Genomic DNA, 71,885 nt, shown 5'->3' with positions numbered 1-71,885 from the left:
TGTGCTCCACTACAACGCTGGACCCTAAAAGTGACGTCTTTAAAGTGTACCCTTCACAACTTCTCTGGCAGGACGCAGTCCCTGCAGGTAAGTGCAAGAAGCACAATAGGAAGCAGCCCAGAACAGGCAATGGAAATTATCCCACTGGCATACACATGTCATGGGTTGGGGGCAGACCAGGCTGAACCTGTTCACATCACCCGCTAGCAAATCTGAGCACCAGAACAGAGTGTGGGTCGAGCTCGGTTTGGTTGCGACACATACCAGGACACATTAAGGAATGTCAAGGTGAGATGAGTCGTACCAGATGTGGTTGCTGCCCCCAAACAGCACATGTGATAGTCAGTGGGGAGGAGACAAAGGCGAAAGGGGAATGTGGGCTCCCCTGCTGGACAACTACTCCCACTGGAGAGCGTGAGCTGGGATGGGGGCAGATCAGACTAGGCAGGGCTATAACACCTGTGGCCCTAATGTGAGCTAGATAAGGGAAGGGCCATGGTGGGCTGACTGTTCCGACTGGTGCAAGCAAAAATTAGAGTGGGTGAGGGTTGGTTGGGCTTAGCCGCAGCATTAGCTGGCAGAGGCTGGCACTGGGAGCTAATTCTGTCAAGTCAAATGCCAGAACCACCTGGAGAGTACATAATCTGGGAGTGAGTGTGGCCTAGAAGGGTAATAGTGGGCACCTCCCTCCGGGTTACCACTCTCACTGGACAGCACGAAAACCAGGACAGGGGCAGGGGTGGCTAGACAGAAAGGCACCTGCCAGTAGGTGTATGGGCTGGATAGTAGGTTGGTTGGGTTGAACTAGGCTTCAATGCCCATTGACATGTGCGAGAGCTAAATGGGATGTGGGACAGACTGGACAAGTCTGTGGTACATACTGGCAAGCATGGGAACCAGAGTAGGGGGCAGAACTGGTGGGGGTTATGGGGAGTCACCCCAACTAGGCTGCAGCTCCAACTGGTTTGCGTGAGGACCGAGTATGAAGTGGGTAGGATCGAGCTGGACTACAACACCCGCTGGTTCACAAGGAAGACAGGGCTGGAAACAGAACGGACCCAGCAATCCCAACGACCAGCATGTGCATAAGCTGATTGGTGTGACGGATGGTGTTGGACTCTGTACCAGCAAACTCATGCAAGAATCAGGTCTGGGATCATCTCAGATGAAGTTTCTTAGGAAATCCCTCCAACTGAACTGCTGATCTTAGAACCCCAACCATGAAGAAACTGTCAGCCAGTGGATTCTGAAGAGATTTCATTGCGATTGGAACTGAGAGATTGGCAGCAATCCAGAACTGATGAACTATCAAAACTGCTTGAGCAGGACCCTCAGAGCGCGCCTCCTGTTGGGGATCTGGGATGGGTGGGAGGTTGGGTGGGGCTTTTCCCTTTGTTTCTCCCCTAACCCCAGATACAGGGAAAAATGATAATATTAGTGTGGAAACAATGGTATTACCCACTTTCACCTTGTAGCCCTTGACCTTTTGTACCCTAATCAACTAAGTAAGATTATTAAAAAATAATTTAAAAAAAAATCAAAAAATAAAGATATAGTAAATAGTTAAAAAAAAATAAAGTGTACCCTTCAGCAGTACTTAGGTAATTTTGTAATGCTGTAATTCCATCTATATCAGGTTCCCAATAATTTTCATCCCAAAATTCCATGTTCATTTATCAGTCAAGCCCTCTCCTACCCCTAGTTTCCACCTTTTAAAAGTTCTTACTTTCATTTTCAGCTTTTATTTTTTTTTGTTTTAGAAAGGCAAATAAGGTTTACCGAGAGAAGGAGAGACAGAGACAAAGATCTTCCATCTACTGTCTCACTCCCCAAGGGGACACAACAACCAGAGCCAAGCCAATCCGCAGCCAGGAGCCAGGAGCTTCTTCCGGGTCTCCCATCTAGGTGCAGGGTCCCAAGGCTTTGGGCCGTCCTCTACTGCTTTCCCAGGCCACAAGCAGGGAGCTGGATGGGAAGCAGAGCAGCTGGGTCACAAACATGCGCCCATATGGGCTCCTGGCATGTGACAGCAAGGATTTAGCCACTGAGCCACCACACCAAGCTCTAGTCTCTACTTTCTGACTCTATGGATTCACCTATTATGGATTTTTTTTTCTTACACACAAAATACAATTGGGCCAGCCCTATGGTAGAGCAAGTTAAACCTCTGCTGTGACACCAGTATCCCATATAGGCAGCAGTTCAAGACCCAGCTGCTATACTTCCAACCCAGCACCCTGATTATGTGCCTGGCAGAGCAGCAGAGACTGGCCCAAGTGCTTGGGCTACTGCTCCCACGTGGGAGACTTGCATGAAGCTCCTGGTTTAGACCTAGTACAGTTCTGGACTTTGTGGCCATTTGGGGGAGTGCATCAACATATGGAAGATTTCTCCTTCTCTCTGTAATTCTGTTTTTAAAAAAAGTAATAATGCAATTTCACTACCTTCATTTACACTTCAAGTTTTATTCATGCTGTAGTGTTTATAAGCACTTAACTCCCTTTTATGGGTGAATGTTTCATCATGTGTATATATCACTTTTTGAAGATTTGTTTTTATTTATTTGAAAGCCAAAATGACAAGAAATGGAGGGTGGGAGGGAGCGAGACAAAGGAGAATAGAGAATCTTCCATCTACTGCTTCACCACCCAAATGGCCACAATAGCCAGGTTGTGCCAAAACAAAGCCGAGAATAAGGCACTCTACTGGGGACTCCCACAAGGTGGCATGGAACCAAGCACTTGGGCCATCTCTCCTTGCTCTGAGGCTCATCATCAGGGTGCTGGACTAGAGGCTGAGCAGGCAGTATTTGAACAAAGATTCTTATGTGGGATGTGGGAGTTGCAAGGCAGCTTACATTAGTTCATCCCTGTATCCAGGGAAGGTTATTTGGATTGTTTCCAACTTTGCCTGTTGGCACTTGTGCTACCAGGAATATTCGTGCACAAGAATTTGTCTGAACACCTATTTTGTGAGGAGGAGGATATACACTTAATCATTACAATTGCTGGCTCATAGGGTAATTCTTTTAACTTTCTCAGAAACCTTCAAACTATTTTCCGTAGTAGCTGCAGCATTTTATATATCTAACAGTAGTGTGTGAGGTCTCAAGTTTCTCCATATTCTCACCAATTTTTTTTTTTTTTTTTTCATAAAAACCTGATCTTCCTATCCACAGCAGTGAGGTTAAGCAGCACCTCCTTCTGGCTTCGTGTTTCTCCTACAACTAACGATTCTGAACATCGTTCCAGTGCTGTTCTTACATTCTCTCCTAGGAGTCGGACAGCTTGGCTCTTTCCTTGTTACAATTTTTGTCTATAGCCTGACGAAGGAATCCATCTTTATGCTTTTACTCATGTCCAGCCAGTTGTCCCACCACAATTGTTTCCCCACTGAATGCTCCTAGCACCCTTTTCAAAAATCAGCTGGCCACAGATGTATCCATTTGGGCTTACTTCTGTACTCTCAATTCCATCCCATTGGCCTCCAGGTCTCCCCTGATACCAGCAACCAACGCCTGTGATCATTGTAGCTGGTGGAATCACAGGCACCTCCCTCAGGAAGCCGAGAACTTGATCTTTGAAGGGCGAGGGAGGAAGATGGCTTGACCAAGAGCATCATGGCTCAACATCAGGGAAGGCGCACAGCAGGTGCATGGCCCTGGTGATCTGGGCAAATGGCTTCACCCCCAAGATCCCTTTGGTCTGGCAGAATACTACTGGGCTGTGAAAACAGACAGGGCAGGTCTTCCCTAAGACCCCCAAACAGGTTCTGCCTCCAGGGGCAAGGGTGGTGGGTGTGTTGTTACCCCTGCCTGGAACCTCCTCATCTTCAAGCTCTGCCTGTTCCTCTTGCTCTAATTCAGCATGGCAAACGGAGCGCTCTTCTGATCATGACTCATGGCGATTTGACCCTGCCCTTCTCGCTGAGCATCATCGAAGCAACTTGTGTTCTGTGACCCTTGTGTCATGTTCTTTTCTCTTAATGGATTGTCCGTGTCGTGATCTGCTCCGTGTCATTCCCACCACACAGGAAGGACACAGAGAATGTCTTCAGCACCTTCACTCATAGTACAGCCCTCTGCTGGTGTGGGGGCTGCCACATTCCACCCTAGCCACAAACCTTGTCTTGGATGTGGCCTTTATGGCGACAGCTACCATAGTTCACTTCGGGTCTGGAACACCTGCTTTGCCAATTAGAAATAAACATGCTCCCTCTGTCATAATTGCACCAAGCACTTTGCAGGTGTCATTTTGAATAGGGAAGGGACATAGACAAACAATTTACCGGTGTTTTTAGGAAGTGAAATAGATCATTGTAATTACTGTGAAGTGTGCTTTATAGTGAACTGACTTTTTTATGTGTGAGGAAGATTTTAAGTATAATCTATTAAGTAATGGGTGCCTTATAGATAACAGATTCTTAACTGCATTAGACATTAGCAAAAACTGTAGAGACTTGCAGTGGGAGCCAAGAGCAAGCCTAACGGCCATTTAACAGGAAGTCATGCGCACAGAGCAGGAGGGGATCCCAGAGCTGGGCAGGAGGATAAGAGGAGGTTTGTATCCTAGTCCTAGAGACTCCCAGAGGCCTCCCAAGTGCTCACGCCACAGAAGCAGTGAATACTTCACCAAGATTTGTCAGTATGGACACCCAGGACCACATCCCGACTGCCAAGGGGATCACAGGGAATTTGAGTGCCTTTGTAGGCTGAAAACTCTGTGGTCAGTCATTTCCTATCAGATTTCCCATACAGGGTCAAAGCAGCCCAGAACCTTCCATATAGGGTCTTGTGACCAGAACAACAGCCAGGAGCCCCGGGTGGTTCTGAGAGATAAAAGAATTGTAAATTTCCTCCTGGACTCAGGAGAGTTTTCTCTGGTCCTTACTTAGTTCCAGCTTTGGCTCCCCATCCTCTCTGGCAATGACCATCAGGGTTGCTCAGGAGCCCCAAAATTAGCTCAGATAGAGACTAATATAGAAAGTTTTGAACAGACAGGAAGAAGTCAACTGGCCTATAATTGCTCAGCCTGTACCTTACTGGTCAGGCTCCCAATTTGGCTTTCCCTGGATCTCACCAGGTAGGATGTATAAGTTCAGTTATTCCTCACTTGTTAAGTTGTTGAGGATTTCTCTGCTCACACGCATAAGACCGTTCTGCTCTTCAATTGTTAATATATGGCTTGTTAGAGTTATAAGACTGTTTTGATTGCCCTAGAATGAATGAAGTTCTGTAAAATCTTGCTTGAATACTATAAACTGCTGTTTAAATTTTTTTTAAAAAGATTTTTTAGGTTTTTCTTCTTAATTGGAAATGAAAAGAACCAGAATATACAGAGAGGAGGAGAGACAGAGAAGATCTTCCATCTGTTGATTCGCTCCCCAAGTGACCACAATGGCCAGAGCTGAGATGATCTGAAGCCAGGAGCCGGGAGCTTCACCCAAGTCTCCCACACGAGCGCAGTGCCGTTCTCTACTGCTTTCCCAGGCCACAAGCAGGGAGCAGGATGGGAAGTGGAGCTGGTGGGATTAGAATCGGCGCCCATAAGGGATCCTGGTGCATGCAAGGTAAGTACTTTAGCTGCTAGGCCATCATGCTGGGCCTGAACTGACTTTTATTTTAAAAGACATATTGAAAGACCTGGTGTGAGCCAAGAATCAAACCCATGGATTCCAGCATGGAACAGTAAATCACAAGGACAAATGCATGCCTCAACTAAGGATTTTTGAAAGTGATTATGTAGAATCTGCAGATCAATTTTGGAATTAATAACATTTTGTAAAGAAAAATAACTTTTTGGGGGGAAGTCAGATATACAGAGAGAAGAAACAGGAAGATCTGTCAGATGATTCACGTCCAATGTGGCCTCAATGGTTAGTGCTGTGCCAATTGAAGCCAGGAGCCAGGAGCCTCTACCAGGTCTCCCAGGTGGGTGCTGGGTCCCAAGGCTTTGGGCTGTCCTCCACTGCTTTCCCAGGCCAAAAGCAGGGAGCTGCATAGGAAGCAGGGCCGCCAGGATTAGAACCAGCAACCATAAGGGATCCCGGTGTGTGCAATATGAGGACTTTAGCCACTGGGCTACCATGCCGAGCCCTGGAATTAATAATATTTTAACATATCCGATCTTCTGATCCACAAACACAGGACGCTGCTCCTTGTGCTTAAGTCATCTTAAACTTCTCTCAGTAATGTGTGGTAGTTTTCAGTGTGTGAATCTAACTTTGGTTACATTTATTCAAGATGGTTATTTTGATGCTACTATAGATGACATTTTTTCATTGTTAACATATGGAAATACAATGAACTTTTTTATATTAAGATTATATTATGCAAACTTGCTGAACTCATTAATTCTCTTAAAAATACTATTTATCTTATTTTTATTGGAAAGTCAGATCCACAGAGAGAAGGGGAAGCAGAGAGAAAGGTCTTCCATCTGCTGCTTCACTCCACAAGTAGCTGCAGTGATCAGCTGATCAGCCGAGCCAATCCAAAGCCAGGAGACAGGAACCTCCTCTGGGTCTCCCACGTGGGTAGTGTCCCAGTGCCTTGGGCCGTCCTCCATTGCTTTCCCGGGCCACAAGCAGGGAGCTGGATGAAGGCAAAGCAGCCAGGAATGAACTGGCGCCCAGATAGGATCCTAGTGGATGCAAGGCAAGGATTTAGCCACTAGGCTATTGCGTCAGGCCCTGAACTCATTTCTAGAAGGGGTGTGTGTGTGTGTGTGTGTACTTGCAAGTGACTGTGAACGTGTTTTCTCTTGTTATACAAGATAAGGGCTTGCTCTCTTCATTGTCTAGGTACTGGGCTAGATCCATGAGTACAAGGTTGGGTCACAGGGGTGACAGTAGACATCCTTGTCTTTTCCTGACCTTCGGTGGAAAGCTTTCAGTATTTCACTAGTGAGAATGATAGTATCTGTGGAATTTTTTTTTTAAAGATTTTATTGCTATTGGAAAGCTGGATATACAGAGAAGAGGAGAGACAGAGAGGAAGATCTTCCATCCGATGTTTCACTCCCCACGTGAGCCGCAACGGGCCGGTGCTGTGACAATCCGATGCTGGGAACAGGAACCTCTTCCGGGTCTCCCACACGGGTGCAGGGTCCCAAAGCTTTGGGCCGTCCTCGACTGCTTTCCCAGGCAACAAGCAGGGAGCTGGATGGGAAGTGGAGCTGCCGAGATTAGAACTGGCGCCCATATGGGATCCCGGGGCTTTCAAGGTAAGGACTTTTAGCCGCTAGGCCACGCCGCCAGGCCCCAATCTGTGGGATTTTTATAGATTCCCTTTTTAGGTTTGTGAAATTTCCCTTTATTCCTACTCATTAACTTTCGTTGTTTTCTTTTTTTTTTTTTTAAACTATGAAAGAGTGTTGGATGAATCAGTTGCTTTTTACTTCTGTATTAAAACAGTTGTATGGTTTGTGGCCTTTTCCTATTAATATAGTTTCATGCATAGATTTTCATATGTCAAACCATGGAAATTCCCTGGATTTCCGAGTTAAATCCAAGTTCACCATGGTATATAGCCCCTTTTATGTGTTGCTGCTTTTATGTTGTTCATATTTGGTTGAGCATCTTCGCATTTATAAGAAATTAGGGTTCATAAGTTCCCTTTTCTAGTAATATCTTGTCTGGTTTGGGATCAATGTAATACTGGATTCACACAAGAGGTTGAGAAGTTGGTCCCTATTTTTTGGAAAAGCTTGTTATTCATTTTTCTTCGGATGTTTACAGAATTGACCAGTGGCGTTGGGGTTCATTGTGGTAGATTTTGTTTTGCTTTGTTCAAAGTGTATTTACTTATTTTTTTTTAAAGATTTATTCATTTTTTATTACAGCCAGATATACAGAGAGGAGGAGAGACAGAGAGGAAGATCTTCCGTCCGATGATTCACTCCCCAAGTGAGCCGCAACGGGCTGATGTGCGCCAATCCTAAGCCGGGAACAGGTACCTCTTCCAGGCCTCCCATGCGGGTGCAGGGTCCCAATGCATTGGGCCGTCCTCGACTGCTTTCCCAGGCCACAAGCAGGGAGCTGGATGGGAAGTGGAGCTGCTGGGATTAGAACCGGCGCCCATATGGGATCCCGGGGCTTTCAAGGTGAGGACTTTAGCCGCTAGGCCACGGCGCCAGGCCCAGTATTTACTGATTTGAAAGGCAGAGTTACAGGGAAAGGAGGAGAGAGTGACACAGATCTTCCATCCAGTGTACACTCCTATATTAGCTATGATGGCCAGGAGGCCAGGCCAAACCCAAGTCAGTAGCTTCATGTGGATCTTGGTTACAAGGAGTCTAATGTCTTTGGGCCAATCATCCACTGTGTGCCCAGGCACATTAGCATGGAAATGGACCACAGGTGGAACAACCAGAACTCAAACTGACACCCACATGGGATGCTGGCATCGCAGGCAGTGGCTTTACCCACTGTGCCACAACACAGGCCCCTGTGGTAGCTGTTTGATGATGAGTTCAATCACTTTATTTGCCTCAAATAGAGTCAGATTGCCTACATTTAATTGGTTCACTTGGATAGTTTGTTTGTTTCTCGAAATATGCTCATTTCATGTAAGTTATATACTTTGTTGGCAAACAACTGCTTGTAGCATGTCCTTATAATCCTTTTCCATCTTTATAAGGTTAGTAGTCATGAACAAAATGTCCACCCAACCATACAGTGAAGAAGGAACAATATCCATAAGAATGCCTTTCCTTCTAACCCCAAGGCTACAAACTTGAAGCCACTCCCAGGTTTGATGACTCGGTGGAGTCACAGAACTCACGGACAGCTAAGAAACTCAAAATACATTGCAGGGAAAGGACACAGGTTAAAATGAGCAAGGAAGAGGCATGCACCACCAAGCATGGGAGGGGTCTCCTGCAGGGCTCCCGTTCAGCCTCCAGCCACAGAATCCCCGCTCCCCACCTGCCCCCGTGGGTGCGGGACACAGTACTGCCAAGCCAGGAAGCTCACTGGAGCCTTTGGGGTCCAGCGTCTTTCCTGGGATAAATTACATGTTGCCCACCGGGCCAACCTCCCCGGAGGGCAGACTCACAGCTTCCAGACGTCAGAAGCATGTGGTGGCCCAAGTCTCCCAGCATCTAGACACTCATGTCGGGCAGGGTCTTCCAGACCTTCGCCTCCCAGGAGCTGAGGGCAAAGGACACTCACAGCCTTCTTCCTTTCATTTCTTTTTTGTTAAGGGTGTTTTTTGGTTTTGTTTTGTTTTGTTTTTTTGAAAGGCAGAGAGAGGTAAATTTTCCATCCACTGGTTTGCTCTCCAGATGGCCACATCAGCAAGGACTGGGCCAGACCAGAGCCAGGAAATAGATATTGTATCCCTATCTTCCACTTGGCTGGCAAGGATCCACAAACTCGGGCCATTGTCTGCTGCCTTCCCAGGCCCATTTACAGAAAGCTGGATCAAAAGCACACTATTCAGACTTAAACCAGCACTCAACAGGGGATGACAGTACCTGAAGTGTTTGTTTAACAATAGTATCAACTCTCCCATATGGGTGGCAGGACCCAAGTCCCAGAGCTGTGGAAGAGCGTGTTAAGCCACTGCTTATAACGCCTCCAGCATCCCATGTCAGAGCACCAGTTCCAGTCCCGATGTTTCACTTCTGCTCCATCTCCCTGCTAATGTACCTGTGAAGCAGCAGAAGATGCCCCAGGTGGTTGAGCCCCTGCCCAGTGATGGCTACATAGAAGAGAAGTCCCAAATTGAGGTGCCATGAGACTCCCAGAAAGTATCACACACACAGAACTCTCCCATGTTCATAATTCAACTAGATGACTACCATTAAGTTAATTGATTTTCAACAAAGGTGTGAAAACCACACACTGGAGAAATATCAGGCTTTTCAACAAATAATACTGGCACGATTGGGTATCCACATGAGAAAGTATGAATGCATGGGGCCAGCATTGTGGCACAGCAAGTTAAACCAGAATCCCCTATGAGCGCTGATTGGAGTCTTGACTGCTCCACTGTCAATCCAGCTACCTGTTAATGTATCTGAGTAAGCAGCAGAAGTTGGCCTAATTTCTTGGGCACCAAATGGGAGACCCTGAGCGATTTCCAGGCTCCTACCTTTGGCCTGGCTTGGCCCGATCACTGCAGTCATTCAGGGTGTGGGCTAGTGGAATAAAAGATTCTCTCTCTGTCTGTCTCTCGGCTTCTCTCTACTAACATCTGCCTTTCAAAATAAATCCATTTTTTTCCCAAAGAAGATCTCTACCTCTACAAATGAGAGTTCAAAGGGATCATAAACCTAAATATATAGCTAGGACTCAATTCTTTTAGAAGAAAATTTAAGCATAAATATTCGTGAGTTTGGATTAGGCAATGGTCTCTTACACATGACAGCAAAAACACAAGTGAGAAAAAAGAATAAATGTTATACTTCATCGAAATATTTGTGCTTCAAAAGACATCACCAAGGAAAGAAAAATCACTGGAAAAGCTGTCTCTTCTCTCAGTCATTCTGCCTTTCAAGTAAGTTAAGTAAAACTTAAGGATGTTTATTGCGGCACACCAAAAAATTGGAAATTTATGTGAAGTTGTTTCATAATATGCTTTTTTCATGAAATTTTTGAAGACGCCCATATATATTTAGATTTTAAAAGTCACACAAAAGTAAGCTTGCCTTTTACTCCATTTGCATGGAATTTCAGAAGTACTCATATATTTAAATTGCAAATAAATACACAACAGTTATTACTAGAAAAATGAAAAGCAAAACATGAGTTTGCAGGGATGGCTGACCAGGGCTTTTGTACCTGTCTGGGTGACTGCCATGGGGGTGAGGGCCAGCCCTGGTGTCCGGGTGAGTCCCATGGCCCAGCAAAGTGGCTAAGTTTGGACAGCCAGAAGATAGGGGTAATTCACCAAAACCCAGGTTCACTTCCCCTACCCCTCTCATTGGCCTGTTGCTGCCCAGAACAAGGCTGCACCTGCTGGTAACCTGGCAAACAAACGCAGCATTGCCTCACCCATCAGTGGCTTCCCTGGGGGTATCCACCAGTGTACTTGGGGAGAAGCACTGGGAACAAGACAAGGAGTGGCCATTCTACGAAACGGGAGAGGTTCCACCAGAGAAACTGCATGTTGGAAAGATGTTCCAGCCAGCAGAGCCAGTAACGTGGACACGGTGAGGATCTGGGGACGAGGCACGGACAGGAGACCCGTGATGGTGGAAGTCTCTCCGAAGTCTCCCTCTATTGTCCTTTCGCCTCTGCTTGTTTACTCTTTCCCCCACACCCTCATTAGCAGAATATTGGGTACAGATGAGTCCAATTAGACCAGGTGCTTTTAGCCCCAAGCCCATTCCCTGTAGTGCTCAGCTTAACTAGTGCTAATCATCTCCTTAGCCCACAACAGATAGACACCACAGTGTAGTGGTTCAGGCTTCTACCTATGGCACAAGTGTCTCATATGGGCACTCCGTTTTGATTCAAGTCCTGGATGCTCCACTCCCAATCCAGCTCCCTGCTAATGTGCCTAGGAGGGCAGTAGAGGGCAGCTCAAACCTTTGGATCCTACCACCCAAATGGCAGACCCAGAAGAAGCTCCTGCCTCCTGGCTTCAGATCAGCTCTGCCCTGGCTATTGTGGTCATTTGGGAAGTGAACCAGTAAATGGAAGAGCTCTCTGTCTAACTCCAACTTTCAACTTAAATTATTGAACCCTTTTTAAAAAGTATTTTATTATTTTTTATTGGAAAAGCAGATTTACAAGAGAGAAGGAGAGACAGAAAGATCTTTCATTCACTGGTTCACTCTCCAGGTGGCCACAAATCAGGAATCAGGAGCTTCTTCCTAGTCTCCCACGTGGGTACAGCGTCCCAAGGCTTTCAGCCATCCTCTACTGTTTTCTCAGACCATAAGCAGGTAGCTGGATGGGAAATGGAGCAGCCGGGATATGAACTGACGTCCATATGGGATCCCGTTGATTGCAAGGTGAGGATTTAGCCAGTGAGGCATCATGCTGGACCCAAATAAATAAATCTTTGAAGAAAACAATCTGAATGTCAGGAAGATAAGCCATTGGTCAGGCAGAGAAGGCTGCCACAGAGCCCCCCAGTAAGCTGGAGGAACATCAGAGATGCCAGAGAGAGGAAAAGGTGCACCCGGCACTTTCAGAAAATAGCAGTGTCTGGGAGGGTGGTAAGGAAACCCCCAGAGAATAAAAAGAAACAGTCCCAGCAGGTTCCACAGAAGAAAAGTGAAAGACCCACATCTCTGTACCCAAACCCAGGGGAAAGAACAGCTTTCCCACGCAGGAGTTGGTCAGTGGTGCTCTGGCGGGGCCACGTGCCAGCATGCGCTTTCCCAAGAGGAAGACACCTTCACCCCAGGAGGAACCGGCTGGTGACCCAGAAGGGGCAGGCTGCAGGAGAGTCTCCAGGACAACAGGAAGTTCTCTGCATAGAAGGGATGGATCATCAGGCCTTCCTCTGGTGCTCTCCAAGGTGCCTTGGCAGGGAGCTGGAGCCAAAGTGGAGTAGCAGAGACGCTGGCATTTCGGGTGGTGAAACAGAATAAACTGTCATGAAAGAATATTTCCTTTTCTGTCCCTGTCCTTTCCTAGCTTGGGTGATTTAGGAAAAAAGGACATTGTCTCCACATCCCACCCAGCTCTCTGTTGATGGCCTGGGAAAGCAATGGAGAGTGGTTCAAGGCCTTGGGCCCGTATACCCATCTGCTAGACCCAGAGGGACCTGCTGGTTCCTGGCCTCACGTCAGCTCAGTGCCAACCTTTGTAGGTGGAGGCTCATTCTCTCGCTCTCTCTCTATTCTCTCTCCCCCTCTCTGTAGCTCTGCCTTTCAATTTAAAACAAGTGGATCTTAAAAAAAGAAGAAAAAAGGGGGAAGAGGTAGTGAGAAGGAAAAAGTAAAAAGCTTTTGAAAGAACTGCTTGTGTAAAGACTGCATGAATACTATGTAGGGTGAGCTGGCTGCAAGGGAAATCCAGCTTTGTTTTATTTTCTTAATTTTTATTTTTGATGCTGTTTACAAGGTTGAGAAGAATACATACCCATGTGGACTATTAGGGTGAGAAGGGTCGAGAAAGAGGGGAAAGTGAATGAGGTCATTGTTTCCAATGTCCCTTTTCTTCTTCCTGCATCTGGAGGAAGGGAGAGAGAAGGGAGAGAGAAGCTCCCAGCATCCTAACTGCATCAGTGCCCAGGGATGCTGGACAGCCACCCAATATCATTCCAGGGTTCCCAATGTGGAGAGTGTTCTGAGAATACTGTTAAAGGGATGTTGATAGTTCTGAGATGCTGGTGATTTCATTGCTCCAAGGATGAGCAGATCCTTCCAAGGTCCATTGGCTGAGAGTCCATTCATCCAGATACTTGCTATCAACACTTGGCGGGAGAGTTCTCCAATCTGTTCTGCTTTCCCTCCTCTACAATGGATCTAGACATCCTCTGCAGGCCTCAATGACCTGTCATGTCCCCCATGTGCGTCTAGGCATGCCGTTCACTGCACTGTCTTCAGCAGCCGAGGAGGCTAGTTCTGACACATGCACGGGCAACCCACAGATCCTGTGATTTTCCTTGTGGTTGGAGTTCTGAGTCCGGTGGTCCAATTGTGGGGGTCTCCAAAGAAACATCACCAGAGGTGGCTCCAGACCTGACTCCTGTGTGTGCCAGCCAGTGCAGTGTCCGGCTCAGTCTGTCACCCACATCAGCCTACAGACACACTGCTGGTTGCAGCTACTAGATCAGTTCTGTCTACAGCCCCATCTCTTACATAAACCAACAGATACTATAGCCCAGCCCAACCCCGCCCACTACACCCTCAGATCTCATGTCCACCAGTGGGACTGCAGCCTAGTTGGAGTGACCTCCCAATAACCCCCACCAGGTCTGCTCCCGACCTTGGTTCCTGTGAATGCCCACAACTGGCCCAATAGATCCAATGTCCCTTTCAGTTTTTGTACACATGAATGGGTGCTGCAGCCTAGCTCAGCCCAACCAACTTCACTATCTAGCCCACACTTAGTCTGGCGGGTGCCACTGGCTTATCTAGCCAGGCCCACCCCCAGACCTGATTCTCATGCTCACCAGTGGGAGCTGCAGCCCCTCAGAGAAGTTTCCACAGTTTCTGTACTAGGCCCACTCCTTGCCGGAGTCCAGCTCCAGCCGAGAGTTCGGAGCTCGGGAAGGGTGCGTGGAGTCGGCGATAAAGAAAGACACAGACACTGACACTTGGTGCGTTCTCACAACAGCTCAAGAAAAAGCTGTCCTTTTTATTTACTCAAAACCTCACAAGCTTCTGCACAAGCAACTAATTGTTCTATTTTTTTACTTCATGACTAAGGGGGCATGTACAGACATTCGGTCATTCTGTCTGCACTTCAGGGCTAAGCAGGTGTCCCCAGAGATAATTCTTTAAAACACTGTATTCATATTCTTCAAAGCAAGCCATTATTCATTCTTTAACAGTAGCCATGGAGCAGCAGCCAGGACTCCAAGGCCAAGGCACATGCGATTACCTGCTAATCAGTAGTACATTCCTACCACATTTCTATTTTTACAACTTGCCCATTATTCGATGGGAAAATAGTTTACAAGGGAAAAAATATAATTCTAAAAACAAAAATTACAAATATTAAATCCCTCTACAACTATAGACCCTGCAACCCCATAAATAAAACAATAATCAAAAACATTTTTCTTTAATAAAAGCATCCTTAATTCCTCTAGCTAAAAATTATAAAAGCGGCTGAAACAGCTACATTTTCTATGCTCCAAAAAATTGCAAAACAGGCTAGCCTATAAAATAACAATAACTATACTTATTGCCATAGCAATTTCAGCTCTCACTCCCATCACTTGCATTCCCGTGGGTCCACTGGGTGCTACCTGACTGGCCAGGCCCTGGAAAGGAGGCAGATCCGCCTCACCTGTGACCTTCTGTCTTCCTGCTGCCTTCTGGCCTTGAACCAGTCATTATTTTAGGGCAGGGCACTCGTGCAGTGCTCCCAACAACTCCTAGCCTTGAATCTTGCACTGTCCAGGCAGTTCTGCAGTCTAGCCTGACACGACTTACCTCCCATCTCAGCACTTGCCAGCTGATGCTGCAGCAAAGCCCGACCAGTCTGCACTTCTCTGGCTCATGCATGCACCCGTGGACATGGTCACGTAGCCCTAAGCCAGCTCCCATGCATGCCAACAGGCCTTGTAGCCCTGACCAACTGCTCTGCCCCAGTTCTGGCTCTTATGCTCATGTGACTAGCAGGAGCAGTCGCCCAGCAGGGGCTCCCACAGTACCCCTACAGGGCTCGCCTCTCTCTGTGTATTACATGTGCTTGTGGTTGCTGCAGCCCTGTGTGGCCAAGGAACTTCGCCAGAAGTTACCTCAGATCTGACTCCTATGTATGCCAGCTAGTGTAGGGTTTGGCTCGGTCTGTCACCCACATCAGCCTACACACTCACACTAGTGGTTGCAGTTGCTGGGTCAGTTCTATCCCAGAAAAGAGAAAAAGTTGTATTTTCTGTTCATTGTTGATATGTAAGCAGGTACCTGATTTTTATGTTTTTAGTCATATGTTCTAGACTGTTGCTATTTCTTTTTTTCTATTGTAAAATTTTATTTTGATGTTTATAACGTGAAAAAAAATGTGTTGATAATAGACATTCTTGTTTTATAGTCTGTTTTGATGCTATTTTTGTTGTTTTAAGTGAGAAACAAAATATTATAGCTACTTTGTAAGTGTACTCTATTCAGAATTTTCGTCAGATTTCTTCATACAGCTCATGAAATTCCTATGTCTTCGCTCGTTAAATTACAAAGCAGTAAAATTGGCACCTACAAGTCTGTGTTGATATTACCCTAGATACATGAGGGATCCTTGTAAACAGTGGCAATGAGGCTACCTGCAATCTGTTCTACCTTAGAGACGGTTTAAGACCTTTTGTGCTGAAGTTGAAATCCATCCAACATGTCCTAGAAACACAGAAGCTGTACAATGATGCTGGATTTTATTTCCCCTATTACACAAACCTCTTACTCTGAACTTCCCTAGAAAGCACGACTCCTCACCTCTGCCTATTGTTTTCTCTGCTTATTTTGGAGGGTGGTGAGGCTTTTCTTGGCAGCTTTCCAGCCAGGAATGCCTCTGTGGCTATGAATGTGACAACTCTGATTTCTTTGTTCTCTGCTGGGCCCTATCAGCAGCACCCTGGTGAATAAATACTGCAGCTGCCCCTGCCTGTCAGGCAGTGGTTTAATCACAGCTTCTCTCTGTCATCACTCCAAAAACTCGTGTGTTGGAGTCACAGGAGTTGAGCAACTGCTGGTTCATATTCAAGCACTGTGTGCCGGGGGGTGTTCGCTGTCCTGCAGTGATGGACTTGGTGCATGGAGCCTATAATAACACGTGTGGACTACTGACTGATGGTCAATAGCCAAAGTTTATTAACAGCACCAGACTTTTTTTTAAATTTTATTGTATTGTTGTTGACAATCTTTACGTAGTTAATCACGGTTAAAAAAAAAGGTTCAGGGGGTATACGGAAGTGGGTAATACTATTATGTCCATATTGTTTCCATCATGTATCTGAGGTAAAGGGGGATATTGAGGGAGAAGCCCCACCCGGTTTCCCGCCCATCCCAAGTCCCGGATGTGGGGCATGCTCTGAGATATTTGCTCAAGTGGTGTTAATAGTTCTCCAGTTATGAATCGCTGCCAGTTTCGCTCAATGAGGTCGTCCACTGATTGATATGGTCCATTATAAGGTCTCCGTTTGCCCCATATTTCGCTGCCAACATATAGCTGAGATGAATGAATGACCTGTTCTATCTTCTGTCTTTTCTTGGTTAGAGTTTTGAGTCCAGCAGTTCGATTGGGGAGATCTCCAAAGAAACTTTGAGGTATTCCCAGACCAGATTCTTGTATGTTCTAGCAAGCACAGGGCCAGGCACAGTCCATCACCCCGATCAGCTGGTGGTTTCAACTGCTGGGTTGGTTCTGTTTTCAGTCCCGAGTTGCACTGGAACCAATGGGTGTTGCAGTCCAGTCTGGTTCGGCCCTTACATCAACCAGTGGGAGCGGCAGCCTAGTCGGGGCAACCCACAATAACCCCCACCAGGCCCGCCCCCTACCCTGGTTTGCCAGTATGTGTGGCAGAAGACCAGTCTGTCCCCCATCCCATTTGGCTCTTGTACTTGTCAATGGGTATTAAAGCTTAGTTCCATCTAACCAACTCAACCATCCAGCCCTCACGGATGTTTTTGAGTGCCTCTCTGTCTAGCCACCCCAGCCCCTGTCCTAGTTTTCATGCCCTCCCGCGGCACCAGACTTTTAAAAGAAGGTTGTCATGTAGGCATCCAGGGAGGGGGCTTGAGCCATTTACATTTCAATAGCAGGGGACAGTCCCCCAATATACAACTTCTTCCTCTAGCAGGTCTTTTATGCAAACCTGCAAACCAGGAGGTTTTCTGTTCACTCATCTCCTTCCCAAGCCTTTCAGAGGAGAGTCAACTGGCTCTGTCTCCCTCAATAGCAAAGATTCTGATTGTCCTTCCACAGGGGTCATGTCTGTGTGCACACACACACACCCTTCCTGACAGCCACCAATTGTTTTGAGAAAGTTTCTTATTCAGAAAAATGACTGCACTGTTATCTTTAAAAGTTGTAAGCTGTAAATAGGTTAAGAGTAACAGAAAAGCAAGCTTTTAAAAACAATTTTAATACTTAATGGGCAATTATTGTTTTTTTTTGTCTGTTTGTTTTTAAGATTTATTTATTTGAAAGGCAGAGTTACAGAAAGAAATCTTCCATCTTTGGTTCACTCCCCAAATGGGGCAGGTCAAAGCCAGAAGCCTGAAATGCCATCCAGGACCACACTGGTAGCAGGAGCCCAAGCACTTGGGCTGTCGTCTGCTACCTCCCAGGTGCATTAGCAGGAAGCTGGGCGGGAAGCAGAGCAGCTCACCCGGGGACACCCAAGATGCGTGGTGGTGGCAGTGGTTTTCCTACTAAATCATGATGCACTCCTGATTATCATTTACTGAATGAATGAAATTAGGGTTTTTTTGTTTTCTTGATGGCAATAGCTGAAGTGCGAGCGGCAGTTGTTGGACAGGACAGCGTGGGTCAAGGCAGTTTTGGTGGCCTTGTGCAGACTCCCCTGTGGCCTCCCCACTGTCCACAGGTCTTCTCCTGGGACCATATGGTTGCAAATCTGCCTACTGGAAAATGTTACAGATTTTGGGAGTGCAGGAGGGCAGCATTCCCTTGGTGGCATTTGTTGTGCATTTGGCAATAGAACCCTAAGGGCTGGAGAAGCAGTACCAGAGCTTCCTTCTGGGCATCAAGCCAGTTCGGTGCCAGAGTCTCATTGGCAGGTGAAAGGTTCTCCCTAGAGTTTGCACTCTCTCTTTTTCTAAATTTTTATTTTTGAGGTTTGGAGGCTGTGGGCTTGCAGGGGTGCTAGGGGATGGCACTGTGGTGGGGCATGTGGGGACCTGGGGGTTCATGCCCATGCTGGCAGAGCAAACCTGGGGATTTCTGCACATACTTGATCTCAGGTGTAGGTCACCATGCTGGCATGGTGTGCTGGTGGACTTGGCTTGGTGAATTGTGATCATGCTTGGATAATGGGTGGGCAGAGGGCAAAGGGGTAGGTTCCCAGGCTAGCATCTGTGCCAGCTTATGTCCCTGGTGGGTAGGCAGAACTCCAGGCCAGAATGCCACCCCATTGGAAGACTGGGCTTGGGAAGACAAGGCTAGGGAACCCATGTACCCCTGGGACTGTGGATTACCCAGGGAAGGGGGTATGGGGATGTGTGGGAGAGAGGACTGCTGAGGGAGTATGTTGCAGGTGACGAATGACTTACGGGGGCTTCCACCAACAAGGCCACTATACTTGCAGGTAAGTGAGGCTGAAACCAAGCGGTTTGGAGGAGGAAAACTGGAGGACCTTTATAGGTCAGACCAAGGCACCCACCCATGTAAGAGAGCTGAGCTAGATTAGGTAACATTGACCACTGCCATGACCATCCACCAGTGCACACTAAAGCTAGGGCTGGGGGCCTGCCTGGCAGGGCTAGATCACAGTATTTGACAGTGAGTGTCGGAACAGGAGGCCAGTCATGTTAGGCTGGGCCATGACACTAACCAGCATGTGAGAGAACCAGGTCTGGGGGTAGATTCTGTGGGAGATGTATGGGGTCACCCCTGTGGGACTGCAATATTCGCTGGTTTGCTCAAGAGCTTGGGCTAGTGACAGGCTGAACTAGGAATGACCATGGAACCAACTAACTTTCACTGGTACTGGGGCGGAGAACAGGCTGGGACGGTCCAGGCTGCAGCACCCATGTGCGTGAGATCTGCCACTGGGAGGTGACCTAATAGCATATGTTTTCAGAAATGAATATTTATTTTTATTTTAAAGACAGAATTACAGAGAGAAGCAGAAACAGAGAGAAACATCTTCCATCTGCTGGTTCACTCTCCAAATGGCTGCAACGACCAGAGCTGAGCCGAACCAAGCTGAAGCCAGGGGCCAGGCACTCCCTCCTGGTCTCCCACACTGGTGCTGGCAGCACGGGTTTGGGCCATCCTCCACTGGTTTCTCAGGCCATAGGCAGGGAGTTGGATGGTAGGTGGAAAAGCTGGGACACAAACGAATACCTATATACCATCCTGGCAATTGCAAGGAAAGCATTAGCCAAAAAAGAGAGAGATTCCGCCCCCCCCCCCCAAGGGTTCACTCCCCAAATGCTGGCAGTAACCAGTGCTGGGCCAGGCAAAAGCCAAGAGGCCTGCACTCCACCTGAGGCTCTGATGTGGGTGGCAGGGACCCAGGGACCCAAGGACTTGAACCAGCACCTGCTGCTTCCTAGAATGCTTTGGCAGGGAACTGGATCAGAATTGGAGCAGCCTGGGTGGACCCAGCAAACTGTGCCCCATGCATAGTGCTGGAAAATGATTTTAATCAGCCTTGCCAGTGTATTGAAACTTTCTTCACAGCAAGGGGGCACCAGAGTTCAGACAGAGTCTGGGGTAGGGAACATGTTGCAGTGCTGGTCTGGGTTATATTCCCACACGCCACACCTGGGCATTGCTTCCTGAGGTGAGTCCTTTTTGATGAACCCCTCAACCTTATTACCCTGAGTCCTGAGGCCAGTTCAGCAAACTCTAAAACTTGATGAGGAGTCCTGGCAACCTCCTGCTTACAGGTGGCAGCCAAGGACTTGCACGTGAAGTGAGGGCAGTCCTGGAGGACTGAGTCTCTAACCCCATGGACCTTGGCACCATGCCCGGGTAGTGAGTGGCAGAATCAAACTGTCGGACCCCAGCTGGTCTTCAGTGCTGGAGAACGGGGAGTGGGTGTGGGAAGCCCCTCATAGCTGGAGTCAGAAATGTTGCCAAAAAGAAGAGCTCAGAGGTGCCTTCTGTGCCTGGCTCACACCCAGGTATTTGGGATCCATTTGTGTTCAATTACCCACACGTCATTGCCAAGTGATATGCACTCCTACACACGTAGTCTGCAACCACCACAGGGTGGACATTTGGGTGGTTTCCACTTGTTGGTGTTTCTGAGTAAGGCTGCTACTGAGATCCACAGGGAGCTCTCTGTACGGATGTCTGTTCTCATTTCTTTTGGACAACAGCTGAGGGCTGAGGTTGTGGGGTCAGGGGACGAATACATATTTAACTGTGAAGCAACTCTCAGGCTACTTCTGAGTGGGCTTTGATTTCGCAATTCCACTTTAATTTTGCAAATTTAACTGTATGGCATCCATGTCAGTAGTTGGTACTGTCCAACTTTTAAACTACCATGGCAACAGATGTGTGGCTTGACTTTATGTTACAGTAACAACTAGTGAAGTTGATCGGTTTTCCTTGTGCTGTCATCTGTATGTTCTCAGTGCAGCCTTGCTTTTCAATGCTGACATTTATCAGCGTCTCAAAGATATTAAGTGTATTGGAGGCAGTGTTGTGGCTCAGCAAGTTAAGCGGCTGTATGCAACACCAGCATCCCATATCAGAGAAACAGTCCAAGTCTTGGCTGTTCTGCTTCTGATCCAGCTCGCTGCTAATGTTCTGGGAGAGCAGCAAAGATGGCCCAAGTGCTTGGACCCCTGCCACCAGGTAGGAGACCCCAAGGGCTCTTCACTTCAGCCTGGACCAGCCCTGTCGGTCACTCTGTCTTTCAAATAAATAGGTATATTTAATTTTTCTTAAAGGAAGATATTACTGAACCTAGCACAGTAGCCTAGTGGCTAAATCCTCACCTTGCATATGCTGGGATCCCCTGTGGACGGCAGTTCGTGTTCTGGCAACCTTGCTTCCTGTCCAGCTCCCTGCTTGTGGCCTGGGAAAGCATTAGAGAATGGCCCAAAGCCTGGGACTCTGCACGTGCATGGGAGATGTGGAGGAGGCTCCTGGCTCCTGGCTTCAGATCAGCTCAGCCCTGGCTGTTGTGGCCACTTGGAGAGTGAACCAGCAGACACAAGAGTGAACCAGCAGATGCAAGATCTTTCTCTTTCCTTCTGTGTATCTGCCTTCCAAAAATAAATAAATAAAATTTTCAAGAAAAATAAGAAAGATATTATTGCCTTGAATTTTTGTCTTTCAAACTCTCTGGGTGTCTTTTCCTGGCATATCTGACAGCCAACTGAATCACCTATTTGAAAACCCTTAACTGTGTTACACACTTGAACACACAGTTCCAAAACATCAGCGTATGGAAAGGTATTGTTCACGGGGAAAAGCAGAACTCAAACCAGTCGGCTCAATATATGTAACATACTCTCAGCAGGAAGGGGACGGGATACAAGTGAAATTCCAAGTGTAGACTGTGGTGAGGTGATGGCCTTTCCCCCTCTTCTCCAGCTTCTTTCACAAGGATGTCACGGTTATCTCATCATGAGTAACAGAGCCGAGGTGGATAGCTTCGAAACAGAACTGTGGCAAGAGACGCTCGTCTTCAAAAAACGCAGCTGATTTCCCTTAGCATTATGGTTTCCAGTTTGGCCCATTTGGCCACAAAGAACTGCATTTTGAGCCAATCCCAAAAGGTCAGATACCACATGTTTGCGTTAATTTAAGAGGATATGATGTTATGTAAAACATGTTATTTTATGTATATTATGTTATATGTTGTGTATAAACTAAAACTGAATTGACAATGAGGTGATCACAGAAGATGGTTAAGAAATTGCAATTGTTTTTAACATATTGGTTACTCAATACTATAACTATTAGTTACACAACGAAGTTAATTGTTGCTGAGGGTATGTTGGAGCCTTTAATTGATCGGGTTGATAATCTGATGGTTCTGCCCTCGGACCGGACAGGGTCTCCCCAGGAAGCTGAGGAACTAGACTGGACTATAAGATGTTGGACTCTATGTTTAGTTTATGCTTGCAAAGAAGGAATCTCAACTGTACTTGATTAGTGGATATGCAACAAGGTGGAACATTCCACATGGGGGGGCGGGGGGAGGGGTGGGGTGATTCCCAGTTCCAACGAAACTGTATCACATAATACAATGTAATCAATGAATAAAAATAATAATAATAATAATAAAAGTCACTAAAATAAAAACAACGCAGCTGATGATTTGTTTTCTGCCTCTCTGAGACCCTCCCCCTGGTGGTTGACAGGAGAGTGTGACATGGAAGGGCGGTGCTGGATGAGGCTGTGGGGTGCTGCGGTCCAGGGGCCACCGGCCAGCCTCCAGCGCCGCTCCGACCATCCACCACCCTGCAGTCCTCTGGCAGGCAGTGCCCCGAGCACCTGCCAGCTGCAGGAGAAGGCTGAACTCCGGGAGCCCAGACTCGCACTCGCCCACTCCGCGCAGTGCCCCCAGCTCCCAGGGCTTCCGGCCGTCTACTGCAGTCTGATCCACCGGCTCAGAGCGAAGTCACAATGTTTTCCAACACATTCATCAGCAGATGGCAGGCAAGGTACTCAGCTTTAATAATTCGTAAATGAGTCAAACACAGCTGCCTGGTCCGTAGATCCAACCTAGAAGGGTTAGACAACAAACACTGACACTGAGAAAACAAACATTTCTGTATGCGGTGAAATGGGATTGGCCTTTATTCATGCACTCAGACATATTGTGGGGAACGTTTTCCGTCTCTGCTGAATAGGGGCAGGCATATCCGAGAACTAATGAATTCCCAGCACCTGTAACTTTCAGGCTGCTGGGTGCGATGTGTGGAAAGCTCTGTGAAAGACCCACAACCCCAGCTTGTGAGGACTTGAAAGTGTGGCCCGGAGCACAGCAGCTAACTTTTCTGACTCTCATTGCTAAAATAAGCATAAGTGTTGTGAACATTTGCTATGAAAGCATACAACTATTAAAAATGGGGGGAATGGCTCAACTGGTTAAGCCTCCACCTGTAAGTGCCGGCATCCCATGTGGGTGCTGGTTCATGTCCCAGCTGCTCTACTTCCCCTCCAGCTTCCATTGGCACTCTCTTCATCTTCACAAAGATGCCAGGGTCAGATTAACATCTGAGCGAGCTGGGGGGAGGTACCTGTAAGAGTTCAAGAAAACTCTGTGAGACTCCGAGGCGGGTGAAATGATTTTTATTTAACTTCCAGTTGGGCGGCCACTTCTTGCCATGAACAAGAAGCACACTGAATGAAATAAGTATGGGTTTTGTTTGTTTTAAGTCAGATATACAGAGAGGAGGAGAGACAGAGAGGAAGATCTTCCGTCCGATGACAGCCGCAATGGCCAGAGCCACGTCGATCCGAAGCTAGGAGCCAGGAGCCTCTCCCAGGCCCCCCACGCAGGTGCAGGTGAGGAATTAGCCATTGAGCCACGATGCTGGGCCCTGTTCTCTGCTTTCTTCTTTCTTTCTTTCTTCCTTTCTTTTTTTTTAAGATTTATTTATTTTTTTATTGGAAAGTCAGATATACAGAGAGGAGGAGAGACAGAAACATCCTCCATCTGCTGGTTCACTCCCTAAGCAGCTGCAGCAGCCGGAGTTAAGCTGATCCAATGCCTGCAGCCAGGAGCCTCTCCCAGGTCTCCCACGCGAGTGCAGGGTCTCAAGACCTTGGGCCGTCCTTGACTGCTTTCCCAGGCCACAGGCAGGGAGCTGGATGGGAAGCAGGGCTGCCGGATTAGAACCAGCACCCATATTGGATCCTGGTGCATGCAAGGTTAGCCACTAGGCTACTGCGTCAGGCCCAACTATGGGGTTTCTATAGCAAGTATCTATGAGAAAGCTAATGACAAGTGGGCAACTACATGATTAGGGGGGTTTTGTGACACAAAGCAGAAAGTAGGCAATAGAAATTTACAATGCACAGGCTTGGGATCCTGATCCGACCACTTCAATGCAGACAGTAATAAAACAGCATGCCTCGAAGGTAGCTGTCTTTCCTATAAATCTCAAACTCCAAGATCCTTCCTATGTCCTGCCTGCCTCCTGGTGATTCGGGAAGCAGGAGCTTTTTCTTGTAACAGGATGCAGGTGTCTCTTTGGAGAGTCCAGCCTTCCAGGAGTACAGTCACCTTTATAGTTAGCCCTAATCAGTGCGGAGGAACCCTGTCTTCTGTAACTGTCAGATAGAATGAACTTCCAAAAGAAAAAGAAGAAAAACTGGACTCACACATAGTAACAACTGAACTGATTTAAGAAAACCGCAGAAGAGCAACTTGAAGAGCAAGTGTCTGTGAGAGACAGAAAGCTGGGATGAGCCGGCGGGGGGAGCCAGGCCCGCTCGGGCTGCCCTGCGCATGCACATCCCTGGGCTCTGGGGGGCTTGCCCCGTATTCCCCGCAGGTGCCTCTGCCCCGGCCTCCTTGAAGGGGCAGGGCAGTAAACCTGGACCACACCCCACCCTCCGCATCCTCACACCCCTGGGACTTACAATCCAGGACATTCCCCTGCCCACGCCTCGCTCCACACATACCCTTCCCAGTCCCTCCTCCTTCCCACATCCATAAAGCTGCCAGAGCCTGGGGAGGACCCCCAAAGGCGACACAGACCCCGGACTCAGGCTGGGGGCAGGTGGTGGGCGGGAGAGGGCCTTCCCTGGGAGGCGGAGCTGGGAGAGGGGCGAGGCAGCCTCTGGGCTTGGCCCCTGGCTCCCCTCTGTGCTGTAAGTGAATCAGGCCTCTGCTTTCTCACCTCCTTGGGCCTGTGCTCGGCACTCGGTAGCTCAGAATGCGCCATCTCACTTCTGATTCTTGGTTGGGCCACCACCTGCCACAGTCACATCCCGTGTGGGTACGGGTTTGGGCCCCGGCTTCTCCTTTTTCTGATTCAGCTCCCTGCTAACACACCTGGGAAAGTAGCAAAGGATGGCTCCTGCCACCCGCGTGGGCAACTCCCAGCTCCTGCGCTCTGCCCGGCCCAGCCCCAGCCATGCAGCTATCTGGGGTGGGAGCCAACAGTGCAAGCTCTTGCTCTCTTCCCTCTTCTCTCTCTCTCCTTTCGAATAAATACTGATTTTGTTGTTGTCGTCGTCATCGTTGTTAAAGAAAAGCCCAGAGAAGTGGCATTGTGGGGACACGGAGGGCGGTCCCTCACAGGCAGACCCCCTCCCCTCCGCCTTCCCTCCAGCACACCCTATGCGGCAGTGTGGGGCGCCCTCGTGTGGCCCCATGTGGCCCTGCAAGCCTTACCTGGGACCCCAGCCCTGCCTTCTCCTCCCAGTCCCGTCCCCCGTCCTCTTAGGGTTTCACTCCCATTACATCCAACTGGCCTTCCTGCAGTCTTCTCTCTCTTTTCTAATTTTTTTTTTCAGTTTTACATTCTTTTTAAAGATTTATTACAGAGAGGAAGAGACAGAGGAAGATCTTCTGTTTGCTGAAGTGTCCCCAAGTAGCTGCAATGGCCGGAGCTGAGCTGATCCGAAGCCAGGAACCAGGAGATTCCTCCAGGTCTCCCACGTGGGTGCAGGAACCCAAGGCTTTTGTCCATCCTCAACTGCTTTCCCAGGCCACAAGCAGGGAGCTGGATGGGAAGCAGGGCTGCCGGGATTAGAACCAGCGCCCATATGGGATCCCGGCGTGTTTAAGGCAAGGACTTTAGCCGCTAGGCCACACGCTGGGCCCCAGTTTTGCTTTTTAAAATTTTTATTTATATGAAAGAGTTATAGAGACAAATGGAGAGTTAGAGCTGGCAACCATTGGCTCATTCTCCAGGCAGTAGCAGCCATGGCTGGGTCAGGCTACAGCCAGCAGCAGCCAGTAGCTTCTTCCGGGTCTCCCACATGGGTTCAGGGCCAGGCACTTGGGCTCCCTCTGCTTCTCCAGTCCATAACCAGGGAGCTGAATCGGAAGTAGAGCAGTCAGGACTCAAACCAATGCCAATATTGGATACAAGCCGCCACATTACCCACTGCACCACAATGTCTGCCATCAGTGTCTTTTAAAATTTAGTCTTGGGGGTGGTGGGGGGAGGGTAGCATGGTGGCTCAACAGGCTAATCCTCTACCTGCAAGAGTTGGCATCCCATATGGGTACCGGTTTGAGTCCTGATGATTCCATTTCCCATCCAGCTCCCTGCTTGTGGCCTGGGAAAGCAGTCGAGGACGGCCCAAAGCCTTGGGCTCCTGCATCTACGTGGGAGACCCAGAAGAAGCTCCTGGCTCCAGGCTTCAGATTGGCTCAGGCTCTGGCCACTGTCGCCCTTTGGGGAGTGAATCAGCAGATGGAGGATCTTTCTCTCTATCTCATCTTCTTTCTGTATAATCTGTCTTTCCAATAATAATACTAAATAAAATCTTTTTTAGAATTAAGTTTTTGGTAGATGTCTGACATGCTGTTTGGAACACCAGCAGCCCTTGTGGGCAGGCCTGGGTTTGCATCCTGTCTCCACTCTCGAGACTAGCTTCCCAGCTGATGGACGCCCCGAGAGGCAGCAGGGGGTGATGTCCCAAATACTTGGGCTACCCTCACCCACACAGGAGACCAGGAGTTCCCAGTCGGTGGACCTTTGAGGCCTGGGATGGGGGCAGATCTCTGCCCCTCGTGCTATTGCTTCCTGCCTTTCTTCTTCTTTTGTTAAAAAAAAAAAAAAAAACTATTTACTTAATTGGAAAGGCAAATTTATAGAGAGAAGGAGAGACAGAAAGCTCTTCCATTTGCTGATTTCACTCCCCAAATGGCCACAATGGCCACAGCCTGAGCCAATCCGAAGCCAGGAGCCAGGAGCTTCTTCTGGGTCTCCCACGCAGGTGCAGGGTCGCAAGGCTTTGGGTTGTCCTCTGCTGTTTTCCCAGATCACAAGCAGGGAGCTGGATGGGAAGTGGAGCAGCCGGGATACAAACAGGTGCCCATATGGGGAGCCAGTGCTTACAAGGGAAGGATTAGCTGCTCGTCAAGGCATTGCACCAAGGCTCCCATTGCTTTCTGAATAAATAAAAATTGTTTTAAAAGCCTCATCCTGGAAGTGACATCCATCCCTTGTACATTGTACTGAGCACTGGGTCAGCCCTGCTAGGCTGTGAGAGGGACGGTGACTTCAGGAGGTGGGGCTGACTAGGGTCCCCTTGGGGGTGAGCAAGCATTGAGTACAACTTCCGAGCAACACAAGGAGCCCTTCCTCCCACAGATGGCCATCTTCCCACAGCTGCCTTCTATTCATCCCCCCCCTTCCAGTGTTGGACGTGATCACTACCTTGAATTGTACAGTTTTTATTTCCTGGCTTTTTAAAGAGCTTTTACTGTACAGAATGTGTGTTCAGACTGTTGCGTAGTTTTGCTTTTTGTTTTTTTATGGAATTCACTGGCCCTACACATTTGGGGGTGCCTGTTACCCACAGAGCCAGGCCTCACTTCCTCAGGGTCCCCTCCTCCCAGCCGCACCTTCTGCAAGGCGCTCCCCTCCAGGCAGGACCCTCACAGCTGCCTGCCCTTGCGCCCTGGACGCTAGGGTTGTTTCCAGTCTCACGCTGTGCACCTTTGGTGCCTACCTCCTGCCTCACACATGCGTGTCTGTGCGTGGATGTTGGGTCCTAGCTATGCAAACATTTCACTTTCCAAGAGAATGTCAAATCCTTCTCCAAAGCGGCTGCCCCAAGGACACGCTCACCTGTAGCTTGTTGCAAAGCCTGTGGCGGCACAACCGCTCCCTGAGCTGGCCGGGGCGGGATGAGGGGCGCAGGACACAGGCACAGGAGAGACCTGCATGGCCGGCCCAGCTGGAGGGGCTGGTGTCCCGGGGCAAGGACCTGAGCCTCCTGAGGGAGACAAGGCTGGCGGCTAGCGCTGGCCCAAGCGAGTCCTGCGCGCAGCTCCCCACAGCTAAGGGAGCTGCCTCCCCCACCGAGGCCAGTTCTTTCTGGAAAACACAAATGAAGGTCCAAGGACACTCCTGAGCCAGACTCAGTCTCTGACCTCCTCGTCACAGGTCAATCAGCTGCTTCTCCACACAAAGGGAGAGCTAATTCCCTGCTGGGGACATTTTGAAAATAGGAAATAGAAGTTTCCATTTTAATGAGGCCCTCTGCATGGTGGCAATAGGAAAGAAGTTTTCCCAAAATCTCCTTGCTGACAATTAAACACGCAGGCCTCCCTGCTACCCTCCACTGGCATGGTGGCCTAGCAGCTAAAGCCCTTGCCTTGCATGCACCAGGATCCCTTATGGCCACCACTTCTAATCCTGGCGACCCTACTTCCCATCCCTGCTTGTGGCCTGGGAAAGCAGACTAGGATAGCCCAAAGCTTTGGGACCCTGCACCCATTTGGAATCACCAGGTTCCTGGTTCCTGGCTTCGGATCGGCTCAGCTCCAGCAAGTTGCAGCCACTTGGGAAGTGAATCATCGGACGGAAGATCTTCTTCTCTGTCTCTCCTCCTCTCTGTATATCTGACTTTCCAATAAAAATAAGTAAATCTTAGAACAACAACAGGGGCTCCTGTTCCTTTGCAGCCTCCTGCCCTCCAGGCCTGTAGCCTGCACCTGCTGTAGGACGCAGAGGAAGGCTGACCACTCGCTCCTGGGCTGTGGCCATCATCCCTCCAGCTGATTCAGAAAGTAGAACAAGTAGAACAAGGTTCCCCGACCTGCCTGGCTCACTGATGCCAACAACGTCACCCAGGAAGAGTGGCAGATGCCATGTGCCACCATGGCCCTCCCTGCCAGCTGTATGCAGGACATGGTCCCAGCTCCTTGGAGGACTGCCTCAAGCCACATGGGGCCTCCCCAGGCCGCCGCACACCCAGCGCTGGCCCAACCTGTCCATCAGCCTGTGGATGAGCTGGAGGTTGTTTCAGTTTCCACCAGGGCTGGCTGATCTCAGTTTCAGCAGCTTGTGAGGGCAGTAAAGCGGGGCAGTGTTAACACATCACAGGGGTACGGAGTCCAGCCTCTTCCATGGGCTTCACACTCCCTGTGCTGGGAGCTCCAACAGGGCAGCCTTGGCGTGCCTGCATGGTTCTCACTTCTGGCAAGCTGAACATGGCTACACGTGGCTGCCAGGCCTGGACCAGGCTGTGAGGGACACAGGGGAAGTGCAGCTCCTGTCCCCACCCTCAGGACAGACCAGGTCCTGGCTGAGATGTGTAAGCAGGGCCTTGTCAATGTGGGGACAGACACCTGTCCCACACTCAAAGTCCTGGGTAATGGAGTGGGTGTACACGATGGCAATGAGGCACAGAATAGGATGGCAACCCCAGGGTCTGGACATACTGCCTCTATCAGCAGGCTGGTCCTGGGTAGCTGCTTTTATAAGCCCAGTGCCCATTTGGGCCTCCTCTATGGCTACGTCCAGGCTGATTCTGGGCATCTCCCAAGCAGCAGACCAATCAAGCTCAGAATGTAACATCTACTATATCGCAGGAAAGGTCTCTAGTTTGCTAGGAAATTAGCCAGTGTCCAGGGACTGCCTGGGGGGCCTGGCTTTCCACAAAAGACAACTGCAGGGCCCTGTGGGTGCTCTGCACCCAGCCGCCACTAGATGGCACTGTCCTATCGCGCTAGGGCAGCCATGCCTCCAAGGGGCCAAAGTCATGCAGGCCGAGCACCCTAGTCCTTGATTGGTCCCAGCCCTTAGAGGTCCCCACCTTGCCTTCAGGGGTTGGGGGAGTGACGGCAGGACAGGGCCTGGGAGAGGCAGTGCTGGACGTGGCCCTGCTGCCTTGCTTTGAGAGGCTGAGGGAGCCTCAGGAAAAGTGGCCACCACACTGAAGTCTGCAAGGAGGTCGGTGGTCACCAGGGCCCGGGGAAGGGCCTTTGGAGAAGGCAGGAAGCAGGAAAGAACCCTCTAACTCCAGGCAGAGTCTTCCCTCCCTCCATCCCTAGCCCAGAGTCTCAGTGTGGGGGGAAGAGGTGAAGGGCTGCCCAGCTGTCTACAGGACCAAGGGGTCCAGTCCTGTGTCAACACAGGTGTGTCTGGCTTCCCCAAATGGAGTTTAAGACTCACAACTCCAACTTCCACAGCCAGAGAGATGGAGGTTGTCCTCTCCGGGGCTGGCCCGCTGGGACAACGGGGCTCTGCTGCTGGTGTGTGGGCTGCGTGGGAATCCTAGACACCCCACCTGCAAAGAGGTTACACTGACGTCACAAGGAAACAGAGATGGGAAAAGGACGTGTGATGTGGGCAGGGAGTGGCTAGCAAAGAGGCCGACGATTTCCACCCCACCCATGTGCAGACCACAGCTGCTGGGTTCACCACCTAAGAAACAGCATCAGCTAGAACTACCCAGGATGGCTGCAACTGGTGCCCCGTGTCCTGGTGTCCTGGAGACTCACTGGGAAAGGAAGCTGGTTTCCTGCCCAGAAACAGGAAGCTTCCAGGCTCAAGGAAGCCAGGACCGACCTAATTATCAGAGGCATCTGTGTAGTTAGTGCCATTTGGTTTGTGCGGGAAGCTGACACAGCGGGAGTTCAAAGGCAAGAAAAACCGTGCATCTTGAAATGCCTGGGCTCCCGCCTGGGCTCCCACCTGGGCTGAGCCCTGAGAAGCCGTTAGCAGTGGTCATGGGCTGTCACCTCGCGCAGGTCACCGCCCGAGGCAGGCAGGCGCAGGTGATGCTGGGAAGCAGGTGCCCTCCTCCAAGGTGTCATCAAAAGGGGCACCTTGCAGGCCTTTAGCCTGCTGGTTAGGATGCCCATGTCCCACACAGGAGCTCCTGAGTACAGCTTCCTGACAATGCAAACCCTGGGGGCAACAGGGAAAGCTCAGGTCAATGAGTTCCATGAGCTGAACTGCAGTGCCCAGCTGAGGGCATTTAGGGAGTAACCAACTGCCCTCTTACTCTCCCTTCCTTTTTTTTTTTTAAAGATTTATCTATTTTATTTCAAAGTCAGATATACAGAGAGGAGGAGAGACAGAGATGAAGATCTTCCATCTGATGATTCACTTCCCAAGTGAGCACAACGGCCGGTGCTGTGCCGATCCGAAGCCAGGAACCTGGAACCTCTTCCAGGTCTCCCACGCGGGTGCAGGGTCCCAAGGCTTTGGGCCATCCTCAACTACTTTCCCAGGCCACAAGCAGGGAGCTGGATGGGAAGTGGAGCTGCCGGGATTAGAACCGGCGCCCATATGGGATCCTGGTGCGTTCAAGGCGAGGACTTTAGCCGCTAGGCCACGCTGCCGGGCCCAGGGACAACTTTCTGTAAGCAGTTCTCTTCCATTCTTCTTCTTCAAACTGTTATCTATTTTTATTTGAATGTCAGAGTTACAGAGACAGAGAGGAGCCAAGAAAAAAAAAAATTGAGGGGCAGTGTCTCTCCCTCTTCCTCCATCCCCTGGGAATCGCTACGGACAGGATAGAACCTAACAGGTGCCAAGCAGCGCTGCAGAAATAAGTTCCCAAAGTTCTGGCACCAGCATCACCCAGCAAGTGTGGACAAAGGCATCTGAAGGCGGGACAATAGGGGAGTAACTGGCGCTTAGACTAGGCTTCCTCCCGCCTGAGGCCTGTCTGAGTGCTGGGGCTCTTTCCACACTTCCCTCTGGCTGCTGAGTGACAGCGGAGTGACTGGCAGCAAACAGCAGGGGACCAGGGTGTCAGAGGAGAGAGCGGAGTGACTGGCAGCAAACAGCAGGGGACCAGGGTGTCAGAGGAGAGAGCCGACATGTTGGGAAGAACAGCTGGATCTCTTTGGTCTGAGAGCAGGACCGGGCTGCCGGACACCAGGCATGGAGCAGACTCGGGTGGGAGCCCTGCAGTGATCTAAGTTGGTGGGGGACAGGAAGGAGGCATGGGGCACAGGAGGAGAGGTCAGTGGGCTCCGCCGGTGAGGAAGAGGCAGAAGCTGACCTCCAGGGCGTGCAGCTAAACAGCCTTACTTTTCCTCTCAGATCCCATTGGGTTAGATCTTAACAGACTCCATGTGGAGCTGGCTAGGGTGAGTCACTTCAAAAATCCAGAGAGGGCCAGGGGCTCACGATGGGCCTGTTACTGCTGGCAAGCTCCCAGCCCCAGCCAGTGTTTTTCTGTAAGACAATGTCCAGGGAAAGCGAGGCGGGAAACACTCCAGCTCCGGCTAGGTGAAAATTCCCTTCCTCCTGTCGGCTCACCTTTCAGAGCCTTCGCCTGCTAACCACCTGTCAGTCAGCAACTCTGAGCCTCGGATATGATTTATAGCCACGTCAACCATCTCTCCATCAGCAGGGTGCCTGCCTCAGCCTTCTCAGTCTCCAGCTGCCCAGAGCTTCTCCTGGAGGTCTTTGAGTCCTACGCCCAGTTTGGATGGCCATTATCCATTGTATGTTCCCCAACGGGACCTCCCAAGACTTGAAGCATGTTTATGTGCTTACAATTGAGGATGCAGTGCCTTAAACTGGCTTGTGTTGGCCAAAGAAACCCCATGCTCTTCGTGGTAGCAAGTGCCATGCTTGGAAAGGCCAGGAATCCTTGACCTCAGGAGAAGGCTCTGACAGGCTGGGGTCATGGCTTAAGCCACTGTCAGCAGTGCTGGCACCCGATATGGGAAGCAGTTCAAATCCCAGCTGCTCCACTTCCCTTCCAGCTCGCTGCTCCTGTGTCTGGGAGAAGTAGTGGAAGATGCCCCAAGTGCTTGGGCCCCTGCACCCACGTGGGAGACCTGGAGGAAGCCCTGGGCTCCTGGCCTCAGCTGGCTGTGCCTCAATGGCACAGCCCCAGCCATTGCAGCCATTTAAGGAGTGAAGATCTCTCCCTGTCTCTCATTCCCTCTCTCTATAACTCTGCCTTTCAAATAAATAAGATAAATCTTAAAAGAGAGTGGGCAGGGGAGCGGGGAGGGGCTCTGACCACCACATCTATCACTTATTCCTCTCCTTCATAGCTCCTCATCTTCTGCCCTGAGTCAGTTCCTGGAACCTTGAGCCTGCCACCCATATCGATACATGTTTAAAAAAAAATAAGAAGAAAGAAAGAAAAGCACTAATAGAACTTAAGTTCACCACCGATTTGGACAAAAGCACCAGTGACTACTTAAACCAAGATGCATTAATACTTGTGAATATTTCATGCCAGGTGCATTAGAACAATCAGCATTATTTATTGAAGGCTGATCCCCTAGTGTGGGTTTTAATATATTTCACTGCAGGGTATCAGCCAAGGGGAAGGGAGCTGCCTGGGACAGGTGGGAGGCTTTGGGCTTCTGGATACGTTCCTCTGTTCCTCTGTTCCTCCGTTCCTCCAGAAGCTAGATCTCACGTGGTGGAAGGTGCAGCCCAGGGGTGGTGTCCAATCTCACTTGGACATCTAGCGAAATTTCTGGAAGACTCATGAGCAGGAATTATGACCAGCTAATCTGTGGGTACAAGTTCCACCATCACATCTCAGGCACACTCAGGCCAGGCTGCGCTATGCCGATTTCTGTAGCAGCTTTGAGTACTGGGCGTCTGATTGCTGTGTTTGCATGGAGAGGATGGGGAAGGATTCGGTTGATGGCAGAGAAGTTCTCAGCCCCTGAGCAGCCCCCGTGGCTCTTGCCACACTGCTGTCCCTGGAGTGAGTCCCTGATGTTCCTCTTGGCCTATGCTCTCAAGCTCATCCGTCAGCCAGCAAATGAGCCACTCCAGCTGTTTTAAGCCGCAAGAACTTGAACACAGAGGAGATGCTGCCAGGATGGCTGCGAGGGGCAGAGGAGGGGTCTGTCTGTCTGCAGAACCCCACAGGATGACAACTGGCAGAGCCCAAATGGAAGTTTTCGCTTGTCACTGACTCTTGGAACTTTATGGGCCTAAGGGTATCAGTTATCAGTCTAAGGTTATATTGTCTTTATTTTATAATCATGCTGATGTTTACTTACTGTTAAGGAAATTAAGTTATCATAAAGAAACAATATGAGCCCAGTGGCTGGCCTAGCGGCTAGACTCCTTGCCTTGAACACCAGGATCCCTTATGGGCGCCCATTCTAATCCCGGCAGCTCCACTTCCCATCCAGCTCCCTGCTTGTGGCCTGGGAAAGCAGTGGAGGATGGCCCAAAGCCTTGGGACCCTGCACCCGTGTGGGAGACCTGGAGGAAGTCCCTGACTCCTGGCTTCGGATCAGCACAGCACCGGCTGTTGCGCTCACAAGGGGAGTGAATCATCAGATGGAAGATCTTCTTCTCTATCTCTCCTCTCTGTATATCTGACTTTGTGATAAAAATAAATGAATCTTAAAAAAAATAAAGAAACAATAATTTTTATTTGAAAGGCAGAGCAACACAGAGAGATCTTTCACACACTGGCTCACACCCCAACTCCTGTAACAGAACTTCATCACGGCCTCCCAGATGGGCATCAGGGACCCGAAGACTTGGGTCATCGTCTGCTGTCTTCCCAGGTGCTTTAACAGGAAGCCAGTCCAGAAGAGGAGTAGCTGGGACTTGAACAAGCACTCCCATATAGGATGCTGGTGACCCCAGCTGTGGCTTAACCCACTTTGCCACAAGGCCCATTGTCAACAACCCACGGACACAGTAACAAATCCAGTCCTTGGAGACATGACCCACTCCTTTGAAACAAGCTTTAGTTCTTTCCAAGCATAGTGGCCGTGAGCTAATGACCTCCCACTAGGCCCCACCTCTTACTGTCACTTTATGGGGAAGTTTGTTCTTTATGAGGAAGTTTGAACCCTAATCCAGTTACTTTATCTCCAATGAGTATGTACCTTAGGAGAAAATACCTTTAATTGACCTTTTTTGTTCTGCCAAACTGCCTCCAAGGGGTGTTCAAAATAAGACACAGTCACACAGAGAGAAGGAGCTAAAGAGAGACCTTCCATCCTCTCCCCAGACGGTCACAGTGACTGGAGCTGGGCTGGTCCAAAGCCAGGAGCCAGGAGCTTCTTTGAGCCATCCCCTGCTGCTTTCCTGGGCACATTTTTCAGGGAGCTAGATCAGAAGTTGAGCAGCTGGGACTCAAACTGGCACCCATATGGGATGCCAGCTCCGCATGTGGAGGACTGGTGTGCCATGCCAGCATGCTGCCTTCCTGCCCTGCTCAAAGATCTTAGAGCCTGCTCTTTCTAACAGAGGCAGGGAGGCCAAAGATGGACAGATTTTATTGAAATTATTTCAGATGTTGTCATAAAACATAACTGACATTGTCAATTGCTGATTTTTAACTATGTCTATTTCAAGTCTATTGTCATCCATAATTCTGATTCTTCTCTGAAAACATCTACAATCAGATCAATGGAGAGGACTAATACAAGTTGTTTTCCTTTTAAACATTTATTGATTTTGTTTAAAAGGCAGAGGAATAGGGCCCAGTGCGATGGCTCAAGGGTTAAATCCTCACTTGGAAATGCCGGGATCACATTTGGGTGTCCCGTTCGTGTCCCGGCTGCTCCATATCCCTCCCAGCTCCGTTCTTGTAGCCTTGGAAAGCAGTAGAGGACAGCCCATAACCTGCATGGGAGACTCAGAAAAAGCTCCTGGCTCCTGGCTTCAGATTGGCTCAGCTATGGTCGTTGTGGCCATTTGGGGAGTGAAACAGCAGATGAAAGGACTCTCTCTCTGTCTGCCTCTCTCTCTCTCTGACTCTGCCTTTCAAATAGAACCAAATAAGCCTTAAAAAAAGAGGAACCACAATAAAATGTAGTTGGGAACATTGACATGCCAAGAAATTATGCCCAGGACCCCTGACTTCAAGGGTTCCCAACCCTGCAGTGCTACTGCCCATTAAACTTCATAAAATAATGCATTAACGTGTTAAAAAAAAAAAAAAAAACCTGTCTGTCTTGAACTGGCTTTTTAATTTTGAGAGTCTTTTTTAATCTAGGATTATAGCTAGTGAAACTACTTGTACAAGCTGTAGTATGTCTGCTACTGGATTGTAACTCTGTTCATTGTTTTAAAGCGGCAACCTCAATTGATTATGGTCTTGTTAGTTTTGTTGGGTATTTTTCTTTAGAGATGTGTGCCTGTTGCCTGCCAGAAGTATAATCTTCAGCAGCATAACACCAGCTTGGCACGACTCCCACTTGGAGAAAGATAACATCAAGTTTAACAAGGAACTCCAGGGAGGATTAGCCCAAGAACCACTCTTTCTAGAGCCTCTTTGTTGCTCCTTGTGCCTGAGATGGTTTGACACTGACTCCTGGTCATCAGACACTTCCCTCCCAGTGAGGAACTATATAGACAACCAAGTCAAATCCAACCTGGCAACAGGGGACAAACAGGTGACAGAAGAACGGGGTTCTCAGAAAAGGATCTTGATTACAAGGAGGGAATGAAAACCCAAGATGGAGGGCATGGTGCGATGGCTCAATGGCTAAATCCTTGCCTTGCAAGCACCAGGATCCCATATGGGCACCAGTTCATGTCCAGCTGCTCCACTTCTCATCCAGCTCCCTGCTTGTGGCCTGGGGAAGCAGTCAAAGATGGCCCCAAAGCCTTGGGACCCTGCACCCACATGGGAGATCTGGAGGAAGCTCCTGGCTCCTGGCTTTGGATCGGCTCACCTCCGGCTGTTTGGGGAGTGAATCAGTAAATGGAAGACCTTTCTGTCTCCGCTCTCCATAAATCTTGTCTGCCTTTCCAATAAAAATAAATCTTTATAAAGAGAAAACAAAAATGAAGATGGAGTCACCGGTGTCAACACTTCACAAAATGAGATAAGGCTGAATCATTATCAAGGAAGGATGCTTGTGCCTGGAGGTAACTGTCCAGAAAGACTGCTAGAAATTCACCCTCTAGAGAAGGTCCTGCTTCCTAGGAAGATGCTAGCTACTTTTAAATGTCTGGACATTGTCACTCATGGGCTGATGTGTCTGAGAAAAACTGGCACTTTGGTGAGCTGCAGGAGTCAGATTAGTTCACTCTGGGGCAGCACACCACAATGAATCCAGGTCAGTGTGTGCTGCCCCAGCTGGCCAGAGGATCGTCCTTGGAAGCACAGTTTTCCAAAGCAGCATGGCTCGAGGTGCCCTTCCAGGGCCCCAGGGGAACTTGTGGCCTCGTTCAAATAGAGGATATACACATTAGCACTGTGTCTGATTCCACACTGGATCAAAAGCAATGGCTTGATTCCTGGTTCTGGGACTGCAAGTCCTTCCTGGCAGAAATGAATACTGATTCTAGTTTTCATTATGAGTATAGGAGGACATCATTGTTGCTGTGTGACATCGATGCACCTGTTGGAGAAAGCTGTACAAAAACTAACTGGACCCACTCTATCATGACATCATGATTCAGGAAGTCTCTCCAGTTAAACCAAGAACATGGATTTAAAAAAAAGAGAGGTTTATTTTATTTATTTGAAACATGGAGGTACAGAAAGAGAGAAAGGTCTTCCATCTGCTGTTGTACTCCCCAGATGGCCACAGTGGTGGGGCCGAGCCAGGCCAAAGCCAGAGGCCAAAAGTGTCATTCCAGTCTTCCACGTAAGTGCTGGGGTCCAGGACTTCGACCATCTTTCACTGTTTTCCCAGGCTCATTAACAGGGTGCTGGATCAGAAGAGGAGTAGCTGGGACTAGAACTGGTGCCATATAGGTTGATGGCCCTGCAGGCAGTGGCTTAGTGCATTATGTCATAGTACCGCCCCTTCAGGAATATGGATTTTTTTTAAGATTTGTTTACTTGAAAGGCAGTTACACACACACACACACACACACACACACACACATACCCCGCTAGATCTTCCAACTACATCTTGTTGTTCACTCTTGAATTGGCTACAACGGCCAGGGTTAGGCCAGGGCAAAACCAAAAGAGGAACTTCCCCTGGGTCTCCCACATGGTTCAGGGACTCAACAATTTGGATAATCTGCTGCTGCTTTTCCCAGGCACATCAGCAAACAAGTGGAGCAGCCAGGACACAACCCATGTCCATATGGAATGCCTCCACACAGGCGGCGGCTTCAACTGCTCAACCACCATGCCAGCCTGAACAGAAGTTTGTTAAAGAGAATGTTTACAGCTCCCTCTCCTGCAATCTTGAAAACTGCCGCATCACCTCTGTAACAACAGGAAGTAACTTGAATGATAGGTGACTCCATTGCTACAGGATTTAGAAACAACAAGGAACAGAGGGATTGAAACCACATCCCTAAATGGCAACTTAAATGCAGTTGCCAGATACCATCAAGCCTCACTCTGCTAGCTTCTCTCCCTTAGCTGAAAGTGTCCTTCCTTTGCCTTTCAACAGCACTATACTCAACAACTTACTGGCTTGAGGGAGTGGTTCCGCTGGCCCTGCAAGATTCTAACCACCAGACTCAATAAGTCCTTTGCTGCTTTAATAGATAAAACCTTGATGGCCAGTAATGTCTCAAGGGGCTTACTTCGGGGAATTCTAGGGTGCAGGCAGGGATATTTCTACAGATTTCCTGCAGAAAACAACTACCACCAGCATGGAGACCCCAGTCAACTGAAGCCTATCTGATCATTATAAAAACTCCATAAAGGGCCCAGTGTTGTGGTATATAGAGCTTGTTAAGTCTGACCGAAATGCAAGCATGTCATCTGGGCACTGGTTCAAGTCCCAGCTGGTCTACTTCCAATCCAGCTCCCTGCTAGTGACTGCACCTGGGAAAACAGCGGAGGATGGTTCAAGTGCTTGGGCTCTTGTACCCACGTTGGAGACCCAGGAAAAGTTCCAGTCTCCTGGCTTTGGCCTGGCCCATCCCTGGCCTTTTCAGCCATTTGCAGAGTAAAGCAGTGAATGGAAAATCTCTTTCTATCTCTCCTTCTCTTCCTGTAACTCTGCTTTTCAAATAAAAAAATAAGTCTTTCTTTAACATTCCCTAAAGAGCATGCCCTTACTGACCAATCAAAGGAAGCCATAACTGCAACATGCTTGGACTCGTACTCCCTGAGAATCGGTGAGAATTGTCCACTTCCTAGATTTCTGGGATATCTCACTGCTTCCCAGACAAAGGTGCTTTAAGTTCCATTACATTACATACATCAAAGCTTTTGTGCTGTTAAATCAAAGCAAACCAACACAAAGTAAATGGAGCATACCTAAATAATGGTTTTGAAAAATTATATTAATCAAATGCCTATTGGTTAATATAACTTAGTTAAATGTTTGGTAAGCTGCTTTAAATTTGGCTAAAAAGGGCAGAAATATTTTCAGAACTTCTAGCGTACATTTGTGCTTGGGTTTGCTTATCAGAAAGACAAATAAAAAACAATATTCACTGTGTTCTGTGTATCTGTTTTCTTGCTAAAAATGTTTTAACAGGGTGGCACTCTGGCATAGTAGGTTAAATCTCTACCTGCTGGCATCTTATATGGGCACAGGTTCTTTTCCAGGCTACTCTACTTCTGTTTCAGCTCCCTGCTAACGGGCTGGAAAAACAGTGGAGGACGGCCCAACTCCTTGGGGCCCTGTACCCACATGGGAGACCTGAAAGAAATTCTTGGCTCCTGGCTTCGGACTATCCCAACTCTGGCCATTGCATCCATTTGGGTAGTAAACCAGATTTCTCTCTCTCTCTCTCTCTCTCTCTCTCTCTCTCTCTCTCTGTAAGTCTGCCTTCAAAAAAATTAAATAAATCTTTAAAAATGTTCTTAGAGATTTTGAAAATTTTATTTCAAAATGCAAGTTAAAGGACTTAGTAGGAAAGAACATGCAATGTTACAGAAAGAAGGAGAGGCAGAGAGGGAGAGATCTTCCATCCTCTGGTTCACTCCCCAAATGGCTGTAACAGTCAGAATTAATCTGTTCTGAAACCAGGATCCAGGAGCTTCCTCTGGGTCTGCTATGTGAATGCTGGAGTCCAAGGACTTGAGACATTCTTCACTGCTTTTCCAGGTCATAAGCAGGGAGCTGGATCAAAAGTGCAGCAGCCAGGACTCAAACCAGCTCATATGGGTTGTTGACACTGCTTGGAGGATTAGCTTGCTAAGTCACGGCACTGGCCCCTTGATATTAGATTTCTGATTGCTTTAAGATCAATGAAAATACTGTTGGTCCTATATTTGAATACCTCACCTTGTAGGTTTGGGGGGAACATTTTTTTAATTAGAAAGGCAGATATTCAGAGAGGAAGAGAGAGGAAGAACTTTTTCCACTGGTTCACTCCCCAACTGGCCACAAAAGCCAGAGCTGAGCTGATCCAATCTGAAACCAGGAGATTCTTCCAGGTCTCCTATGTGGGTTCAAGGTCCCAAGGCTTTGGGCCATCCTCTGCTGCTTTCCCAGGCCACAAGCAGGGAGCTGGGTGAGAAGTATGTCTGCCAGGATTAGAACCAGGACCCACATGGGATCCTGGCGCATGCAAGGCAAGGACTTTAGCAGCTAGGCTACCGTGCGGGGCCCAGTTTAGGAAATTTTCTATGGGTTACAGAGCTTTGCTAAGAAGATAAAAGTACTTATCTTTTTCACCCTACTAAATTCCTCTAAAATTCAAACTTAGAAGAACATTTGCTTTTTCATGGTAATATGATTATTCACATGAATTCAATAAGAATTTCATCTACTTATAACAAAAATGCCTGATTTCCAAGATTCTCAGTCTTGCAGGAAGTACACAAAGTTGTCACCTTAAAAAAGATTTACTTTTAATTTTTTATTGAAGCTCAGATATACAGAGAGAAGGAGAGACAGAGAAAGATCTCTCATCCACTGATTCACTCCTCAAATGGCTGCAATAGCTGGAGCTGAGCCAATCCGAAGCCAGGATCCAGGAGCTTCTTCTGGGTCTCTCATGTGGGTACAGGGTTCCCAAAGCTTTGGGCTATCATCTACTGGTCTCCCAGGCCACAGGCAGGGAGTTGGGAGAGAAGTGGAGCAGCTGGAACACGAACCAGTGCCCATATGGGATCCTGGTGCATGCAAGGCAGACTTTATCCACTAGGCTACTGTGCCAGGGCCGATTGCCACTTTTTAATAGGCCCTGAAGCTGCAAAAGATTGGGCACTACAATTTTCTCAGAAAATTAAATATGCCTTGAATTGGATTCTGACTCTGAGAATTTCCCAAATCTGAGATTATTGTATGATGCTTGCTATGGTACTTAATGCAAATAGTCAATCATCAAACTCTCATATATCTGCTTTTAGACTGCAACTGTTCATCTCTTTTCATTGTTTCTAGATTTGCTAACTTTGAGGTGTCTGAGATGACTGCACGATTAGGCAGCCTGTTGTACTGACACGAATGATCAATCATAATATGTTTGCAATTAGATCATAACTTTGCTCTTTAAGATGCAAATTTGATTTGCTATGTTTTTTAATACGTATTTTCTCTTTTGAGTTATGTACTACAGAATAGCAGTCTCCAGGGGGATGATGCTAGTTTGGCATGACTACAAAACAGATAAAGCTGAGCTGAATGATGGACTCTGGGTAGAAAGTTAGCCTAAAGATGACTCAACCTAAAATCTCTCTATTGCTGGAATGTGACTCAAAGGCTTTTTGACACCACCTGCCGGTGATTAGATACTCTCTCCAGCTCGGCTAAATGCAACTTGACTGCAAGGGGCAAAGGGAACCCAGCATCATGCCCGGATCTCGATCACAAAGAGGCAATGAAAATCAAGATGGAGTCACCAATGTCAGTGGTAAAAGAGATCAGATCAAGCCAAGAGGTTGCAAAGGAAGTATTTTAATGTGTGACTGCCTGGCAGTAACTGCCTGTTAGAGCTACAGCCTCTAAAGACAGCCTCCACTTCAAAAGGGAGATGCCAACTAAATCTGATACTTGTAATTCCCACACTTAACCCTAGAACATTGCTACTGAAGGCTGGCTGATCTGTCTGAGAGTACCAGTCAGCTGTGGAGTTCTCAGTGTCTCGGGATGTACATTTATACCCGTGTTTTCTAGTTGGTGTTACACCGAGGGCTGCTGTGGTGGCATAGTGGGTTCAGGTGCTACATGTGGTGGTACCATTCCATTTCAGAGCACTTGTTTGAGTCTCAGCTGCATTGTTTTCAATCCAGCTTCCTGTTAATGCATCCTGGGAGGTGGTAGATAATGGAGCAAGTACTTGGGTTCCTGGCACCCAGATAGGAGGCCCAGAGGGAGTTCCTGGCCTCTGGCTTCAGCTTGGCCCATACCTGGCTAATGCAGGCATCAGGGAAGTGAACAAACGGGTGGAAATACTCTTGCTCCTACTCTCCTTGTCACATTGCCTTTAAAACAAACAAACAAAAAATCTTGAAAGAAAGAAAGGAAGATAGAAAGAAAAATATTATACCTAAACAGAAATAGATTTCAAAATGTAAATTCAGTATTTTTCTCCTCCTCCTAGTGATTTCTTCAATATATTTCTCCCTCCTCTTAATTCTTGGGCCTCCTTGTTTGAACTAATTCAGTTTATCTCCTTCAGAATTCTGCAACTCCCTCAATATCAAATTGAGGCCACCTACAGTCCTCTGGATAATGTGGGTAGACATTTCAGAATGCATCGTAAGTTTTTCCTGAGGTCCCACCACCTGTTGGATCTCTGCAGCCAGGACTCTGGTGGGCTAAGAAGCTGAGGTAGGATCGATGTGATGCCCCTGTGCAGCACGAGGCAGTTGCAGAAAATGAGACCTTTGCCCAATGCCAATGATCTGTCTTTGCAGATCCGTGGGGTGGGGAGAGACAGGGACATGTGCAGGATGGACCTACAGCATTTCGTGAGTTCCCTAAGATAAAAGGGGATACAAGGTCCCCAGGTCTTTCCCACAGAGATAGAAATCACATGCCTAGGAAAACCTCTTGAACCACAGAGATCTCATCCTAACTGAGGAACACTGCAGTTACAAGTATGCTTTGTAGATTGCAGACCATACTGTAACAGGCAGCCTCTGGCTGTCCTGCCCTCTAATGGCTTGCAAACACATGGCAACAGTCTCCTGAGCTAAGAAGGAACTGCTGCTGCCGGCATATCCCTCAGATGGCAGTCCAGGTTGCAGCAGTGGTCAGCCGCTACCTGATCTGCTAGCCCACTGCTTGCCTGAAATGTGCGCAATATATCTAGCTCTGCTGTCTATGTGCTGTGGTGAATTCTCTCCAACGCTTCTGCCTTAGCCTCCGTCCATCACTTTCCATGGCACACTTAAATCCAGGGTATCTGAATTCCATGAGTCTCAGCCTTGCTGCACAGAGATGAGTAGCACTCCAAAGGACTCCTTGATTTCTTTAGTCTGCTTTGGGAACTACATGTGGACTCTCCCTATGGTTGGCAGGGGCCCAAGCACCTGACCCATCATCTGCTGCCTGCCACCATGCACACCGACAGACACGACTCACTCAGGCCCTCTGATGTTCTTCACATTCTATTTCCCACTCCTTCCTCAAGGACAAGAGGGAGCAGGGTGGAGTAAAAGGGAAAAGCACTTTGCCAAATACATATCTGTCCATTGATCCACCCTCTTTTCATTCCCAAGGGGCTATATTCCTGAAACTAAACCCCTGTACAGTGTCTCAAAGGCAGATGCAAACCAGCATCAGATCCCAGAATTGTAGCTCCAACCTTTTGCCCAAAGTGTCTTTCCCCCTTTCTTTACCATTGTTCATTAACCACATGCTTGCAGTAACTCACTGAATAGAAGCAGTGGTAAAACTGGCCCAGAAAAAAGTCCCCAAGACCCCTGCAATTAGCCCCAGACCGAATGAAGTCTGCCTTCCCATTGCAGAGGATGAAGTATTGCCAACCACTGGAGGAAGGCCACAAGCACCTGACCCACAGGAAAGATGGATGCATGCTGAGCATGCTCTGTCATCCCCCTCACTTTAGACTCTTAGTCCACCAGGGGTTATGGGCGTTGAGTAAAGCTATCTGCTCCTTGCTCTTCGCTGTACAATGAAGTCTCTTTCTTCACCTGTCAATTGACCTGATGTAGTGCTCACCTTCCAGTGCACTGGACAAGCAAACCCAGGACAGGGTTGTTTTTATTTTTTCAACTAGCTTTGAGGGTCTTTTTTTTTTGTTTTTTTTTTGTTTTGTTTTGTTTTAAAGATTTATTTTATTTATTTGGGACCTGGTGTGATAGCCTAGTGACCTTGCACACACCGGCATCCCATATGGGTACCAGTCTGTGTCCCGGCAGCCCCGCTTCCCATCCAGCTCCCTGCTTGTGGCCTGACAAAGCAGCAGAGAACAGCCCAAGGCCTTGGGACCCTGCACCCACACGGGAGACCTGGAAGAACCTCCAGGCTCCTGGCTTCAGATCAGATCGGATCGGCTCAACTCCAGCTAGCCATTGCAGCCACTTGGGGAATGAATCAGCAGATGGAAGATCTTTCTCTCTGTCTCTCCTTCATTCTGTATATTTAACTTTATAAATAAAAAATTTTTTTTTTAATTTATTTTATGTATTTGAAAAGCAAGTCAAAGAGAAAGAAGAAATAGAGAGGGAAAGAGGTCTTCTTTCCGCTGATTTACTAACAAATGGTGTAATAGTCAGGGACGGGCCAGGCTGAAGCCAGAAGCCAGGGACTCCATCTGGGTCTCCCAGGTAGATGACAAGGGCTCAGGTACTTGGTTCTTCTGCTTTCCCAGGCACATTAGCAGGGAGCTGAATTGAAAGCAGAGTAACCTGGACTTGAACTGCCAGTATTGTAGGCAGTGGCTTTAACATACTGCAGGTTAAGGTCTCTGGAGGCTTGTTCTGTAAAATCGTCTCCTCTGATTCTCCCTGCACCCAGTACCAACCCATCCCACTACATACAGAGAGCTAGCTTTACACATCCCTACTTTTCTCTCCTTCTTTTCTACCTCTAAATATTCCTTTGCTTTTTTTCCTGAATGCATTAGCAGACTTGCAGTTAGAATAAGAATGATAGGAACTGGTGTAGTGGCAGAGTGGGTAAAGTCGCCACCTGCAATGTTGGCATCCCATATGGACTTGGTTCTAGTCCCAGCTGCTTCACCTCCAACCCAGCTCCCACTAATGGCCAGGGAAAGGCAGTGGAAGACAGCCTAAGTGTTTGAGGCCCTGCCACACACACGGTAATCCCAGATGAAGCACCTGGCTTTGGCCTGGCCCAGCTCTGGTTGTTGTGACAATGTGGAGAGTAAACCAGCAGGTAGAAGATCTCTCTCCTTCTCCTCTCTTTTTCTTTCTCTCAATAACTTTCACTGTCACATAAATAAATATATCTTTAAAGAAAAAAGAATGAGAATGATATAAATTGAAAGGACCCAACGTCAATCTGTTTTAATATTGCTAATGAGAGCTTACTGAGACACATTAATTTTCATGTATTACTTTGAAATGTTCATTATAAAGACTATCAGTAACGGCCTATCTAACCTTCTGGGGTTAATGAAGAAAGGGGAGAAAATTACTTTTAAACTCACTTACTAATTCTTTTTTAAAGATTTACTTATTTAAGATTACATATTTTAGATTTAAATTACAGTAAATAGGCTTATTACTTCGCCAAATGAGAAGTTTAATATGTACAAAGTAAAAGGACCTTAGTTTGGTGGAACTACAGACAATGGCTATATGCAACAGTGGAATGGAACGTTTCGCCCACATACGGCAAATTTTAAAGTAATCAGATCATTAAAATCATAGTAGCAGATTTTTTCTGGTTTTCTTAGATGTTGCAAATAAAGAAGAACATGTGATATTTCTCTCTCTGGATATAGTTTATTTCACTCAACATTATGTCCTCCAATTAAGTCCATGTTGCTGCAAATTGTAGAATTTCATACTTTTTTATAGCTGAATAATATTCCAGTGTGTGTATCTCCCACACAATACAGACAGGGAGAAGAAGGAGAATGGAAGGAAGGGAGGAAGGAAAGATCATTATGTTCTTAGAACTATATTTATAAATCGCACTGAATTAAAATTAATTAAAATAACAATAAATTTTGAAAAGATGTATTTGTTTGAAAACAGAGTGACAGACAGCTTCATTTTCTGGTTAAATCCCCCAATTTTAGCCACTGTGACATAGAACAACCCCTAAATCTGCTTGAAGGAGTTGCTGCAGATCCCCCAAACCTCGGTGCCCTAGTTCAGCACACAGAAGTTAGTCACTGACATTGGGGCAATGGAAGAAAGAAACGAGGTTTTATTGCAGAGTGCAGAGCAAGGAATTGGACAGCTATTGCTTAACTCCTGGTTCCCCTAAGGAATTAGGGGGAAGCTCTTACAGATTCAAGTTAGGGCTGAGGGTGCTATGTTCAGCTTGTGCCCAAGTTCCTGGCTGATCATAGCCAGGTGTTGGTGGCCTTGCTATGATGGGTCAATGTGTTAGCTGGGAAGACAGACATTGTTAATCTCTGCTAGCCCACTGTGACACAACTAGTTTATCTTGAACTCAATGAAGCTGAGCGCAGATAGACAATCTAAAAACAGACGGAATTTTTATTACTAGGCATTAGACTGTCCCTGCATGGAGTTTTACGAGCTCCTCACCTGGAACATTCCAAACTGCTAAGACAATACACTGTAAACACATTCCCTACCCATCTTGTCAAATTCAGCGTGACATTGGGCACATCCACATGGTCCCCTCTCAACAAGCTGCATAAAGAAGCCCCCGTCTGCTGTAAGGAGGGCTGAAGTGCAGCTCTCTCCACCTGCTCTCCAGGTGGACTGCAATCTGTCCCCAGACTCCGTGATGCTGTCCTTCTGACCGTCTTTTCTGCCTTAACCATTCATCTTCGTGCCTCTTCCAAACCCTAACATCCTAACCCCTTGCAGACACAAGCCCCTAGCTGTGAAAGGAGCTGCAGAGGAAAAGGTAAGCAGGTCCCACGGGTGGAAACAGCCCACAATGTCCCTATTGAGCGCCCTGCCCCTTCCACTACGCTTTTATTGCTTTTTGTTACTTCACTTTAATATTTATTCCAAGGTGAAGGAGTTACAGACCCATGGGAGCCTCCCATTAGGATGGAGAGGGTTGGGGTGCAGGGGAAGGTGGGTGAGTTCAACGTTTCAGTTTTTCCTCCTGTGTTCCGCAGCAGGCGGTTGCCAACTGAGGTGGCCCAATTCTGTAATGTATTCCGGAATCGCCTGTCTAAGTGATTTTTCCTTAAGTTTGGAATCAAGGGCAAAGGTCAACCCCCTGAGAAACCTCATCAGGGGTCCACCGTGATGCCTCAGTGTCTATATTCTTGTCTTGCAAGCACCGGGATCCAATATGGGTTCTGGTTCGTGTTCTGGCTGCTCCACTTCCCATCCAGCTCCCTGTTTCTGGCCTGGGAAAGCAGTTAGAAGATGGCCCCAAAGTCTTTGGACCCTGCACCCACATGGGAGACCCTAAAGAAACTCCTAGCTCTGGCCTTCAGATTGGCTCATCTCTAGCCATTGCACCCACATGGGAGTGAACCAGCAGATAGACAGATAGAAGATATATCTCTCTATCTCCTCCACTCTATAAATCTGCCTTTCCAATAAAAATAAATAAATCTTTGAAAAACGAAAAAGAAAAGGAAAACGAAACCGCATTTGGGAGGTCCTCAGACCTGGGTCTTGTGTGTATCACCTAGAGCAAGGTTGGGCCCAGCCTGCGCCTTCTACCATCTCATGCATGGGGATTGGATTAGGTTGGGTACATCTTCCTGGGCGGTCTTGTCCTGAGCCCAAACTCTCACACAAACTGGTGGGTGCTGCAGCCGAGCCCAGCACAGCCAGCCCCCAGCTCTAGCTCTTGTGGGTGCTGTAGTCTAGTCAGGACGATCCCTAAGAGCCCCTAGCAGAGCTGTCCCCAGACACAGCTCTCACAAATGCCGGTGAGTGCTAACCCTAGCCCTGCCCAATTCACTCTCAACCCTGGCTGCCAGGCATGTTGGCCTGGCCCAAGAAGGTTCTTTAGATTTGCCCATCCAATCCATCTCCCGTTTCAGCCCCCTCAGTTATCTGCTAGAGCAGTAACCTGCGGAAGCCCTTAAAAAATCATCTTTAAATGTCAAACAAGACCTCAGTGGCCCCCATTCCAATCTGTCCCCCAACTGGGGCAATGGATGACCCCTCCAGACACATGCTTGCACACATGCGGTGGCAGTAACTATTGTGAGGGTGGTAGGATGGTACCCGCATCAGTAAAGCAGGTCTTCTACTCCTTGTTCCCGCAAAACAAACAAACAAACAAAAAACAACCAGACAACTATGCTGGCACACATATATATAGTTAACACAAATTTTTAACCAGTCCCAGAATGCCTGCCAGCTATTGGCTGCTTTTCTCCCAGCAGTGTAACACTTGTCTAGGCCCAAAGCAATCTAGGCAGTTACCTACAGCCGGAGCTCCTTCAGGAAACAGGACCTTGTAGGGCTGGCTGTATCATCCGCTCAAATCAGTGGGTTAAGTTTAGTGCTGTCAGTAAGACTGAGTGAGGACTATTCCAGCTAAGGGAAGGGGATTAGGAGACTGGGATATGATGGTGTCTACCACTGGATGATATTCCAAGCCCTGTGTCAGGACTTGCTGTCAACAACCAGGCCTGTGGCCCACACGGAAGGCAGAAGCCTACAACTCCATGTACATCTCCCATGGGAGGACCAGGACCTAGACACTTGGGTGATCATCTATTGCCTTCCCAAGGGCATTAGCACAAGGCAGGATTGGAAATCCAACTAACACTACCCAGCCCTTTCTGCTTGCCTACTTCCCTGTTCCCCTCCAAGGTCCCTAAAACTGTCACATCCTTCTGTTTGGGTGTTTTCAACAGTGAGGCATTCCCCACAGATGGGCAGGTGTATTGCTACTAAATACTGCTGGGGTAAGGAGGCAACAGGGAAGCCACTGTTTGCTCAGGTTGTAGCATTTTTTTTTTAAAGATTTATTCATTTTATTACAGCCAGATATACACAGAGGAGGAGAGACAGAGAGGAAGATCTTTCATCCGATGATTCACTCCCCAAGTGAGCCGCAACGGGCCGATCCGAAGCCGGGAACCTGGAACCTCTTCCGGGTCTCCCACGCGGGTGCAGAGGCCCAATGCACTGGGCTATCCTCAACTGCTTTCCCATGCCACAAGCAGGGAGCTGGATGGGAAGTGGAGCTGCCGGGATTAGAACCAGCGCCCATATGGGATCCCGGGGCTTTCAAGGCGAGAACTTTAGCCGCTAGGCCACGCCGCCGGGCCCTGTAGCATTTGTTTTTAAGATTTTTTTTTTTTTTTAGAAAGTCAGAGAGTGGGGGAGACAGAAAGACACAGAGACAGAGAGAGCTTCAACTCGCTGGTTCATTTCTCATTTGGTTGTGGTCACCACCACCAGAGGTAGGCCAGTCTGAAGCTGAGAACCAGGAACCTCTTCCAGATCTCACACATGGCTATAGGGTCCCAACACCTTGAGCCATTCTCTGCTGCTTTCCCAGGCCATAAGCAGACAACTGGGTTGGAAATGGAGCAGCTGAGACATGAACCAGGGCCCAAACCAGGGTCCATTTGGGATGCCAGCACTGTCAGGTAGAGGATTAGCCTGTTACTCCACCATGCCAGCCCCAGCCTCTTGTGTTTTGTTTGTTTGTTAGTTTAGTTTTGTTTTGTTTTACCATCATGCTAAGTAAAGGCTTTATATTTTCATTTTAAGCTTGACTCATTTTGATTGGCAGCTCTCCCACCTGAAGGCTCAGGTGCCTCCCTGTGCTCACTGGCTTGCTCCCTCTCTTCTTTCTCACCTTCCCCAGCTCACATTCTTGACACTTGCCCCCATTTCCCCTGGCTCTTAACACCCCTTGCAATTTTCGTATCCATTAGACTAGGTCAGAAGGCCCTTGCCCTGAAAATAGACACTATTTTTCAGCAGTGGCTGTGTGACAAACAGGATGCAATGTGTTTTGTTAAAAACAAAAATTAGAGCTGAGTGTTTCTCCTTGAAGCTAAGACACTGTCATTCTGTCTGGGACTGCATGATTCTGGCTCCTTGATCCACTTTTTACTGATGCAAACCGCAGGAGGCAGGAGGGATGGGCCAAGTAGCTGAGTTTCTGCCACCTGCTGGGAAGACCCAGACTGAGTCCCTAGCTCCTAAGTTGGGTAGGCCCCGACCATCACAGCATTTGGAGCATGAACCAGTGCAAGGGGGCTCTCTGTCTCCCTAATAAATGAGCTGGGAGACCACTGTGGGCCTTGTGTTCCTCACATAAGTGAACTGAAGCCTATCTCAGTGGGTGCGGTGCCACAGGATAAGTTGCTTCTATGCAGTTCAAGTTCCAGCTGTCCTGTTTCTGACCCAGCTTCCTGCTAGAGCACCTGGAAAAGTCGTAGAGAATGGTGCCAATCCTTGGCCTGCTGCACCCATGTGGGAGACTTGGATGGAATCCCAGGCCTCTGGCTTTCACCTGACCCAACCGTGGCTATTATGATTCTTTGAGGAGTGAATCAGTGCAGAGAGTCTCTCTCTTTCCACTCTACTTTCCAAGTAAATAAAATAAACCTCAAAAACAAAACAAAACAAAACAAAAAAACACAGTTTCTTGTAAATGGTAAAATGAAACTTAAGCTCAACCAGCCAGAAGCAGCCAACTAACCTCTTAATGAAGACTACCAATCACAAACCACTGAATAACCAATATCCTAATTAGAGACTGTCTGTATGAACCCATTGGCTGTTTCCTGAACACCCCAGAGTTGTTCTGCCCTCCTTACCCCCAGGGTGAGGATAGGACCCAAACTGCTCATGGTTTGGTACTCTCTGCTTACAAAGATGCTTTTGAACTTGATTGTGCTTAAGCGTATCTTTCACCAACTCGCTATGCATCACCTTGATCATTATTAGGAGCCTAATCCTAAGAGATGCTTTTGGTGATGATGCTTATGTGCCAGACACACTCCTGACTGGCTCATGAATGTCTGGACAATCAGATCTGGGAGGCTGGGAAGTGACTACAATATCATCCTTATGATTTTCTTTCCTGCCAGTGCAGGTTGCTGTCAGTCCCCATATAGATAGAGGACAGGGTGAAAGTGTGCAGTGTGGTCCCGGGAAGACTGTGGGTCTCTTTTGGGGTCCAGAAAGCCTTCCCACCAGCTCTCAGTGCCTCCACTATCATTCTGAGATCCAAGAACACCTATTTTGAATACTGTATCTAGGGTGCACATGCTACGGTGCAGCCTGTTAAGCTGCTGCCAGCATTCCATTTGGGTACCAGTTCAACTCCTGGCTGTTCTACTTGTGATCCAGATCCCTGTTCATGCATCTAGGAAAGCACCCTGACGAGGGCCCAAGTACTTTGGCCCCTGCACTCACATAGGAGATTTGGATGAAGCTTTCAGTGTTCATTTTGACCTGGCCCAGCACTTGCTTTGGAGAGTGAACCAATGAATGGACAATCTCTCCCTCCCTCTGTGTGTCTGTCTTTCCCTCTCTCTGTAACTCTGCCTTCTAAACAAATAATTTTCAATATGAAAGGCTTTATTGGTTACGATGCAAAATGGAGAAGGGGATTATGACAGCTCTTGCTCCTGGGGAGGTGTCCACACACCCCATCTCCACCCTCCCAATAAATAAATATTTTTTAAAAAATTTAAAAATGGACCCTGCACAGTTAGCCTACAGGCTAAAGTCCTCTCCTTTCATACACCGGGATCCCATATAGGAGCCAGTTTGTGTCCCAACTGTTCCACTTCCCATCCAGCTCCCTGCCTGTGGCTTGGGAAAGCAGTCAAGGATGACCCAAAACCTTGGGACCCTGCACCCACGTGGGAGACCTGGAGGAGGCTCTTGGCTCCCGGCTTCGGATCAGCTCAGCTCTGGCTGTTGCAGCCACTTGGGGAGTGAACCAGTGGATGGAAGATCTTCTTCTCTGTCTCTCCTTCTCTCTGTAAATCTGACTTTCCAATAAAAACTAAATAAATCTTAAAAGAAAAAATCAGGACATTGGGTCAGGCAGCCAGAGTGCCTATTGACACCAGGCTTCGCCCGTTGGCCACCACTGATGAGCTCTGAGGACTTGGGGATGAGGAATTACCACCTAGAGACATCCATGGATAAGGTCACTGTTTGTATGGGTGAGGAATGAATTTTGAGGGACTCCCAATGACAGGACCACCATACTTGCAGGTAAGCGAGGGGACTGAGACCTGGTGATTTGGAGAGGAAAGACTGGAAGAGCAGTATGGGTCATACTGATTCACCAGCCTACATGGGAGTTCTGAGATGGGCTTGTTAGCACAGAGCATCTCTGACAGCTGCACAACAGCCCACAGGAAAGCTATGGTTGAGAGCCTATCTAGCAGGGCTAGATACCAGTACCTGCGTGTCAGAACAGGGGATGGGTCACATCATGCTGGGCCATGACACTAACCAGCACATAAGAGAACCAGGTCTGGGGGTAGATTCTGGGGGGGATTAGTGGGCCCAATCCTGTGGAAATACAAGTCCCACTGGTTAGCTCAAGAGTTGGGGTGGTGATGGACTGAACTAGGTGTGATCATGGAACTCACCAAAACTCGCTGGTACTGGGGCCGAGAATAGGCTGGGCAGATCCAGGTTGCAGCACCCACATGCGCATCCTAAAACAGGGTGTGGGGCAGGCCAGGCAACAACATTCACTAGCTCATACAAAGGCCAAGATGGAGGGGCAGGCTCTGCCAGGCAAGGGCCTAGCACCCACTGGCATATGCAAGATCTGGGTCTGGGAGTAGGCTGAGGGGCGATCTTGGGAAACTCCCCTATGGAGTCATAGTTCCTGCGAGTGAGCATGTGGTCCAGACCTGGGGGGTTGGGCAAGCTGGGAATGGCAGTTCCATATGTTGGCAAGTGTATGGGTTGGTTTTGGAAGGGGACAGACCGGGCAGGGCTGAGCAAACCTTAGCTCACTGGAAAGTGCAGAAACCAGGCTGGAATGCAGGTCATGCTGGGCTAGGCTGTCACACCTGCCAGTCTACATGAGCCAGGGATGGGAACAGTCTGAGCAAGGCCAGGTGCCAGCACCCACCAGTGAGAGTTGGGACTGGGGGCAGGCAGGATCAGGCCAGGCTACAACATCCAAAGGCAAAGGCCAAGACAACGGGGGCACTGTGCCAAGCTAGGTCAGAGCAACCACTGGCATGTACGAGATCTGTGACTGGGAACAGACCTGGTCGGGGAGCTAAGGGGATGTCCTGGCTAGGTTGTAGCTCCCATAGGGTGAGTGTGAGGGCTGGAGTTGGGGATACTGTCTGGTCTGGACATGACTGCAGTATCCCTCGGCACAAGTGTGGACTTGATCTGGGGTACACCAGATTGGACCAGACTATTGCATCCACTGGTGCTCATGAGAACCACGGTGGGTTGTAGGCTAGGCTAGGCTAGGTCTCTGCCCCTGCTGAGCCATGTGTCAGCTATATCTGGGTGTGGACCAGGCTTGGCTGGGCTGTAACACCCAACAGTAAAAACCAGAATGGGTGAGGGCCAGTCAGGAAAAGTCACTATTCCTGCTAGGACAGGAGGTGGACTAAGTAGGGCTGGCCCATGGACCCACTGGTAAGTGCGAGATCTGGCACTGGGAGATGGAGGAGTTTCAGAAACTCCTCTGTCAGGACACAGTCCCTGCAGTTAAGTATAAGAATAACGATAGGTAACAGCCCAGACAAAACCAGGGAATGGTACCCACTGGCATACATTTGGCTCAGGTGGGGGGCAAACTAGGCAGGACCAGTTCATATCACCCGCTGCTGAATCCAAGTACCAGAATGGAGTGTAGGTTGGGCCGCAACAACTCAGTTCACATAAGGGCCAAGATTGGAGGCTGGCTGGGCTGAGCTAAACTAAAGCCACCACTAGCATGAGCTGGGATTGGGGGTGGGCTGGACCCAGCCAGGCTACAGCACCCATTGGCAAATGCCAAGGTGAGGCAGGCCATGCTAGACTGGGCCACAGTGCCCAACCAGCACACGTAAGACCCAGGGGGGAGGGGTGACCTGACAGGGGGGCTGCATGGGCTCCCCTGCTAGACAATCACTGCCACTGGAGAGCATGAGAGCTGGGATGAGGGCAGACCAGGCCAGGCAGGGCTACAATACCTGTTGGCCTGCATGTGAGCTGGATCTGGGAAAAGCCAGGCTGGGCAGACTGTAACTATTGGTACATGCATAAGCCAGAGTGGGTGTGGGTTGATTGGGCTTTGCCGCAGCATCAGCTGACATAGGCTGGCATGGAGGGCAAATTCTGTCAAGTTAAACTGCAGAAACACCTGGAGAGTACAAGGTCCAGGAGTGGGAGTGGGTCCATTAGGGAAACAGTGGGCACCTCCCTCTTGCCACTCCAATTGGTGAGCATGAGAACCAGGACTGGAGCAGGCAGGGATAGACAGAGAGTGGTACCCGCTGGCAGATATGTGGGCTGGATGGTGGAGCTGGTTGGGTTGAACTGGGTTTCAGTGCTTATTGACATGTATGAGAGCTGAATGGGATGTGGGACAAACTGACCTAGTCTGCTGTGTATACTGGCAAGTATGGGAACCAGGGCAGGAGGTGGGCCTGGTGGGGGTTATTGTGGGCCGCTCTGACTAGGCTGCAGCTCCCACTGGTTTGCATGAGAACCAAGTGTGCAGTGGGCAGAATGGGGCTGGGCTCCAACACTCATTGATTTGCATAGAATACAGGGCTGAAGACAGAGCTGACCCAGCAATTGCAACTACCAGTGTGTGTGACAGACTGTGCCAGAACATTTTGTATTGGCAAACACATACAAAAATCAGGTCTGGGAATACCTCAGATGAAGTTTCACTGGGGATCCCCTCAACTGAATTGCTGGGTGCAAAACTCCATCCATGAAGACCATTGCAGGTTCCATGGTCTGACCATGGAGTGCATGTGTCAGAGTTGGGCCTTCTCAGTGGCTCGGATGGAGCAGTGGACAGCATATCCAGGTGCACATGGAGGATATGGCAATACATTAGAGCCTGCAGAAGATACCTGGTAACACAACAGAGGACAGAACAAATTAATCAAATACCCCAGCCAAGTGTTGGCAGTGAATATCTGAGCAAACAGAGGCTCTAAGGTGAACTATGTCAACCAATGGATTCTGGAAAGATTTCATTGTGCTTAGATTGGCAAAATTGGTGGTAATTCAGAACTGTTGAACTATCGAAGCTTCTTGAGAAGGACCCTGGGAGCATGCCCCACATCAGGGACCTTGAAGTGGTGTCGGGTGGTTGGACCCAGGGTGCAGAGGCATTTGGGAAGCTGGGTGTGGCTTCTCCCCTTATATCTTCCTTCCCCTCAGATGCAGGAAGGAAAAAGAGAGAATGTGAAAATGGTGGTCCCACCCACTTCCTATAGCCCTTGACCCTTTGCATTCTAATCAACTATGTAAAAATCATCAAAATAAAAATTTTTGAAAAATAAAATATTAAGTTGGAAAATTAAAAAAAAAAAATCAGGGCCCAGCACAGTAGTCTAGCAGCTAGTCGCCTTGTATGCACCAGGATCCCATAGGGGCAGGTTTATACCCTGGCTGCCTCACTTTCCATCCAGCTCTCTGCTTGTGGCCTGGGAAAGCAGTCAAGGATGGCCTAAAGCCTTGAAACCCTGCGCCCCCATGGGAGACCCAGAAGAGGCTCCGGGCTCTTGGCTTCGGATGGGTGCACCTCTGGCTGTTGTGACCACTTAGGGAGTGAATCATCAGGCAGAAGGTCTTCCTCTTGGCCTTTTCTCCTCTCTCCTCTCTGACTTTCCAATTTAAAACAATCATATAAATAAGAAAGACTACATCCAGGCTAGCACTGTGACACCACAGGTTAAGCTGTTAACTGTGATGCTGTCATCCCATATTGGATAGTTGGTTCGAGTCCCAGCTGCTCTGCTTCTAATCCAGCATTCCTGCTAATGCACCTGGGAAGGTAGTAGAAGATGGTGTAAGTGCTTAGCTGTTGCCATCCATATGGTAGACAGATGGAGTTCTAGATTCCTGGCTCCAGCCTGCCCCAGATATGGCCATGCAGTCAACTGGGGTGTAAATTAGCAGATGGAAAAACTTGCTTGCTTTCAGTCTCACTGCCTTTCAACTAAATAAATAAATCTTAGGGGGGAAAAAAAGACTACATCCATCAAGATAAATGAAGCCTTTATCGACAATTGTGAAAGTTTACACAAATATGATTATTCCTCTCTGTAAGCCAAATTACAGTAAATTTTCTCAACAAGATTAGTGTCAAGTAGATTTGCTGAATTTACTGCCAGCAGCCATGACTGATGTTGGGGAAGGAAGAGAAGCAAGAGACCTGGGTGCTGACTCCTTTCCTTTATGCTCTTTCTCCAGCTTCCCCAAGACCTCCAGGCATCCAGCAGGACTCTCTTCTCCATTGCTGGCCACACTGGATTGGCTGCTGCCCTCCTGCAGCCCTTTATCACTCCCAGAGCTTGGCTTGCCTTCCCTGGCAGGTCCTGCCCACCAGCAAAGCCATAACCGAACCAAGGACTGAGGCAAAGACAAGTGACATTTCTTCCAGGCAAGTGTGGGGTGTGACTTGTCCAGTGCTTAGCTACAGTTCTCTTCTATTGTTTCCCAACTCTGAATTTTTTTTTTTTTTCATTGGAAAGGCAGATTTACAGAGAGAAGGAGATACAGAGAGAAAGATCCTCCATCTGCTGGTTTACTCCCCAAGTGGCCGCAACGGCCAGAGCTGAGCTGATCCAAAGCCAAGAGTCAGGAGCTTCTTTCAGGTCTTCCACGTGGGCGCAGGGTCCAAGGTTTTGGGCTGTCCCCTACTGGTCTCCCAGACCACAAGCAGGAGCTGAATGGGAACCAGAGCCCATATGGGATGCTGGCATATGCAAGGCAAGGATTTTAGTCACAAGGCTACAGTGTCGGTTCCTCCAACTCTGAAATTTAACAGAGATCCAAATTGACAGCCCTTTCCCCCTTGGAGTCCTCCTGACCAGTTTTCCCTTTGGCAATCAATGTAAATCTCTCCTCAGTGTTCCAGGAAAAGGGGAATTGTCTTGGGGTTTTATGGCCCATTGTCACCACTCCCTCTGCCTTATCAAGTGGTGTCCCACCCCTCCACTTCCTCCAGTCTCACAACTGAGCCCAGCGAAGCAGGTGGACTGCTTTTTCCCTTTGTGAAAGATTAGAGGTAAAGCACTGATGGCCCTACAGTAGCTCTGTCTACATGCCCTTGGCATTCAAGTCTGCATATCCAAGGCCACCCACCCAAGGCGTCTGCATGCCTGCCAAACCTGAAATGCTAGAAACAGCCTCAGCAAAGGACTGCAAGGTGAGGCATGATCACCTGGCTGCTGCCTCACCCGAATGGCTCCACAGCACGTCCCACTTCATCTCCAATGGTCCCCACTAGGACCAGGTTCTAGCCATTCCTCCTGCCTATCCTGAACGAACATTTCCTGCATACACTTCCCCAAAAGCTCATTGTACTCAATCCTCAGGACTGTTCTAGTGGAACCCATACCAAGATAAGACCCTTCTGGTTTTGGTGCCCTGGCCTCTGCCCCTGCAGTGGCAGCAGCAATGGCAAAATCAGTGGGTTTCCTTGGAGCTCCCGGTGGAACATGGGTTCAGGGTTGCTTTCTCTGCAGCAGGAGATGCAAATCTTGGTATTGGGCAGTGTGCAAGGCCTCAGACTCTTGGCCCCCCTTTCCTGGCCCTACTAAAACAGTCTGAGTAGTTTAGGAACATACAGGCTATAGGCCACAGTCTGCCTGTCACTGGCCTTGTGAGGTACCCGAATCTGAAATACAGGGGGGAGGGACTGGGTCTGCCTCCAGCAAAGGGACCTTCCTGGGGTGAATTCTTAAGTGTTGGCTCTTCCACACAGGTTTGGATCTTACACCCTAGCCCCACTTTCTCCCTGCAACAGGCATACGGGGAGGACTGTGGGTGGCATGAAACACCAGAATCTGGGAGACGCTGGAAAAAAAAAAAAACTCAAAGGAAACCCTGAGTTTAGGATGCATTCACTAAACATCTTTTCTTGCTTGCTCTTCAGTTCATGATCCCAACTGAGTTACCTTAGGTAACCTATATTACTAACTCTGTTTATTGCTCAGCCATCTGTTCACTTAACAGATTGTTTAAGCTGTGGTTCAGGTTCAGGGTTAGGTGAGTAGGTACAGAGATTCCTGCCTTCAGCAACCTCTCAGCCCAGCAGGGCAGACATAGACTGGGGCCTTGTGGCTGGATGTTAATTTGGGGTTCACTGTCCCTCAACGGCCTATGAAGGTTTGGAGTCCCAAGGTGTTATGCTAATCATACTAAGAGGATGGAATCTTCATTCAATTCTGGTGTTTAGAGGTTGCCTTTGGGAACTGATTGGATGGCACAGGGTCATTAGAGTCAGCCCCTGCGACTGAGTCCTTTATCTTTGTAAGAGGCCAGAACGCCACAGATGCCCACGCTCCCTCTGGCCACATGATGCCTTGTGCTTCTTCAGAGCTCTGCCAGCAAGGGTGCCATCACCAGTGGCCAAGCTGTTGGGGTCAGCTGATTTCACATTGTGAACCCACAGAACCTCCTTGTGTAAGTAGCTTGTCACAGGCATTTCTCCATAGTGGTGAAAATTCAGTTAATACATGTGCCCTGAGTAAAGGTAACTAAATATGCAGTGAGAAGCCATGCTTGGGGCCCGGCGCCGTGGCCTAGCGGCTAAAGTCCTCGCCTTGAATGCCCCGGGATCCCATGTGGGCGCTGGTTCTAATCCTGGCAGCTCCACTTCCCATCCAGCTCCCTGCTTGTGGCCTGGGAAAGCAGTTGAGGACGGGCCCAATGCATTGGGACCCTGCACCCACATGGGAGACCCGGAAGAGGTTCCTGGTTCCTGGCTTCTGATCAGTGCAGCACCGGCCCGTTGCGGCTCACTTGGGGAGTGAATCATCGGATGAAAGATCTTCCTCTCTGTCTCTCCTCCTCTCTGTATATCTGACTTCCCAATAAAAATAAATAAATCTTAAAAAAAAAAGAAAAAAGAAGAAGCCTGCTTGGAGAGGCATGCAACCCAGCTTAGAAGGCCAGGAGAGGCATAGTGGAGAGTTGCCACCTGAGATGAGTCTTGAAGTAGCTGTTGATATAGGGGAAAAGCATCCGCATTGGGAGGGACAACAAATGAACAGATGGTGAGGGCAGAGGAACCAAAGGGAGATGGGGTCCTGCAGCTCTTTAGTTTATAACATATCTGAAAGGAAGAGTAACAGAGAGAAAATGAAAAAGAAAGAGAGACACATGTTGGTTCACTCCCCAAACGGCCACAATGGCTGGGGCTGGACCAGGATTCCCCCATGTGAGTGACAGGGCCCGAGCACTTCAGCTATCATCTGCTGCCTCCCAGGCACACCAGCAGGGAGCTGGAGTGGAGGTAGAGCAACCAGGATTTGAACTGGTACTCCAATATGGGAAGACAGCAACAGCACAAGTTGCAAGTTGTAACTGGTGCACCGTTACTCCAGCTCCATTATTTAAAGACTGACTTATGTAAAAGGCAGAGCAACAGAATTGGGCAGCAGGGGGGAGGTACATGAAGAGAAAGAGAAGGAAAGAACATTTGTTATACCTTCCATCTGATGGTTCACTTGCTGCTGTCCCAAATGGCAGCTTAGTTTGCTGCCCCACGGGGCCAGCTCATTATAGGTATATTTCTATATGTGGTAACCCTGAGCAGGTCCCCACACCACGTTGCACCTTGGCTTTCTAACTTGACCTGCTTTCTTCAACAACTGCTGTTAAGATTCAATGTGATCTGGGGCCTGGCATGATAGCGTAGAGATTAAAGTCCTCGCCTTGAACGTGCCCGGATCCCATGTGGGTGCTGGTTCTAATCCCGGCAGCTCCACTTCCCATCCAGCTCCCTGCTTGTGGCCTGGAAAAGTAGCAGAGGACAGCCCAAAGCCTTGGGACCCTGCACCCACGTGGGAGACCTGGAGGAAGTTCCTGGCTCCTGCCTTCAGATTGGCTCCAGCCATTGCTGCTCACTTGGGGAATGAATCATCAGGCAGAAGTTCTTCCTCTCTGTCGCTCCTCCCCTCTGTATATCCACCTTTCCAATAAAAATAAATAAATCTTTTTTAAAAAAGATTCAAGGTGATAATGACTAAGAAAGCATCAAGAAAGTATAAAGTTCTTTAGAAATGGGAAAGGTAGATGAGTTAGCCTGCTGGAACTCACCAACTCTTGTTGCTGGGAAAGAAGATAATGCTAGAAAAGGAGATAGATGAGGTCCCAGCTCCTGCTCCTGCATCTTGCCTGAAGTAGCCGTCATGGCTGGAAGGACCATAAATCAGGTTGAGCTGCAGAAACCATTTCTCCGTGCACTGACTCAGGACTGTGGGGCGGCAGCGGGCACTTTCACAGGGTTGACTCAGCGTTTGGACTGCACTGCTGCCACGTTCCTGGGCCTCTCTCAGGCTCCCGGAATGCAGTGACCAGCAGGAGAGATGAGTCAGGGAGGGTGTGATGAGTAAACAAGCAGCGTCCCTGATCGCGTTTCACACTCCCAGGAGCCACGAGAAGCCAACCCAACTGAGATCACACTTCTTGATTTCTAACTTAGGAAACTGAGGTCGCAGAAGAGCAGCCGTGACTCGTCAAAGCCACAGCAGGTGGCAGGTAGCACCAGGGCCCACGCTAAGGTTCCACTTGGGCTCACAGCCATTAGGTTTCCACAGAGACAAATGTTACTCCAATCCCAGGGCCGACCAGAGTTCTGGGTCCCTAAGGCACTAGGCAGAGGGAAGGGGCGGTTCTTTGAGTGCCCCAGCAGAATCCCCCAGGCAGCCGAGGTAGACAGTCGGCACATGCACAGGGACTTCCGCGTGTCATACTACAGCCCTTGCGCTGCCTCCAGCCTCATCCATAGAACCTGACTCATACATCCTTGGACTTGCCTTCATCTGAAATCATGCAGCCTCATGTTTTCTTTGTCATGCCAGCCCCCTCCTGGGCTCCTGTCTGCCTCCTCCACATCCATCTGGAAGGAAGGATTCAGGGGGATTAAAAATGAACCGGCAGAGAGGCCGCTGTTGATCTGAACAGTCCTGATTGGAATTGCCCCCTTCAAACGTGGCTCTGGGAGTAGGGCTGTGGGTGGGGAGGAGGTGGTTAAAGCCGCTGATGAAATTCCAACAGTCTAGAGAAGTGGCTTCAATGGAACACAGTGACTGGCAGTCCTTAATCCAGCATTTCATCAAGCAGAACCAGATGTTGGGGCTGGGAGGGGGCATCGCACTGGGGAACAGGAAAGTCAGGAGATTAGCAGCCTCCTTCCCAGGAGTGGGAGCACAGGTTCCTGAGTACAGCTGGGGAGAACCCAGGCTCGGCTCAGGGGCGTGACTGTGGCGCGCCCTCTCCAGAGAGCTGAAGTTTGTAGTTACACAGACTCAGTAACCTACGCCTTCCTGCATCTGCTGGCCAAACACTCATTGGGCACCCATCTAGAACCATGTACTGGGCTGGGTACCAGGAAGTAAGGTCAAGGACACAGCATTTGTAATTAAGGGGTGTTACTGTCCAGGAAGAGGGGCAGACAGATTAACCTAGGAGTGACTTGTGTAGCACTCTGCGGGGACACCCAGAGGCAGTGGCCAAGTCTTCTCAGGGAATCTGCAAAGATTTGTTGGGAGGAGGCTGGGTCTTGACACATGAGCAGGATTTGCTAGGAAAAGAGGGAGGGAGGGGCCATGCAACATCAGGACCAGAGAAGCTGACAACACTGGATGTGTGTGGACAAGCCAGACATGATTCCAAGGACTTTACAAACATGTTCTTTCACTCTGAGGTCATCCACCCCCGTTTGGATCTACCGCATGGGATGGAAGAAGCCCAAATCCTTCCTCGCAGGACCCAAAGTCATCAGAACAACAGCCAGGAGCCCTGAGCGGTCCGCAGAAACAGAATAGTAAACTTCCTTCAGGACTGCGGAGAGGAGCTTTCTCTGGTCCTTACTTAGTTCCAATATTGGATCCCCACCCTCTCTTGCAATGACCATCAGGGTCGCTCCAGAGCTCCCCACCCCAACACACACACACATACACACACACACACACACACACACACACACACACAAATTAGAATAAACAGAGAACAACAGAGAAAGCTTAGAATCAGACAGGAAACGGTCAGTGTGGACTCACACATACCTTACTAGGTAGGACACAAAGATTAGTTACTCCTCAATAAGGTATTGAAGATTTCTCTGCACACCTCTCCTAAAACTGTTTTGCACTTCAACTGTTGACATATGCCTTGTTAGTTATAAGCCAGTTTAGACTATCCTAAAATCTGCCAAGTTCAGCAAAATTATGCTTCAACACTATAAACTGCTAAATACTAAAATGAAAATAGACATGAGACAGCTGAATAGTACCCTATAGCCATTTTAAGGTGTATAGCAGCCGTTCTGTGTATAAACTAAAATTGAAATGTCAATGAAGTAGTCACAGGATATGGTTAAGAACTTGCATTTTTTAACATATTTGTTACTGAATTCCATGTCAATTAATTCCATAATGTTGTAAATTGTTGTTGATGCTATGTTGTGGATTTTAATTGATCGGGATGATATTCTGTCAGCTCTGCCTTCAGACCAGAGATGGTCTCCCCAATAAACCATTGAATTTATCTGGACAATAAGATGCTGAACTCTATGCTTGCAATGAAAGAATCTTGACTGATTTTGAACTGTAATACTGCACCAAGGTGGAGGAATCCCCCATGGGGGGAGGGTATGGAGAGGGGTTGGGGGAATCCCAGAGCCTATGAAACAGTGTCACATAATGCAATGTAATTTAAAAAAATGATAACCTTGGGGAAAAAACATGTTCTTTCATTCAATTCTCTTCATGGTCCTATGTGGTAGCTCTTAGCGACACCCCTAATTTTCAAATGAGGACCTTGGGGACCCTAGTGATTCAGGAACACACCCAAGGTTCACTGGAGGAACTACAGTGATTTAGAGCTTACAAGTGGGGTTGGACCTTTAATAGAAAGGTCACAACAGTGGGCAGGGTCAGGCCGTGAGAGGTCTCAGCAGTTTTACTGAGCAGTGGGAACTTTATGCTGCTGGGCAGGGCAAGGCATGACTGGCTCTGCTTTTCAAGGTCACTTTGGCAGCAACACAGAAAGGGAACTGGGGGCTGCAAAGCAAAGTGGCCCATTGGAGGAAGGTTGAAGGTCCAGGGGACAGAGAATGAACTTAAGATTAAGTCAGTGACATTAGCAATGGAGAAGACCTCAGCACCAAAATATAAAATGGGCAGGAATTCGCAGCCACTCAAAGAGAAAAATTCTCATGTCCAAGTGTGAGTCCTGGGCCCAGCACAGTGGCCTAGCAGATAAAGTCCTCACCTTGAATGCCCCAGGATCCCATATGGGCGCCGGTTCTAATCCCCAGCTCCACTTCCCATCCAGCTCCCTGCTTGTGGCCTGGGAAAGCAGTCGAGGACGGCCCAATGCATTGGGCCCCTGCACCCGCATGGGAGACCTGGAAGAGGTTCCTGGTTCCTGGCTTTGGATCGGCGCGCACCGGCCGTTGCGCTCACTTGGGGAGTGAATCATCGGACGGAAGATCTTCCTCTCTGTCTCTCCTCCTCTCTGTATATCTGACTGTAATAACATAAACAAATCCTTAAAAAAAATATATATATATATATATAAAATAAATAAATCTTTAAAAAATAAAAAACCAAGTGTGAGGCTGGCCATGGTGCTTGGAAGGATTGGCCAAATGGTCCTTTTATAGCCTCTCCATCTGTGAAACAGGGAACACAATGTAAGAGGGAATACCATTGGCCATCTGTCAGAATTCTCCACTTGACTGTGAGCTCCTCCAGGGCATAGCCTGTGCCTCACCAGCCTTTATGTTGCCCATACGCAGCACTGTGCCTGGCATACGCTAAGGCCTTATTGCTGATTCTTCAGTGGACTGAGTGGTTAGGACTGAACACAGGAAGAATCAAGGATGATACCAGATGTCTGCCTTGGCTGGCTGATGGATGGTGGTGCCATGATCATGAGCATGGCCCATTCGGGGAGACTGTCACAAAGGGAGGTGGCAGCAGAGTGAGTGACAGCCCAGGAGTGGGAAGTTTTCAAGTCTGGGAGGAGTTGCCCGGGTGTTAAGTATTGAACTTCCTTTCTTTTTTTTTTTTTTTCCAAAACAACAGATCTTTTATTGCATTAACAAAATGACTCAAGAAACAATCCAAGACCTTACTTCAACAGCTGGGCAACTTTAGATCTTACTGAACAGGCTGCTAAACTATTCCTTTTTCAGAGACATAGATACCATCCAAAAATTTCCCAATATCCTTATTTTTAACTGTGGTTGCCTGTTGAATCAAAGCAGCTGAATTTGAAACAAGTTTGATATCATTTCCTTCAAGGACTAATTCATTTTTCTGGGCTTGAAATACTGAACAAGAAACACCTGGCCTCATCCAAAACCATCAGATGTACTTTTCACCCAGGAAGTTCCGAATTTCCACCAGAGATCCGATCTCCTGAATTACCATGTTGATGGGGAAGTGACCTCATCTTGTAGCAGAAGCCCAGTATAACTCCCTTGATCATGTTCTGAACGTGAGTACAGGTGGTGTGAACAGTGGCCAGTTCCTTGTGATTTCCCCACCATATGTCAACTCAGAGCCTCTTCTTTCCCAAGAGGCTGAGTTACACATTGACGTGATTGAAGTCCTTTCGCAGGGTTCCTCTGGGCCCCTTCACAATCACTGTGTGCCCCTTCAGACTGATGTTGACATTTTCTGGAATGGTGATAATCTGATTGCTGAGAATGGTCTTCATTCTTGCAGTAGATGCGGCAAAGAGCTCTTTTTAGCTTTCAAAGACAAACACGCGCATGCACACACATGGCTCCAGACTAGGTGGAGCCACCTTGGCTTTCTCTGTGACTGGACAATGCACCCTCCTGTGAACCTGCCCCATGCCCAGTCTGAGCTGGATGTTACGACCATGCGGGGAACTGAAGGCATCTTCCACATCTCCTGATCTAGGAGAAGGATAGCCTGCTTGTGCTCCTGGCTCAGGCTGAGGTCAGAGGTGTTGAAGTCGATAATGAAGTTACAGTTGTTGGACCCGCAGGCTCTACAGCAAGACCAGTATTCCTGAGAGGTCAGTGAGGTTCTTAAGCTCAGTATTACCCCTGTGGGCCTGGCTGTTGTTGATGAAGCAATTGAGCTGGTCTTTTATCCAGTCCTTGAAGATGAAGATCAGGATTCCTGTTGCCAGCTTCAGGAAGATGAGGGCAAGGATCATGGAGAAAAGCTTGAGCAGGAAGAAGCTCTCCCAGAGGATCTGGATGTAGCCAGTGCAGTCCAGTACCAGCCTGTCATCTCCCACCACTTCAGACTACAACATGGGGCCAAGACCATCCATACCAACCAACGCAAAGATGTCAGAGGGGCAGCCCTCTCCCCTCAGGCTCAGATACTGATGGTCAGAAACAGGGCCTCTGCACCCACAGCAACTAACCTCAGGGTCCTGAAGTACATGTGCTTACTGGGCATGGTGAGTGGCAGCTTGCTGGTTCAGGTTTGTGCTGCCCAGGATCTAACATGTGACTTAACTGTTGGACTCTGTCTCTGACCCTCTCACCTGGACGTTTCTTCCTAATGGACTCATTGTCTTGCTTCCTCCACTTCATCCTCTACGCTGCTGCCAAATTATCCTGGGAGGTGGAAACAATGCCATGCCATGAGATTGACGGAAGAGGAATGCAAACTTGAGTGTATAGGGCGTCATTTATTGGAGACTCACAGAAGCATTGTCTTAGGTGCTTATCGGATGAATTCCCGTGCCATAAGGCAGAAGAAAAAAGGATGGCACAAAAGTGCCATGGTTAACCAGAGTGCACCTGGACTTTCTTAAAGTTTGGACTTTTGGGCCCGGCGGCGTGGCCTAGCGGCTAGGGTCCTCGCCTTGAACGCCCCAAGATCCCATATGGGCGCCGGTTCTAATCCCGCCAGCTCCACTTCCCATCCAGCTCTCTGCTTGTGGCCTGGAAGGGCAGTTGAGGACGGCCCAAAGCTTTGGGACCCTGCACCCGTGTGGGAGACCTGGGGGAGGTTCCAGGTTCCCGGCTTTGGATCAGCACAGCACCGGCCGTTGCGGCTCACTTGGGGGGTGAATCATCGGATGGAAGATCTTCCTCTCTCTCTCTCTCCTCCTCTCTGTATATCTGACTTTGTAATAAAAATGGATAAATCTTTAAAAAAAATTTGGACTTTTATGGGTAGATGTTAAGATGCCTTCGTCCCAATTGGTAGCATCTGGCTTCCACTGTTGGCTTTGGCTCTGGCTCCTGCTTCCTGCTAATGGAGACCTTGGGAGGCAGTGATGATGACTCAAGCTGTTTCGCTGACACCACCTGCATGGAAGACCTGAACATCTCCTCCTCAGATACCTAGCACAGCTGGGACCAGGCCAAGCTGAAGCTAGAACTCAATCCAGGTCTCCCATGGGACTGGCAGACCCATGTGCTACAATTGTCACCTGCTGCTTCCCCAAGGTATGTGTTAGCAGGAAGCTGGGATTGGGAGTGAAGCTGGGACTCACTCAGGCACTGTAGTATGGGATGCAGATGCTCCAAATGGTATCCTAACTGCTGGGTCAAATGCTTGCCCCAGTACTGTATGTGGAAGTAGTATCTTAACCAAAAGAAAACAGCATATAAACTTAGGATGGGTTCTAATCAAATGACCTCTCTCAAAAGAATAGGATAATTTGCCAGCATCAGGATCCCATGCAACTGTCAGTTCAGTACCTAGCAGCCCCACTTCCCATCCAGTCCCCTGTTTATGTTCTGGGAAAGCAGTAGAGGGTGGCCCAAAGCCTTCGGACCCTGCACCCACATGGGAGATCCAGAAGAAGCGCTTGGCTCCTGGCTTCAGATCAGCTCAGCTCCAGCTGTTGTGACCACTTGAGGAGTGAACCAACAGATGGAAGATTCTTCTCTGTCTCTCCCTCTCTCTGTAAATCTATCTTTTCAATAAAAATTGATCATTTTTTTTAAAGAACAAGGTAATTTAGACATCGAATGGAAGCAACCCATGAGATGTTGGAGGCGAAGACTGCAGTGATGCACCTGCAAACCAAGAGCTCCAATAAGCAGCTGGGGACAGGTGGGGAGATTCTTCCCCAGTCTCAAAGGGAACAGCTGTGCTGAGACTCAGCCCTTGAACTTCCAGCCTCTACAATTGTGAAAGAACCCATTTCTTTTGGTTAAGCCATCTAGCTTGAAATGATTTGCTATGGCAACATTAGCAAATGAATACAGGAGAGGCCATATGAATGTGTATTTATAAAAGCTTGTATTTGCATGCTACACAACAGAAGGAGCACCTGTTGGCTGATCTAGATTAACCAGGCAAGGATTGGGGGGGGGGGCTCTGCTCTGCTCCAAGTGTCTGCCTCAGGTTTGTCCAGGTGTGTTCTCAGCTAGATACAAGTGACTACGTAGAGGCAGCCAAGGACCTCTAGTGCCTGGGCATGGGCCTGACCCAGCATCACTGCTGCTTCATTTTCTTGCTCAAAGGTCTGCACAAGACTAATGCTGATACAGACTCAACTTTGTTAACAAGAGACTGGAAAAGGCACGAAACGGAGGGGCTCTTTCACAATTGTAAGGACTAGAGAACTACAGCCACTAATGTAGCATACCACACACACACACACACACGGACACACACACACGGACACTTATTAAGTAATAGAAGTTGAATTAAAACATATTTCTTCTTATATTCTATGCACACATATAAATATACATATATACAGACACATATATATGTATGCAAATAATGAAATAAATAAGTCTCATGTTTTTAAGATGTAAAAATTGGGGCCATCATTCAGGCTAAGCTGTTACTTGCAATACCAGCATCCCATGCAAGGTGCCAGCCTGAGTCCTGGCTGCTCTGCTTCTGATCCAGTACCCTGCTAATTAGCCTGAGAAAGCAGCAGATGATTCAATTACCTAAGCCTCTGTCACCTACTGGGGAGACCTGGATGGAATTGCAGTCTCCTGGCTCTGCCCTGGCCAGGGCGTGGCTGCTGTGGCTATTTCGGGAGTAAACCAGCGACTGGAGGATCTCTTTATGAAAAAAAAAAAAGTTGTAAAAATGTCAGAATAACAAACAAAAGATGCAAATCAAATGAGGTGAAAGTACCCAAACCAAAGAAGTTAAGTGAAAATTCTGTTATACATATTTTAAGTTTGAAATAGCAGCATGAACTCAGAAATTTCTTTTTTCCAAGAACTAGGTATTTCTCAGCTCTGTTCACCAATAAGACCTGGAAGCAAGTGGAACAAGCTGGCAGCAAGCATGGCTATTGTCTCATTGTGTTCCAAAATGCTGCTTCCCACTGAAAGGAACCACATTTGTCTGGAGAAATGGTTGACTCCATGCTGAAGCTGGAAATAAACAAGATAGGCCTAGGTCCTCCTGTGTTGCCTGAACTCAAGAGTTCTTGGAGAGTTTTAGAATGATGTCAGAAGGACAGAAGTAAAATCTGATGGGGCTTCCCACTAGCCAAAGCTAGGACAAGAACATAATAATAATAATAACAATAATAATTGGAATAATACTAATGCAGTCGCAGACATTTAGGCTGATGGATAAGACAACAGTTAAAGGGCGAATGCTGTGGAATAGTAGGCTAAGCCTCTGCCTGTGATGCTGGCATCCCATATGGGCACCAGTTTGAGTCCTGGCTGTCCACTTCTGCTCCAGCTGTTTGCTAATGTGCCTGGGAAAAGCAGAAGATGGCCCAAGTGCTTTGGCCCCTGCACCCGTGTGGGAGACCTCTTGGTTTCTAACTGGCTCAGCTCCAGTCGCTATAGCCATTTGAGGCGTGGACCGGCACATGGAGGATCTGTGCGTGTGTCTCTCCTTTTCTGTGTAACTCTGCCTTTAACAATAAAATAAATTTTAAAAATATATATACAAGTCTGGCTCAATGGCCTAGCAGCTAATCTCTGCCTATGATGTTGACATCCCTATGGGTGCTGGCTTGTTTGTGTCCTGAGTACTCCACTTCCAATCCAGATCCCTGCTAATGTGACTGGGAAAGCAGTGAAAGGTCCTTGGGCCCCATTGTGAGGCATGGAGGAAGCTCCAGGCTCCTGCCTTCAGACTGGCCCAGCTCTGGCCACATCACAACCATTTGGGGAGTGAATCATCAGGGGGAAGATCTCTCTCTCTCTCTCGCTGCCTTGCTTTATTTTTTTCTGCAAATAGGGCCTATAACAACATCTAATTCATACAGCCGGGATAAGGAATCTGTGAGTTCATGGCAGTAAGATGCTTTACCCAAGGCTCAGTAAATACGAGTTGTTACCACTCCATGATATCCCAGTTATAAGCTGCCAGGAATTCTGGCCTTTGAAGCAATTGAATCCAGGCAGGGGTGAGGTTAGGAAAGGACAACTTCCGCCTCTGAAAGCATGCAGTGGATTGATTGGGGAATGGAACATACTGTGGGGAAGGGTGGGCCCAAGGGGAGGAAAGTAGAGGGAGCACTGGACAGACACAGCATTTGGAAAGGAGTTGTGACTGCCTCAGTACAAACAGCAGCCTGGATACACAAGGCAGCGTGGCAGGGGAGGGAGGCAAAGTCCAAAGGCTTACCGCTGGCTGGCCTGGCAGAGCCCCCACAGAGGCGAGAGAGTACGGCTGCTACCTTCTCCACTCCACCTGCCGCCAGGGAGTCAAGACTCTGTAGCAGAAGGCATCAGGAGTGGCACTGGGCCCTTCATTAGTACCCATTAGTAGGGCTCTGACCACACCTGCTGGTGCTAATTATGCATAAGTGAGGCTGGCCATTCATCTAATGACTCTCATATGCTGGAGGATGCATAGCATGCAACAGCAAAGATCTCATAGGACCCAGGCTGTATATCATCCTGCCTTCATTCAAGCTTTCGAAACCCAAGGCAGCATTAATGCTCCCACCCCCACCCTGTTGGCTTTGCATGCAGCCTCAGTACACTCAGAAAGCTTTCAGAGTTCACCTCTCCTGACTCCTGGAAGGAGAATTGAAAGGTTTGGGAAAAGAAGCTTGCTGACACTCCCGGAAGCCTGCTGGGCCCTGGGGAGAATTCTACAGCTCTGGGAAGCCATTGTTGCTGCTGCTTGCTGCTGTTTTATATCCTCTCGCAAAATGAACCCTCTTCCTCTGACCTAGACATGAATGCCCTTTGGGCAATACCAGCCATGGTTCACATATTCCCAGGGGCCAGAGAGTAAGTAATGAGAGGAACATGATGCAAGGCAAAGGTGTGAATGGGCAAGTAGGGAGGACTGACTTCCTAGCTAGGCCACCTACTTGCATATCTGTTGGATATTTACCTTGGGCAAATCAGTTAAACCCTCAGAGCATCTGTTTACTTATGGATGAAATGAGAAGACTATGATCATTCAAACGGCACAGGACTCTGGGAAGAAAAAGGGAGGTAATGGGAGAGCAATTGAACCCTTTTCAAAACTCAGTCTTGGGCCAGCACTGTGCCTTAGCATGCTAAGCCTTCATCCGGTGTCAGCATCCCATATGGGCACCAGTTTGAATCCCAACTGCTCTACTTCCTATCCAGCTCTCTGCTAATGCACCTGGGGAAACAGGGGATGATGGTCCAAGTGCTTGGACCCCTACACCCATGTGGGAGATCCAGAAGAAGCTCCTGGCTCCCAGCTTTGGATCAGCCCAGTACTAGCCATTGCAGCCATTTGGGAAAGCAGCAAATGGAATCAATCTCTCTTTCTGACAGGTTGGCTCAATCCAGGTCTCCTGTATGAATAGAAGGGACCCAAATATCTGTGCATCACCTGCTGCCTCCCAGGGTATGCATCAGCAAGAGGCTGGAGTTGGAGAAGTAGCCACAGCTCGAGCCCAGGCAGTCAGAAATGGCATGTGAACATCCCAGCTCAACTGTAGCAACTATTTCAAACCCTACAATCCTAGAATCCTTTTTCATTACCTTACTTCCAGAAGTTGCAAATAGTGGGGATTTCCCCATCAGACAGAACCAATAATAATTTCTGACATCAGCTCAGATTCTTTATTTTAATGTGATGTAAACCTCACTTGACAATAAATGCTGGGGTTGGCGCTATGAGGTAACAAGTAAAGTCACAGCCTGCAACACCGACATCTCATGCGGATGCCAGATCATTTCCAGCCTGCTCCACTTCTGAACTTGCTAAGGTGCCTAGGAAATGCAGTGGAAGACGACCCAAGTGTTTAGGCCCCTACACCCACAATGGAGACCCAGAAGAAGCTCCTGGCTTCTGGCTTCAGTCTGCCACAGCCTTAGCTATCACAGCCATTTGGAAAGCAGACCAGCAGGTGAAAGACTCCTCATATTCTTTCTTCCTCCTTACATTATCAAATTTAAAAAAAAAAAAATCTTTAAAAATAAATCAGTGGGCTCGGCAGTGTGGCCTAGTGGCTAAGGTCCTCGCCTTGATCCCATATTGCCGCTGGTTCTAATCCCGGCAGCTCCACTTCCTCTCTATCTCTCGTCCTCTCAGTATATCTGACTTTGTAATAAAAATAAAATAAATCTTTAAAAAAATAAATCAGTAAATGCTAATCATCTAGAAGACACTACCATCACGCTGTACCATATGTTACCTTGTCATTGTCCCACCCCGCAGTTCTGCCGTGAGAAAATGTGCTCCAAGCTCTGGAGGGCTGTGGCAAGGACTTTCACAGCC

At 48.5% G+C, this 71,885-nt stretch overlaps 1 non-coding gene and 1 pseudogene across 1 annotated transcript; one reads left to right on the top strand and one right to left on the bottom strand.

Moving 5' to 3' along the window:
• Positions 1 to 10,752: 10,752 nt before the first annotated feature.
• LOC118758764 (small nucleolar RNA SNORD86) lies at positions 10,753 to 10,838 on the top strand. Its single transcript, XR_004995846.1, has one exon. It is a non-coding gene; the product is annotated as a small nucleolar RNA SNORD86 (small nucleolar RNA).
• Positions 10,839 to 64,371: 53,533 nt separating this feature from the next.
• Positions 64,372 to 64,975, bottom strand: LOC101526142 (large ribosomal subunit protein uL6-like; annotated as a pseudogene).
• Between the last annotated feature and the right edge of the window lie 6,910 nt (positions 64,976 to 71,885).

This window comes from Ochotona princeps, chromosome 2, assembly GCF_030435755.1.
Source record: "Ochotona princeps isolate mOchPri1 chromosome 2, mOchPri1.hap1, whole genome shotgun sequence".
In the NCBI taxonomy this organism is placed as follows: domain Eukaryota; kingdom Metazoa; phylum Chordata; class Mammalia; order Lagomorpha; family Ochotonidae; genus Ochotona; species Ochotona princeps.
The sequence above is the reverse complement of the archived record's forward strand: the minus strand, read 5'-3'. Positions and strand labels throughout refer to the sequence as shown.